The sequence below is a fragment of the Panthera leo genome, chromosome A2 (assembly GCF_018350215.1).
Source record: "Panthera leo isolate Ple1 chromosome A2, P.leo_Ple1_pat1.1, whole genome shotgun sequence".
Lineage (NCBI taxonomy): Eukaryota > Metazoa > Chordata > Mammalia > Carnivora > Felidae > Panthera > Panthera leo.
In genome coordinates this window covers 45,449,674-45,521,762 of record NC_056680.1, presented here as the reverse complement: position 1 = coordinate 45,521,762, position 72,089 = coordinate 45,449,674, and the positions used below count along the sequence as shown (strand labels likewise).

The 72,089-nt window shown below is 40.7% G+C and overlaps 1 protein-coding gene across 1 annotated transcript; it reads left to right on the top strand.

The window, feature by feature from the left end:
* Window positions 1–61,849: 61,849 nt before the first annotated feature.
* Window positions 61,850–66,919, top strand: LOC122213415 (the record flags this gene model as incomplete). Its single annotated transcript, XM_042927539.1, is given in 4 exon segments — window positions 61,850–63,855; window positions 63,857–63,899; window positions 63,901–66,371; window positions 66,373–66,919. Coding segments are annotated over 4 exon segments (5,067 nt in total), but the record flags the coding sequence as incomplete, so codon positions are not given.
* Between the last annotated feature and the right edge of the window lie 5,170 nt (window positions 66,920–72,089).

Genomic DNA, 72,089 nt, shown 5'->3' with positions numbered 1-72,089 from the left:
TTCAGTGCTGTCAAATGACTCTGTATGGTACTATAATGGTGGATACATTTGTCAAAACCCCATGGAATGCACAACACCAAGAGGGAATTCTAATGTAAACTTTGGGTGATAATGATGTGTTGATGTAGAATCACTGACTGTAACAAATACAGTCCTCTGGTGAAGGGTCATCATAGTTGGAAAACTATGCATGTAGAGAGAGATAGGGAGTATTTGAGAACTCTGTACTTCCTGCTCAACTTTTCTGTGAACCTAAAACTGCTCTAAAAAATAAGATCCTTGTGGCCCTGGGTGACTCAATGGGTTAAGCATCTGACTCTTGATTTTGGTTCAGGTCATGGTCTCGCAATTTATGGGATCAAGTCTTGTGTTGGGCTCTGTGTGGACAGTGTGGAGCCTGCTTGGAATTCTCTCTCTCTCCCTCTCTCTCTCTGCCCCTTCCCCACTCTCTCTCTCTCAAAAAATAAATAAATAAATAAAAACTTTAAAAAATAAGTTTCTTTTTTTAAAATGAATTTTTGCTCCATTTCATAGAATTGTGGATTTGTCATCATTCAATTTTTAATCTAGGATTTAGAACTTTTATTTTCAAACTTTGACCATGTCTCTCTATTTTTATCAAACAAGTTTGTTTGCCGTTTTACAGAAAATGTAGAAACATCATTCTTGAGTCTTGGTACCAAAATTAACTTAAGCCTTTCCCCTTAAGGATAGTTATACAAAAATCCAAATTTAGTCACAAAATATTTTAGACTTATCTGATAATATATGCAAAATCTTGTCCTGTGCTTTGCTATTCAGGGCAATGAAAACGGGGGAAAAAACAGGAGACTATAAGATTTCAATATGATTTTCTTCCTTTAATAAATGGAAATTGACAATCCAGTCCCATAAAGTTAATACTCTGGGCAATGAAGAAGAATGCTTGATTCTCCCTGGTTGCCAATAGAATTCAGACTCTAGAACATTGATTTGGAAACTCCAAAAGGATAGCTGCTTTTGATTTTCATTGTCTCTGAAATTCATCCTTTCCTAGTGACCTGTGGTCTGCATCTAGCAAATGGGACTGCTGGGTTTCTGAGGTGTGCCTTGACATCAGAACAAGGCATGAAGTATCAAACATAGGGAATAAGGCACTGCTTTGATCTTGATCCACGAAAAGGTTTTAAACCGGAAAATATTCTTAGAAACAGTAGTGAGGATTCTGAGGCCTTTATTATCAGATTTTAATTCAGCCCTGCCCTAGGTCAGCATTTTCATTTTCTGTGCTTGTCTGATGTTTATCTAGCGGCAGCTCATATAGGAAAGGAAAGTGATATCAGGAACTCCCTTTCTTATAGTCAGCATTCTGACTCAGACTCTATAGAGCCCCACCCCCCATAAAAGAATTATTCAGGTGTTCATGCTGGCCTACAGAGAAATGATGCCTGAGTCTTCTAATATTGGTAAGAAAATAGGATCAGAAGAGAATGTTTTCATTAAATAGAGCTGGGAAGTAAAATGTCGCAAGAAGGAAAACTTTACAGCTGAGAGTGGGCTTGTGAGTCAGGCCCGTCTGATGCCGGGTATGTCAACCCAGGACCCCCAGCATGTGTGTGTAGCTTGGTCCTGACAGGTTGGAGGAACAGGTGTCCCTACTGGGCCCTTTCTGTACAGTGCCTTCTGGTTAGTCAAATGTTTGTGCCTCTCAGAAGGCTATTGAAGACTCTTGTTTTCTCAACGAGGAACCTCATTGTTTTCTTCTATGGATAAAAGTCATATTGTGATTTAAAAATTTTTTTAATGTTTATTCACTTTTGAGAGAGAGAGAGAGAGAGCCCAGGAGCACGAGCAGGGGAGGGGCAGAGAGAGAGGGAGACACAGAATTTGAAGCAGTCTCCAGGCTTTGAGCTGTCAGCACAGAGCCCGACGCGGGGCTTGAACGCACAAACCGCAAGATCATGACCTGAGCCAAAGTCAGACACTTAAATGACTGAGCCACCCAGGCACTCATGTTGTGATTTTTTATGGCGGCTTCCATTTAGCCCTCTTCTTTCCTCTTTCTCCTTGCTTACTCCATGGAGTACAATGAACCAGTGATTATAGAATTCTAAGGTTCCATAGACACATCATTTGGAGGTTCCCTAGGATGTGACAAAAGGAGATAAGCAAAGCCAGGGCAGGAAAATGTGGGCAGACTCTACCCATGCACATAACTCTCCCCAACCCTGCTCTTCAGCCTCTTCTCTCCCATGCCTCCTGTCTACATCCTGCACTTGTCAGCATACCAAGCTGTTTCTCACATGTGCTCATTCTTTTGCTTGCCTGCTATGACTTTCCCCCATCACTGGACTGCTAACTTTCTTTACTTCTGCAAGAAACCTTCCCTGGTTCCCTAACAAGTGGTTTGGTGCTGCTATATATTCTGGGCTTAATCTCCTTGCATTTTCTGCAGTTCCTTACAATTACGTGTGGAAACACACCTGTTTTACCGGACAGTGTACTTCCTGAGTGTAGACATTTGTATCTGATTCATGTTTTTATCTGCAGGGCTTAACAATTGCCTGGAATATAGTTGATGATAAAGAAATGGTTTTGAATGAATGAACAAATGAATGAATGAATGAAATATTTATTTTCCTGCTATGCCTTCCCTGAAGGCTGGGCATTCCTTCAAGGATGCCTATGCCTAGCTTTGTTGAGCATGTGCTAACCTCTGGGTTCGCTGGAAGGCATCAGGAAGTGATGTTTTCTTTCCCCCTCTATTATATCCATAAACTCTCTTCCTGAAAATAGATGGAAATACCTTCTCTAAGGTCCACTTAAACATTACTTACAATAAATGGTTAGATGGATCATAAGACTTAGACTAGTAAAGCTCTACCATTATTGACTCTCAATTGAATGCACTGAGAGGGCATTTACATTTCCTTATAGAGTACATAGCATTGATTTGCAAACTCACCTACTACAGCACTAGGAGTCCTCAGAGCACTCAGGGCCAGGCCATGGAACAAGAGAGAGACTCCGACCGAGGGTTTTAGTACTCCCCATCCAGTACCCTATTTTCAACTCCATTTTTTTACAGTCATTGTCCCATAAAACTTCTTTGATGAATGGATTTGTTGTCTAAAAAATTTGAAAACCATTGATATTGTTTTCAAGAAGTGAAGAAAAGAAAGAAAGGAGAGAGAGAGAAAGAGAGAGAGAGAGACAGAGAGAGAGAATTTATTTATTTATTTATTTATTTATTTATTTATTTATTTATTGTGGTAAGAAGCACATAACAAAAAATTGACCATCTTAACCATCTTTAAGTGCATAGCACAGTAGTATTAACTGTATGTATATTGTTGTGTAACAGATTTCCAGAATTTTTTTTTTATCTTGCGAAACTATATTCTCTTATTTTTTATTTAGTTTTTTTATTTTAGACAGAGAGTGTCTGTGAGTGGCAGAGAGGTGCAGAGGTTAGAGAGAGAGGGAGAGAGAGAGGAGAGAGAGAGAGGGAGAGAGAGAGGGAGAGAGAGAGAGGGAGAGAGAGAGGGAGAGAGAGAGAGACTCTTAAATAGGCTCCATGCTCACTGTAGAGCCTGATGTGGGGCTGGAGCTCACCGCTCTGGGATCATGACCTGAGCCAAAACCAAGAGGCGGATACTCAACCGAATGAGCCACCCAGGCACCCCAAAACTATATATTTTTAAGTACAATAGTATTTGACCAAGATGACATTTTTGCTATTAATTGCTGGCTAAATCTATTTGACTCCCTTTGGCCAATTTACCATCCTGGCATGATAAACGATATTTATTTCCTTATTACTTATTTCCTATTTATTCCGTCTCTAATTTTTTGGGTGAAGAGGACATACTGGCAGTCTAAGCTCTGACCTTCCATTCTTAAATACTATATTTTGGCTTTATTTATGTAATGAAAGACTCTAATGGCTAGGAATTAATATGGATTGTCTAGTTCAACCCCGTTATTTGACACATGAGAAAATACATGCAAAGAAGCTAAGTGACGTGTTCACAGTCACAGAACTAGACAATAGCAGCAGATGGACTTATTTTCTTATCTCCTGATCCAATATCATTCACTTATTCATTTATTTCAAATTTATTTCAAAATCAAGGATTGATGGATTGTCTGTGATCTTTTACATTGAGTTCTTTGCTATGTGCACATTCCAATTCTTTTTGTAAGTATTGGTGATGGGTAGGAAGGAGAATATTAATGACAGTGTATGTCTAATTATTACCTGTTACAGGCCAGACAGTAATTAGGGGCTTTACTTAGGCTATCTCAATTTTTTAAACTTTAAAAAATTATAGGGGCGCCTGGGTGGCTTAGTTGGTTAAGCGACTGACTTCAGCTCAGGTCATGATCTCACAATTCCTGAGTTCGAGCCCCGTTTCGAGTTCTGTGCTGACAGCTCAGAGCCTGGAGCCTGCTTCTGATTCTGCGTCTCCCTCTCTCTCTCTCTGCCCCTCCCCCGCTCACACTCTGTCTCTGTCTCTCTCTCTCTCTCTCAAAAATAAATAGTTTAAAAAATTACAGTAAAATACACACAGCATAAAAATCACCATCTTAACCATTTTTTTTAGTATACAGTTAAGTGCATTAAATATATTCACATTGTTATATAACCATCACCACCATCCAGCTCCAAAAACCCTTTTTATGTTATAAAACTGAAACTCTGTAGCCATTAACCATTAACTCTCTTTTTCCCCTCCCCCAGCCCCTGGCAACCAGCATTCTACTTTCTGTCTTACGATTTTGATTACTCTAGGTACTTCATATAAGTAAAATCATACAATATTTGTCTTTTTGTGACTGGCTTATTTCATTTGCTTTATCCCTAAGTTCCATCCGTATCATACCATGGATGTGTCTGAAGGGCCTTCTTTTTAAGGCTGAATAATATTCTATTGTATGTATATACCACATTTTGTTTATCCATTCATCTGTCAGTGGTTAGGCTATCTCACTTCTGAGGGAGCATTATCCTCATTTCATGGACAATGAAACGAAGAATGAAAAATGTTCAATAAATTCCCACTGGTCACAGAGCCATAAGCAGTGGGGTTATAAGCTGAGCCCACACATGCATGAATCTAAAAGTCATGTTCTTATCGGTGTACGAGGCTTTCTCCTAATATCTGAAACATGTTTTACCAAATTAGCATGGTTGAAGGGATGGAAGTCCTTAATATTACATTTCAGATGCTTTATTTCTTTTATTTTAGAGGTAATCTAGAAGGAGCATTCACTAACCTTTTAAAAATTGATCAGGTTTTTAACCTTTAAGATTTATTTACTTGCTGGGAATAAGGTATTTATTCAAAGTGATTTTATCATAGTTTGAATAGATGGCAATATTCAAATAAAAAATGGATTTTTCTTCCCAAACACATAGTTCCTTGGTAAAATACAACATGTGAAAATCAACGTACACTGTTAAGAAAAATCATTATGCCCTTTAGAGTTGGAGGAAAATATTACCATCATGGGCTTCTCTTCTGTGAAGCCAAGCAAAATAAACTGAGCTTTAAGGATCTATATCTCCACTTTCATGATAATAATAGCTAACATTTACTGCCTTCCAGCTATGTGCCAGGCATTATGCTAAACACTTTACATACATTATCTCATTATATCCTCTTAGCAGCCCTGTGAGGTCAGTACTCCTAGTATTCTCATTCTATAAAGGGGAGGTGACATGAGGAGAGAGGTTAGGTAACTGTTAATGGGTAAAATATGTCCTGCCCGCCCCCCCCCCCATAAAATTATGTTAAAGTCTTCAATATTTGTATTGCAAAATGGGATCTTATTAGGAAATGGGGTCTTTACAGAGTTAATCAAGTTAAAATGAGGCCCTTACGGTGGGCTCTAATCCAATATAACTGTGTCCTTATAAAAAGGGGAGATTTTGACACAGAGATGGAGACGCACAGAAAGAAAATGACCACGTGACTGGAGTGATGCATCTGCAAGGCATAGAATGCCAAGGGTTGGCAGCAAATAATCAAAGATAGAGGCCAGGAAGGATTTTCCCTTAGGGCCTGCAGAGAGAGTGCATGGCTCTGCCAGTACCTTGATTTCAGACTTGTAGCCTCCAGAGATGCCAGACAATACATTTCTGCTGTTTAAGCCACCTGGGTTTTGGAACTTTGTTACGGCAGCTCTGGGAAACTAATAGGGTAACTTTCAAGGGTCAAACTGACCACAAGGTATGGAGCTGATATTTCGACAAAGGTACCCAGTAAGAGCTCAATAAATGTTATCTGATATTATCATTTATAACACCATCAGCAATGATACTTAATACTGCTATTTTAATACTAACATGTAAGCCTATTGTTTTCTTTCTCCTAAGCCTTTGCTACTATCCACCCACTATGCTACAATTGGAGCTGGCTTGTCCTAGAGTCAAAAACCTATCAATCTCACTCAAAATGGAATATGAAATCAGTTATCTATACTTGTGCAGCTTGCCAAATTCAGACACCAGATAGTCCCCACTTAAAGGAAACATGCCCTTAACAGTCTGTGTGACACCTCCGTGAAACTGTGTGAGAGAATACCTGTGAATGATCACTAAATATAGGTCTTGTATGAGATACCATCCAAACCTGAAGCCCTACATCCTGAGCAAGTAAAGAGAGAAAATTTTTGAGGTCCAGTGTTTGGATTTATCTGGATTTATCTGGAGAGGATTATTATAGCTCCCAACTCTGCTCTAATGTCTAACATCTGATCATGCATCCACAGAAACATAATTCAAATTCTTAATTTTCCAGACCTGCAGATAATTGGTTCCATAGAGACACAAAGACTTAACGCTCTCACACATATGCCAGAGACACTGCTTAACAGTCAGTAATCAGAGGATCAGTTCCTTTTGAAGTTATAAAAATGTGTGTGCCTGTGTGTGGAGGGGCTTGTGGAGGTGGGCAGAGAATCATTTCTGGGTTCTTTATAATTACAGTGGATTATGATTTTTTTTAAGGGTAAAGCAAATTTAGCAGAACCAGATCCAAATTTTTCATCATCTCCTTGCTGTGTACCTCAGCTGAAGTCTCATGTGGTTTGCTATGCTGAAGAGTACACTGGAATGTAGTGGAAAACAAAGCAATCAGTTTTTCCCAGTTTCTCAAATTATCGCCATCCTCATCTTTGGGGGTGGGAGGGAATTGCAAATAGTTAAGTGAAGGCAGAGCTGGCCTTGTGGACAAAGCCACAGGCAGGGCATTTGGAGCTGTGATTTCTAATTTAGGTTCTGTTGCTGGCATGCTTTGACCCTCTGGAAAGTCACATGATTCCCATGACCTTGATTGGCTTTGAGCTGCATTGTGAAGTGGTTGGGGGAGTTACTGTGGTAGATTTCTAAATATGGTGGTCTTCCAAAGCAAAGTGCCCTGTTATGGAACCCTGGCTTTATGCTGAAATTGTTTGCATGACATAATGCATCCAATTTTCAGACTAGCTGGAGAGAAGACTATCATGGCTAACATGAGGCAACAGTTTATGGCACCGTTCTCACCGAGCCTTTTATCATAACCTTGGAGTCAAAATAATTCTACATATCTAAATTACATTCCAGTTACAGTATGTGACTCTGACTGTCTCCAAGGGTGAAAGAGTCGGGGGCCAAGTAGTTACAAGCAAATAGGAACAATCAACTCAGACACAGGCTGTGACTCTTAGAGTTGTGAGAGCCATTCCTTTATCCTGATCTGAACTCCAGCTCTGAACTGTTTTCCTGTATAGTTTAGCGGTGACAAATTTTAGATTATTCTGTGTTGATCCCTCTTGTTTTGGCCTCTGAAAATAGTTCAGTTGTTCTATTACCTTGGAATCCCCCCTCTGGTATTTGCCCCTTGCTTGAGAAATTTAGATATGAAAGAGCAAATCTCACAGTAGCTGTGAACAGTAGCTCTAGATGGCATATTTACAATATAGTCTAGGGTTCCAGTATGTGGCCCAACTTGGACTCCTTGCTAGAGAAATTCAGAGAAGGGAGAGCAAAGGATTGATTTACCTATTCCTATTAAGGAACAGCTAGAGCTATTAGTTTATAAATCCAGATTAATCTCACGGCCTTAGTGATGCCCCATTCAGACCTCCAAAAGCCTTCAATAACCTCCCAATTCTATCAGTGAGCTTGCACTGCAAGCCCATTCTAAAACTTGGTGGACTGAAACATTAAATAGTTATTACTCCTTGCAATCACACAGGTCGTTTTTCTGGTCTAGGTTGGCTCCATTGGTCTGTAATGTCAAGGACAGCTTCATTCATATGTCTGAAGGTAAATAGACTGCTTGGTCTAGAAGGCTTGTCTGGGATGGCTTGCCTGAAATGCACCTGTTTTTCCCTCTCCAGTAGGCTAGCTATGGCTTCCTCACAGGTGCTCTCAGGATTCCTAAGAACAGTAAGAGAGGGCAAGCACACTGCACAAATGCTTCTCAAGGCTTGATTTGCATCACACTTGCTCAGGTATCATTGGCCAAACCCAGAATCCAAACAGTGGGAAGTAATTTTTGATTGTTGCATGGAGTCATCACTGTGCCATTTAATAAGATCCAAACTCCTTAACATTTATTCATTGTGAATACAATCTACCATCCCAACACTGATGTCACACTACATGGTTAGTGCTTATGCTCTAGCCAGACTGAATCCTGTAGCTGTGGTCTCCACGCCATTTACTTTCTGGTCTCCATGCCATTATTCATGTACTCGTGTCTGCTGAAATGCCTTTCCTCCACTTGCCACTTGGCCAAATTCATCACAGAATAAAAAAAAATTAAGTCCGCACAATGTGCTAGACAGTTTGCTAGGTGCTGGAGATAGAAATTTGCAGAAGCTTAGAGCTGCCCACCCCATGTTGTTTGCTAGGGCTACTGAAACTACATGCCATGGACTGGGTGGCATAGAGAAATCTATTTTCTCACAGTTCTAGGAGTTAGAAGTCTGAGATCAAAGTGTCAACAGGATTGCTTCCTTCCAAGGACCAGGATGTAAGGATCTGTTTCAGGTGTCTCTCCTTGGCTTATGGATGGCTGCCTTCCCCCTGTGTCTTCACATATTCTTTCTTCTATAAATACCTGTGTCCAAGTTTCTCCTTCTTCTAAGGACATCAGTCATAACAGATTGGAGCCCATCCTTATGGCCTCATTTTAACTTTATCACTTCTTTAAAGACCCTGTCACCAAAACAGTCACATTCTGTGGTACTGGGTATTAGGATTTCACCATACAAATTTCTTGGGGGTTCACAACATAATAACATATCCTTGAACACCCCACCCAGTTGCCACCTCTTCTTTGAAACCTTTATAATACTTCCTAGATGAAAATAAATGTTATCTCCTTTTAACTTCCCTTGATAGTTTAAATGCCTCTTTTATGATGCCTGATTTTATGAGCATAGTATCCTATGTTACAGTTACCAATATCTGTGTCCTGTCTCAGGACATGTATCAGGCACTAGCCATGCATCAGGCATTGTGCTAAAAGTCAGATAATAGAGGAGTAGCAGACAGTGCTGGTGCCCTGCCCATTTTCCTGAGGGCGCTCCCTGTTGCAGTATGCTGATGGTATCCTGTGTGAGCTACACAAATTTCTGCTCTAGAGCTTTCTTCCAGGTACACAGGGCAGGTAGGAGTCCCAGAGAGTTAATGCCACCAGGAGGAACCCTCAGCCAGTGGTGGATGGGAATTAGTGGATAAATAGCCCAGCTTCCTCACCCCCTCAGCTCTTACTTCATCCAAAGGTGGATGAGAGTTAGTGGATAAGCACCACAGTTTCCTTGCCCCTTAGTGTTACACCTCAGAGGCATGATCTCCCAGAGGTTCCTAATGGGATGGACCCTCAGCTGCCCACAGCACTAACTGGCACATAAGTCATACTCCCATTATTGGTTCCCTCGCTCATTCTTGCCTTGTTTTCCTGTTTCTCTACCCATTCCTCCTGGGATCAACTCCAAATGAACTACTTGCTCTCTAATCCCTGTCTAGGGGACTACTTCTGGGGCAACTCATGCTAAATCAGGAGGTGAGCCTAGAAGTCGCAGTTCCTATTTTTATATAACCTATTCATTAGTGGGGGACACAGACATGAGAATGGGGAATTATAATACAATATGATAGTAGCTAACACTTACTGTGTAGTCTGAAAGCAATTCTAATAAAAATAAGAAATATTATTTCCATTTCACATAGAAGGAAACAAAGGCTTAGAGAAGTTGAGAAGTGATCCAAGGGAGCTGACAGCTACTGAGGATTTAGACCCAGGTCAATAAGATTTCAGAGCCAGACCTCTGCCATTTAGTTACCTGCCTCTCACCTCGTTCCTCATCCACCATTGACAGATGGTTTTGAAAGAGTTTGATTTATAAAAAAACAAAACAAAAACTTAATGGGGGTTGAAATCATGGGCTATAAACATCACCCAGGTGTCTAATTAATGGTTACAGGCTATCACGTGGAACCCTGGCATGGAGTAGTGAGGCACTAGGGCCCAGAGCTGCCCCAGGCCCTGACATACATTCATCTCCCCAAGCCAGCTGGTTACTTACAGCAAATCCCCTCCCTGCACATGCCAGCCAGACCTGGGAACACATGGGTTGCTTCTTGTAGGAAAGCCAGTGGACCTGGCATCTTGGGGAGCAGAAACTGCTAGGCTGTCAGCTTCCAAGTGGTGAAGACCTCTCTCCTTCTCAGCCTCCTGTCCTAAGTACTGCAGTATCGGGATGGGGGCAGGGCTCTTTGGCCTTCACTTACCAGGTCACAGATGACAGCAATTCATCCCAGACAACTAACTGCTCCATTCTCCAAACGACCCTTTTGTCTGTTCTAGGTCACCAGGGCACCTTTTCCCATGGGAAGCCATAGAGGCTGCTCCTTACTAAAGGGCTGGCCTGGTGGGAGAGTGGGACTGGGCCATGGGGAGAGCCACAAGAGCAGTCTCAGTGCCACTGGGCTACAGAGCTGCCCCATTTAGCAGGGTGCCAGAATTCAGCACCTAGAAGGCCAGCAACCTGTTTCACTTTTCTTCTCCTTCTCCTTGGATTAACAACAAATTAGAATAACCGCCCCCCCCCAAAAAAAAAAAAAAAAACACAACCATAACATAACCATAGTTATTTGTTCCTTTGTTTTACCATTTGCCATAATGGAAAACCTAGGTTTGAACTTCTGTTCCACTAGACCCTGGCCGTGTGATTTTGGGCAAGTGGCCTCCCTCCTCCCAACCCCTGAAGTTAAGCAGGGGAAGCACTTTATCTAAGGCCACATGGCTAATGCGGCACAGCTAGGGCTCTATCCCGTTCTGAAGTTCAGCTCTAGGACCCTGCACTGCCACCAAAGCGAAGCTATGAAGGGGAAAAACTATGTACTTTCTGTTCTGAGTGTCACCCTCTTCTGTCTTCCTAAATTCCTGGTTCCTGGAATCCTTGACCTCTCTGCCCTTCACCCCATTACACCTGCTTCTTAGACAGAGCCTGGGATTTGGATTCTCCAGAAATCCTTGGGCGTCAGTACCAGTTCTGCTGCGTACTGGCTGCATACTAGTGGGTAAGTCTCTTCTACTTTCTGCCTCTCCATTTCTCATTTTTAACAAGAAAAGTCTCGTCTTGATGATCTGTAAATTTTTCTCGATTTCAAATAATAGGTTCAGAGTGATTCAGAGTGAAACCCTTGCCTTCCCCAAGTCTGAAGTCACTCATGTGCAAAATGGGAATAAGGAACCACCCCCTTTATAGGTAGGGGCAGAGGAAGCGTCAGTCGGAGTGAAGCATTTCTTAGGACAGTGCCTGACAGGTAATACTCTGAACTGAAATTCTCTGATCTAAGATCAAGTCGGTCATTTCCACCTCAGCTTAAATTTCAGTCATGGCGTTTCCTTTCTCTGGGGCAGTTGCTTTGTAAAGACATAGTTAGTTGTTAAGGGGATTTCAGTCATAAGGAGGCATTTGAGGGGCTTTCCATGTTCCTGGGAAAGCACGCCAGTTGGGCAGCTACTCTGACAACCTATAAAAGGTATTTTGTGTGGAGCCACTAAGTAGTTAGACCAGCAGGTCAGTTTTTTTTGTTTTTGTTTTTTTCCCTGCATAAGCTCTCTGTGGAATCCTAGACACTGCGTCCCAAAGTCTTCAGTTTGAGGGTGTGTTGTGTTGCAAGATGAAGGTGGAGGAGGAGTGTGGCTGAAGATGACAACCCAGTCTCGGCCTGACGTTTTCTTTTTAGAATTTAGAAAGGCTTCCATATGCTTTTGCTTCCTCTAGGCTCTGCCGGCTTGGCATTCTTATTCAAATCAGACACCAATCAGAAGGGAGGACGCATCAGTCAGTCAGACAGGCTTGCGCTTGCACGTTTGGGCTTTAATTACCCTGTGCCTTCCGACTGTTCACACCCAAAGGAAATCACTGCGGCAGCAGCGGATCTGGACTTTATTCCCAAAGGAAACATTCAGTGAATAGAAAGAGCAAAACCTGTGAAATGTGACGGGAATCGGCATGCAGACAGAGACAGGGGCAAGCAGGGGAAACGTGGTCAGGTGACTCTCAGAACCCAGCAGAGAACCTTCAAGCCCTCTACTCCTGGATGCGCTACCTTTTCCCAGGAATCATTTACTAACTACTTTTGCTTGTGATCTGTAAGCTTCTACAGTGGCAGTCTTTCTAATCATGGAAACATGGCTTCATGTGATTCAAAGGGATCTTAATGGATACATGGTCTAATCATCCATTTGATGTCTGAATCCCCAGTCTGCCATTTCTGCACACAGGTCTGCTAATCTCTGCTGGAATGTGTCCAGTAACAGAACACATACCTAGTCCAGTCCAGTCCATCTTTGTTCAGCTATCTTAGAAAGTTCTTCCATAGTGAAGTATTCTTCCAGAAGTCTCAGCTTTTGCTTCTAGAATCTTTTGGGGCCGTTCAGCACATATATCTCAATGTTTCCTAAAATTCAATTATTCATGCACCACCCTTACAATTGTTCTATATCTGTGCATTACCTGTAATGTTATCAACATAATATTTTCCTTTTAATTGATTTTTTTTTACTTAATTAAGTTCGTCCTAAGCAAAATGATCTGTGATCTCCAGTTTGGAGGGTGAATGTTGTCTTTTACAATATATATAGGAATAAATACACACACCTGTAAATACACACACATCTGTAGGCCATCAAGGGTAGCACACCATCCTTCTGTACTCTAAATAACAATGCTTTATCATATTTAATTAAATGAAATAAATTAGAGAATTAATGTTTATTATGTACTTATTATACACCAGGCATACAGTAAGTGCTTTATATATGTTATCTCAATGAATAGTTTAGTGCTCACAATAACCTTCTGAGTTCAGTGCTATTTTTGGACTTGTTTTACAGATTAAAAAAATAAGCTCAGGGAGGGGAAATATTACCTAAAGTTAGACAGTTAATGAATGAAAAGGTTAGGACTTGAATTCATGTCTTCTGGTTTGAAATGCCAAGTTTTGCTCCCTGGGCCACAAAATGACCAGAGGTTCTATTTATTCCAGAGAGAAGGTACTTCCAGCGGCTTGGTGCCTTTGCTTGATTGTCTTAGCCAGCATGGAAGAAGATATCTTTGTCTCCAAACAGCTTACTGCTGATTAGAACAGTTGTTTATTCTTCAGTGAGTGCTCCTGAAAGCTCCAAGTAGACAGCTAAGTTGACAGACATAAATGTGGCAGCTGTATCTTAGCCACAATTCCTTTCTTTTGAGAAACATCTCGGTCTGTAATCCATCCCAAGGCATGCTAGACAAATAACGCAAGTCAATATAAAAGTTTGAGATGGGTGGAGAAAGGGACAAGAATAGTTTCTCTAGCATCCCAGATCTAATCCTTTCAAATTCTCTTGTGCTACTTTGAAAGGGTGTTGTGTACCATGAAGTGTGTTTGGAAGGTAGCAATGTGAGAAAGGTAAGGACAAATTATAGCAAACCTGTAGGAGATATTTCCATACTCAGCAGTGAGGAAATACCCATCCAGCCACCCAAGATCCTCAGGCAAAGAGAAGATGTCCTTGTACCCTGTTTTTTTCTGTTATCTCTTGCAGGTCAGTCAGAGTGCTCATGTGCAGGGTTCCCCAACAGTTCCATAGAATACTGATATTCAATGATATCTTAAAAAGAATTCCATGAAAAAAGGTCCTATAAGCCAATAAACTGGGGAAGTGGTCCATACTATATTCTTTTCATGTTGATTCTAAATCGATGTTACCCCTTAAAGGCTCTGAGAAAGGGTTAACTGATAACTTTGTTTAACCCAGTGTGTCCCCAAATTATTTGACCACTGTCAGAAAAAGTTGGAAGACTGGAATGGCCAAATGAGATTTCTGGGTGTCCTTTCAATTGAATATAGGGCATTAGCTGCCTCGTTCTTTTGGATGATTTGATTTTATAGGGATCTTGGCCTTTTATTGTCTTTGGCCAAGTGGTAGACAACTAACAGAAGTACAAATGATTCTTGTTCTTGGAAGTGCAAATTCATTCCCACCCCCCACCCCCCCCCCACCCCCCCCCCCGCCCCGGTGGAATTGCAAGGATGCATCTGCTTGCAAATTTATTTCAGCATTTCTGATTTTCTGTATGTGTCTGTTCTCAGGATTCTCCTCTGACTTGTTTTTTTGTTTGTTTGTTTTTTACGTCTTGTTCCCTCATTATTTAATGAGCTAAATAAAATCTTTGACACATTTTAATTTTATATTTATAGAAGTACGATTTTTTTCTTTTCTAAAAATTATGTTTTCATACCCAGAAACTCATTTTGTTTATAGTCTGTTATGAATTCTGACTTTTAACATACCTGTGCATCTAACTGCTGTGGCCTATCAATTCTGGCCCCTGGCTTCTCTTTGTCTTCCAGCACAGCACCTTTAAGTCTGAATCGTGCTCTATTGAAAGTAATCAACTACTTTCTGGTCTTAGGACTCTTTCTTCTGCAATGCCCACAGGCCATTTAGTCTCAGGATGAACAGGATCCTACATAGTTTCTCCACCCTTTCCAGAATACATTTTTAAAATTTCCCATCATTACTTCTGGTATCATATTCTAGTTTTCTTGAGCTGCCATCTTCCAGTCTTCACTTACCCAAATCCTTTCTATCTTTCCAGGTCTAACTCCCTCCTCCATGCCCCATCCTGGGCTATTCCAGCCTGAATTACTTTCTTCCTCCACTGAAGTGCCTTAACATTTTCTATCACTCCTATGGCCTTCATCATGTACTTCCTGATGCTATTTATGCACATTTAAAAAACTTCAACAAATTCCAGAAAGGAGAGATAATTCATTATATTTTTTTTGATGGAAGAATCATATGGTCAGTCCTATGCCTGGATTTGTTCTCACCAACTCAGTCAAAATGGGAATCGTAATGGTGTGTGTGCATGTGGGCATACATGCACACAAGTGGTGTATTAAGGAAGGGGTCCCAGTGAACCCTGGTGAGCATGACAGGAACAGGGAATGGGAGGAAGCCAGATAAAGGTGAGAGTTCATGCAAAATCTTTAGAAGCTACCTTCAACCTGATCCCACAGGGAAGTATGGAACAGGTCAGAGTTTTCCTGATCAGGGAGCACCTACGAGTTATTGGGTCAAGGCCACCCAAGCATGTCCCAGGCACTTGCGAGTGCAGAATGGTTCAAGTATCCTGAGGGGAGCCCTCCAAAGATATGAAACAGGTGTGGGTGCTGCTTGTTAGAAGCAAAATCAGGGGTGCCCGGGTGGCTCAGTTGGTTAAGCGTCCAACTTTGGCTCAGGTCACAATCTCATGGTTTGTGAGTTTGAGCCTTGTGTTGGGCTCTGTGCTGACAGCTCAGAGCCTGGAGCCTACTTCTGATACTGTGTCTCCCTCTCTCTCTGCCCCTCCCTTGATTGTGCTCTAGCTCTCTCTCAAAAATAAATAAACATGTAAAAAGTTAAAAATATAAAAGAAGCAAAGTCAGACAGAAAAAGGGTGCACAAAAATGTTAAGCAGAAATCTTACGGGATCTAAGCAGAGCACCAATTTTGCCCATGACAATGGTGTTGCTTCATAAAAAATTTTCAAAATTTGTGGCAACATATATATAACATATAACTGAGCATCTTAACCACTTATAAGTGTAATTCAGCAGCATTATGTACATTCACGCTGTGCTACCATCAGCACCATCTATCCACAGAACTCTTCCCTTCTTGCAAAACTGAAATGTTTGACCTAAGAAAAAATAGCTCCCCATTCCTCCCTTTCCTCAGCTCTTGGCAAACATCATTCTTTCCATCTCTGTGAATTTGGGCCACTCTACCACAGAGAAGTGGTATCATATAATATTTTTCTTTTGGGGGAACTGTAATGCTTTTAAACAGATGCCAATAATTCTTTTAAAATAGTGCCTTGAACTGTTTACATCACAGAAAATGGCCTCTCCAGGCCTCTAATATTCTTAATGGGTACTAGAGACCCCCTTGCTCCTGCCATCAATTTCAAATAATAGATCTAGAATGGGCCCTGGAGGATCCTGATTTTACCTGGACCTGTAAAGACACCTGGTCTTGGCCATGAAATCAAATCGCCTTGATACCTCTTAAAATACATACTGCAAGGTTTCTCTCCAGACTTGTGACTCTGAATCTCCCATGCTAGGAGTATATGTTCTGTTTAAGAAAGTTATTTTTCCATGTGAATTTTGTGTAGCGGGAACAACATTTCCACAATCACCAGTCTTGATTGGATTACTTTTCAGCCTTGTTTTGAAAGCACTGAATTCTTCCTAGAAATGACATTTCTCTCAGGACCTCATTGTCCAAAACAGAAAAGAGGAGAGCTGTTGGTGGTAATGGGGAGAGAGGAGTCTCAGGATTTGGTCACATCTCACCTTCCTCTGCAATTCCTGCTATTCCGCCTCAGAGCTACAAGGCTTTTAGGAAACAGCTTGAAAACGAATGATCTCAAAATATATATTGGAAGCTTCTTTTTTCTACCCATGTGTGATAGTTGATTTCCCACCAAAGATATCCATACAAATTCCCTGGAACCTGTGAATGTCACCTTATGTGGAAAAAGAGTCTTTGCAGACATGATTAATTTAAGAAGTTTGAGAGGAGGGCATTACCCTGGCTTATTCCTGTTGGCCTTGAATGCAATCACAAGTGTCCTCACAAGACAAAGAGGAGGGAGATTGCAGGCAGAAGAGAAGACACAGTAACATAGAGGATGAGGCAACGTGAAGACAGAGGCCAGTATTGGAGTGACACGACCACAAACCCAGGAACGCTGAGGTGTTCACCAGGAGCTGAAAGAGGCAAGAACTGGATCCTTCCCTAAAGCTCCTGGAGACAGCATGGTGCTGCCAGATTTTGGACTTGTTTTAAGCCATCAGGCTAGTAGTAACTTGTTACAGCAGCCACAGGAAACTAGTATACCATGTAATTAACAAATAATTTTCAAAGGTGTTAAAATAGGTCTGTAGCTACTTTCTGTGCAAACAATTGTTGATTATTATCGCCCCCTCCCCTAGCAGAAGATGGGCCCAATACTAACAACTTGGATAAGCTCTGAAGTGGAATCACAAAACTTCGTGTCTCTTTCTTCCGTAGGGGAAACAATGAATCTCTATCATTTCAGCTAGTTTGATTTTCAAGTGTTTCTCTATCAACTTAGCCTTTGGAGAAAGTCTTCTGAGTGAAATGATTCAGATAGTTTCACAGTACAAGTCCTTTTCCGAGTCAAATTTTCCCCTTCAAGGAATATATTTTGTTTCCGTGGTACTAATCCGTTTACATAAGTTCTGTCTTGGGGAGATGGAAATGTAAATGGCTCGGAAAAAAAGGACTCTGCAGTAAGAGATAATGCACGTTTTTATTTTGTGGAAATTAAACTATTACCGAGTGTACGTAATATAAATATTTAAGCCATTAAGTGGCATTTTATGCAAATCAATAAATGAGAAGGAAACAGCACCTGCAGAAAAATAAATTCAGTTTTATAGAAGCAGCAAGGCTACTTTTAGACTGTTCTCACATACAGGATAATCATTAGGATGGTCATGTTCTATAAATCCAAAAAAAAAAAAAAAACAATTCCAACAGGTATTTTAAGTCCTAATAATTCCTTCTGTTTGTGTAGTACTTTACAGTTTGCAAAATGTATTCTTTTTTGTATTCTTCTCTCACATCAACTTGGCAAGTAGATAAAACAAGGATTAGCCACTGCTGAGGGTTGAATTGGGTTCTGCGCCACCCCCCACCCCCAACCAGCCAAATTCACATACTGAAATCCTAACCCCCAGTACTTCAGAATGTGATCTTATTTAGAAAAAGCATTGTTGCAGATGTAATTAGTTAAAATGAGGTCATACTAGAATAGGGTGGGCCCCCATTCCTATATGACTAGTGTCTTTATACAAAGGTAAAAATTGAACAGGAACACACATAGAAGGAAGTAATATAAGGAAACACAGGGAGATGATCATATCTAAGCTAAGGAACACCTGAGGTCTCTTGAAGGTAGAGGAGAGACTGGGAACATATCCTTCTTTCAAAGCCCTCAGAAAGAGCTAACCGTGCTGACACCTTCATCGGTCTACAGAATTGTGACACAAGACATTTGCGTTCTTTAAGCCATCCAGGTGGTGGTACTTTGTTATGGTGGCCCTAGAAAACTAATACATCAAGATGCTCTTGCCAAGATCATATAAGAATGGATCCAGGACTAAAACCTGGGTTTTCTGATTCCTTTACAGTAATGTGAAAATTTCAATTCTATTGCTTATAGGTGCCAGGGCTGGGTCAGAGGAAATGAGCCATTATGTACAGCTGAGGAGTGTCAAAAGTAGCAGTTCAGTGGAATATCATCCTCTTCTAGAGTTGGGATGAGAAGCATAGAGGGACCCGAGTAGGTAGTATATGCCCAAACACAGTTGTGAACTCTGAATTATAGTAAGCAGGTAGGTTAGAGGGTTTGCAAGCGTATGATAAGGCCAACACATTAGCATTTTGTTTAGGAGTCAGAAAGCTGTGGTTAATGGCTGAAGAAGTCAAAGAGTGGATAAGTTAAAGCTAAGCTCACCCTTCCAGGTGCCCTAGAATTCACTCAGAATAGGGCAGGGGAGCCCTGTCATCAAGGTACAGGGATCTCTGTGGTCTGAGGCAGCTCAGGACATTCCCTGGTGATTCTATCTGGGGGCTATTCTTGGAACTAAGAGGCATCACATTCCAGAAGCAGGAGATTTCCCCAAGGATCATATCAATCATCTTTGCTCATGACTTTTTCCCATGTAGTTTTTATTTTCATAGGGACACATGATAGGGAAATAATGGGTTTTAAGGAAGGATATATGTCAGTTGGCATTCTCTGCTGGGCCTCTGCTAGAGCCCAGGTGTGTGCTCACAATTGAGGACAACTGTGTGGTTCCCTGCCTGCTGACTTTTAGGGATTAAGTGCAAATATATTGTGCTGGTTCTCCCTGAAATTCCGTCGTGTATGTGATGAGGATAAAATGCCCAGTCCAATGGGAAGCATGTGAGCATGTGAGGTAGGTTCTTTTGGTTGCAGGGAAGAGAGACTCAGTTAGGCTACCTTAAGGATCCAGGGGGTTATCATATGAATTCATGGATGAATAAAGAAGATAAAAATATTGGCCATGCTGTTGATCCTTTCAGAGGCTTGTATGCATTCTGAATTCCAGAAAGATCCAGCACCTCTTTGATGTCATGCTGTCCACTGGCAGAGTAAATTCCCAGATTCCTACTCCTATCCTCTGCTCGTTCTTTCTTTGTTTGTTTGTTTCTTTCTTTCTTTGTTTCTTTCTTTCCTCTCTCTCTTTCTTTCTCTCTCTTTCTTTTTCTCTCTTTCTCCCTCCCTTTCTTTCTTTCTTTCTTTCTTTCTTTCTTTCTTTCTTTCTTTCTTTCTTTCTGTTTCTATGATTCCTGCCACTAGAATGTGCAGAAAACAGAAAATCCACCATATGACGGAGATACCATATCCAGTAAAAGTTCTGAGGCAGAGTGTAGAGTATCTCTCTACAGAAAGGCAGGAAGTGGTAGGCACATTTAGGGAAATGCTTGGACTGACGGCTTTGGACCTCACTTTTTGATGGGCAGAAGCCAGATATGGAAAGATCCAAAGCTCAGTGTAATAAAGCTGGAGAATATCCATATCCAATTTCCAAAGACAGTCCAAGAAGGACGGGCTTATAACATTATATAACTAAATCCTCACAATGAATGTGGGAGAGATACTATTGTTACCTTCATATCATAAAGTAGAAGACTGTGCACAGCAAGGTTTAGTAACCTGTCCAAGGCCACACAGCCAACTAGTGATGTTTGAATACATTCTGTTTGATGGGAAAATCTGCCCTTTTAACCATTAGGCTATATCATAACTTAGAAATATTTGTCTATTAGGAAGGCACCACAAGAGAAAATAAGTCTTTAAAACATTTTTTTTAATGTTTATTTATTCATGAGAGAGAGAGCGAGCACAAGCAAGGGAGGGCAGACAGAGGGAAATAGAATCTGGAGTAGGCTCCAGGCTCTGAGCTGTTACCACAGAGCCCAAAGTGGGGCTCAAACCATGAGATCATGACACGAGCCAAAGTCAGACGCCTCACCTACTGAGCCACCCAGGCTCCCCGAGAAGAAGATAAGTCTTTAATGTCTCCAGGTAATTTTCCACCTGGCTTAAAGAATCCAACTCCACTTTCATATTTCTAAGTGTGGTTTGTAGCAATACAACTTGCAGGCAGTCATCGTGAGGGAGACTAGAACATCATCTGCTTCCTCCTCCAAGTGAGGGTGGAACAACAACAACAACAACAACAACAACAACAAATGGCATCTCAACAGAGCTGCTTCCAGGCAGGCTGAGGCTTTTTGGCTTAGACTTGACTTTGTAATATTTGATGACTGAGAGAGAGAGAGAGAGGCTGAAAGTTAATGCTGTTTTGAGATAATGCAGTAAACTCAAATGCTTAAGTGATTTGCAAGGAAACTACTTACGAACGGAAAATAGAAAACAGATTTGGTTTAGGAAGCATAAGCTGTTTAGAAATCTTACATGTGGACTGGGCAGCCCATTGCTCATGTGGACTTGTCAGCTAATTTTAAGCTCCTTGACAGTCTTACATTCCTCAGGTCAGTGGTAGGGATGGATTGAATGTCAAATTTCATTTGTGGAGGAGACCGTGTGTTGGGCTCAAAAAGTGACAAAAATAGCATTTAATTTGCTTCCCCTGTAAGCGGATTATATAGAATTTGATTTTCACTTTCTGAGGATCTTCTAACCCAGACACTGTTACTAGAGCTGTTAGAGGAAGGGAGGTGTCATGTTCTGTGAAACCAAACCACCGTGTTTCCTTTGAATTTACCAGCAACAGGAGACAGGAGCACTTTCTCTAGATATACTTTGCTTTAAATCCTGAAAAACCTAGAGACATTACACACCTACCTGACTCTGAAAACAGAGGGTTCCTGTGGGATGTTTATTTCTTTCATAACCAGAAGATGAATCGATAGTGCGTGTGCTAGGGTAGAGGAAACAGGCAGGCGGATTCCAAATACTTTTGCAATGAATATAACTAAACTGTCTTTAAAAAGCCAGAGTAGTCACAATAAGGGCAATTATTTAAAAAAATAATACATCTTTATAGGAGAAGCAGTCTGGAAATTTTAGCTGAAGACAGCAGAGAAAGAGAGGGAGGGGGCGGAGTTACTGGGTGTCCATTTGCAAAGGCTGCAATTATCTGATGGTGCTTGCTTAAATTCTTCAGAGGATTTTTAGCTGTTACATTCATAAGAAACAGTTGGTCCCATTTAGCCTCAGTATGCACAGATAGTATCATTTTAAAGCATCCAGAATTAATAGCCACTTAAGAAAATCCCTCAGAAACCCCAAGTTTTCCAGTTTTCTTGTAGTTGTAAAAAGGTAACGTGGGCCATCAGGATAGAAGAAAAGAAAGAGAGAAAATGGAAAGCAGATCAAACTAATTGACCACTGTAGTAGCTGGAGTGCTGAGTCACTCTTTCCTCATTTCATAAATGACCTGTGTTGTAAGGTAATGTCTTTGGAACACAGTGGCTGGTCATTAAATATTTGTCTTTCTTTGAAACTGTTAGAAGAAGAAACCTACAAATTGAGTCATAATGACCATAACATTAACTATTATTTATACATAGTACCTTAGAGATTACAAGGCAAATATCACACCATTACACCCTATTGGCTATTCAGAATTGTCAAAATGTGACCAGAAATTGGGGTAGAATGGAGAGGCATGAAGGGGAGGAGTATGGGCCTTCGTTGATAATGACTCCTTATTTATTACTTGATTTGAATCATGCTTCTCTTACTATTGGTTGTTAACATTTAAAGTTAAGGACTGGATAAATGAATAAAGCTATGAGCCCATTTCTTAGAAAAATAAATGTGCAAATAATCAAGACTCTGTCTCAACTTTCAGGTGGTTAATGGGTGCCTTATCAGCTAGCCATAGACCTGCCTTAGAGATTTGACCTCTTAGTACAAGCTGGACGGTCCAGAGCAGTTAGCTAAGAGATTGCAGATAGGAATCTTACACCTTTGTTTACTACATTATGCATGCCTAATGTCTAGCATTTTGGGTAGTACATAGTAGTGTTTTTTGACATTTACATAATAAATGGATGATAGTGAGACTGAATTTCTATAATATGGCTTTCAACCAAGCATCTCAAAATATTAACATGATCATCTCTTAATTATTCAGGTCTAGTTTTGGTTTTGTAGAATATTACCAGGAAATACTTAGTTTGGGTCAGGTTTTTATTCCTCCTGCTATGCCCTCTTATTTCCAACCAAGTGAGCACTTATGGAAAACAACTGGTTCTAATATCTATAAGTCTAATTTGAGTGAATTTTGTCTTTGCTGAAGTCCAGTTGCTAATTTAATACCTTCTCTCTTAATATCCCACTGGGATGTTGGAGAAAGGAAGTGATATATGTATGAATTTTCTTTAAATAGAATCAAAGCATTTTCCAAAGCATTCTAACCTAACCTTTGGAGTAGGCCAGGGATAAGGGTTCACCTTATTGATCATGGTGGGAGAAACGTAGCCAAGGTTTGGCCTGCCACATAGGCAGTATCTTTTTTTTTTATTTTTTATTTTTTATGAAGTTTATTGTCAAATTGGTTTCCATACAACACCCAGTGCTCATCCCAAAAGGTGCCCTCCTCAATACCCATCACCCACCCTCCCCTCCCTCCCACCCCCCATCGACCCTCAGTTTGTTCTCAGTTTTTAAGAGTCTCTTATGCTTTGGCTCTCTTCCACTCTAACCTCTTTTTTTTTGTCCCCCTCCCCCATGGGTTTCTGTTAAGTTTCTCAGGATCCACATAAGAGTGAAAACATATGGTATCTGTCTTTCTCTGTATGGCTTATTTCACTTAGCATCACACTCTCCAGTTCCATCCACGTTCCTACAAAGGGCCATATTTCATTCTTTCTCGTTGCCACATAGTACTCCATTGTGTATATAAACTACAATTTTTTTATCCATTCATCAGTTGATGGACATTTAGGCTCTTTCCATAATTTGGCTATTGTTGAGAGTGCTGCTATAAACATTGGGGTACAAGTGCCCCTGTGCATCAGTACTCCTGTATCCTTTGGGTAAATTCCTAGCAGTGCTATTGCTGGGTCATAGGGTAGGTCTACTTTTAATTTTTTGAGGAACCTCCACACTGTTTTCCAGAGTGGCTGCACCAATTTGCATTCCCATCAACAGTGCAAGAGGGTTCCCGTTTCTCCACATCCTCTCCAGCATCTATAGTCTCCTGATTTCTTCATTTTGGCCACTCTGACTGGCGTGAGGTGATATCTGAGTGTGGTTTTGATTTGTATTTCCCTGATTCCTTGATGAGGAGCGATGTTGAGCATCTTTTCATGTGCCTGTTGGCCATCCGGATGTCTTCTTTAGAGAAGTGTCTATTCATGTTTTCTGCCCATTTCTTCACTGGGTTATTTGTTTTTCAGGTGTGGAGTTTGGTGAGCTCTTTATAGATTTTGGATACTAGCCCTTTGTCCGATATGTCATTTGCAAATATCTTTTCCCATTCTGTTCATTGCCTTTTAGTTTTGTTGGTTGTTTCCTTTGCTGTGCAGAAGCTTTTTATCTTCATAATGTCCCAGTAGTTCATTTTTGCTTTTAATTCCCTTGCCTTTGGGGATGTGTCAAGTAAGAAATTGCTATGGCTGAGGTCAGAGAGGTCTTTTCCTGCTTTCTCCTCTAGGGTTTTGATGGTTTCCTGTCTCACATTCAGGTCCTTTATCCATTTTGAGTTTATTTTTGTGAATGGTGTGAGAAAGTGGTCTAGTTTCAATCTTCTCTATGTTGCTGTCCAGTTCTCCCAGCACCATTTGTTAAAGAGACTGTCTTTTTTCCATTGGATGTTCTTTCCTGCTTTGTCACAGATTAGTTGTCCATACGTTTGTGGGTCTAGTTCTGGGGTTTCTATTCTATTCCATTGGTCTATGTGTCTGTTTTTGTGCCAATACCATGCTGTCTTGATGATGACAGCTTTGTAGTAGAGGCTAAAGTCTGGGATTATGATGCCTCCTGCTTTGGTCTTCTTCTTCAAAATTACTTTGGCTATTTGGGGACTTTTGTGGTTCCATATGAATTTTAGGATTGCTTGTTCTAGTTTCGAGAAGAATGCTGGTACAATTTTGATTGGGATTGCATTGAATGTGTAGATAGCTTTGGGTAGTATTGACATTTTGACAATATTTATTCTTCCAATCCATGAGCATGGAATGTTTTTCCATTTCTTTATATCTTCTTCAATTTCCTTCATAAGCTTTCTATAGTTTTCAGCATACAAATCTTTTACATCTTTGGTTAGATTTATTCCTAGGTATTTTATGCTTCTTGGTGCAATTGTGAATGGGATCAGTTTCTTTATTTGTCTTTCTGTTGCTTCATTGTTCGTGTATAAGAATGCAACTGATTTCTGTATATTGATTTTGTATCCTGCAACTTTGCTAAATTCATGTATCAGTTCTAGCAGACTTTTGGTGGAGTCTATCAGATTTTCCATGTGTAATATCATGTCATCTGCAAAAAGTGAAACCTTAACTTCATCTTTGCCAATTTTGATGACATAGGCGGTATCTTAGGGCAATATTTTATAATGGGGTATCTCAGGGAGAGCTAAAAAAAATAAATTAATTAAAAGGGCTAATTGCCTGCCTAATACTGAACAATGACTTCCCTACTTCTTTCTCATCTTATGTCTTCATCTCCTATTATGTCATCTTCCCAAACAGATTAGCCCACATTTCCTCACCAGGAAACTGATGTTGACCAGTGTCTTTCCAAGATACACTAAAGCCTTTTTGTGTTATCTGCATTGGTGATTTGGAAGTTTAAGCTTCTCTCTACCTTCAGGGATGCCATTTAAATATTCATGACTGTTGTTCTTAAAATCACAACATGATCCTGTAAATCAGCACACCCATGAAGCGTCCCTTCTCCATTCTTTGCTCTGTCATATGATTAAAGACCTTTTCTGTGTTGTAAGATAGGCTTGGTTTAAACTCTTGCTCTTCCGTTTACCAGCTGTATGTTCATAAGTTTTTGGCCTCCTGATACTCACTGTTCTTGTTTGTGAGATGTGGCTAATAGGATATTTTCATACAGATATTGTGAAGCGTAGATAAGCAATTATCTATACAGTACCGAGTGTCATACCTGATCACAAGAAAGAGCTTCATAGCTGTTAGTTGGCACTGCTCTTGTCATTGATTCTGGTGATGTTTGTTTGTTGAAGAAGCTGTCCTGAGAGTGCTAGTTGGCTCTGAGTTAGAGTGAGCACTGTGACCTGAAGCAAGGGGTGTCCTCAAGGGGACTCCGGCTAGGTCTTCAGTCAAGGAAGAGAGAGGCTTAGCTGTCTGCCAGTGCTCATAGTCTGACACTCTGAGACTTTTTTTAAGGATGCTTAGGGGCTTTCTTTCTCCAGTGCTCAAGATGTACAGAAGCTTCATCAGGGGCTGAGTTTTCTTAATATTCAAGGAGCTGATGAAATGGGCTCTTTCTTAAAGTGGAATTTACAAAGAGCCCTAGAACTCTCTGCCTACCCTATGAGAGCTATTCCCAGACCTGCAGCTCTGCAACAAGGCTGCTTGTGGTTCATATTAAATCTGCTGGCTTCTGAGTCTTTCTTTGCTAGTAGTTCAGAGCTTCTCTGTTAGACAGATTGCAGCATTAGAAACTTAACCAATCTCCTCCCACCTATTTGATTAATCAGTGCTTTCTATACCTTATGTAAAACACACTGCCTAATGCCTAAAGAATGTGGATTGGTCCCAACTAGTGGGCTGCTCTCTGTTTCATCTTGGTTCTTCTGTTCCCACCAGTGCAGGTGCCTACTTGCCAAGAGTCAGTTGTGTTGCTGCCCATATCTGTTGATGCCAGTTCTGTTTGTTATATAATCACATATTTCAATTAAATGTTTCACGACTGATTTAATATAAGTACAAAAAGAGAGTTGTTGGCTCCATAAATGTTTTGGAAAGAGTTAGTAACTTTGTGCTGCTGAAAGTGCGGTTGAATTACATGTGGGCGAGACAAGTCTGAAAGTCTTGGGGTGGAGGAGATCATAAAACTAGAGAGAGTCTGCACTCAGATGGTTTCACAAAAGGATGTACATTCTCACTCTGCTTTATAGGAAGGAAACCTGGAAATCCTAGTAGATGAGACATTGAGTTTACACAAGACAGATGGTATGAACTCTGATCATTGGACCAATTTAAAGTTAATCATAGCAACAAAACTTGGCCTACATCAAAAACTTAGGAATGGATCCAATTTTTACATTTTAAGTTAAAATAAAGGTATGTATGCAGCATTTTAAAGAATTTTCCAGTTTAATCAATATTTTTAATAAACTGACAAACTATTTTGTCACCATGGATGATTGCAGAGGGTTTCTATTGTCCAAAGTACCCACCATGATACATGACGCATCTGTTACCCACAGCACAGGCTCTTTTGGGAACAATCATAGTGGTGGGTAGTCCAAGTAGATTCACAGTTTCTTACCTGGTCTTCTGTGAGCTCACACTATGAAGCAGGCACCTAGAGCTGAAGATGCAGCCATTAGCCAAAAAAAATGTATGTGGCTACCTACCTGTATTAACTAATACTTTATGGATAATTTTTTCATTCACTCTTTTATTCAATCTCCAAATAGCTCTTGGGAGATAGCAAATGTTATCACTGGTTTGTAGATGGAGTTGTTCAGGTTCAGAGACGTTGAATAACTTGGACCTATTCCCACACCAAGTAGACACAGCTAAGGTGGGTCCCGTACTCCAGATCATGTGATTTATTCATCAAAATCAATTTACCTGTTGATTCAGATGGTAACATTAGCCGATCAAGTCAGTCCTAAGATCCAGGTCCCCAGAGCATTGGCACTGAACTTTAACCAGCTTCCTCTAAAACTGTTTCTCATATTTGTAAGATTGTGATCAGTTGGACTAGTTTCAAGCAGGGAACTTAATTCAGACCAAGTCCTAAGCTTGGGCTTCTAAGTCAGGAATTGAGCTTCTAAGTCAGGAATTGGCCAAAGCAGCCCAGCTGATGAGTCCCCAATGCCCCCCACTCTGAGTCGACATGGTATCTCGATTCAGCTAGCATTGCTTTATCATTAGAATCACTGCTGACCATTTTGAGTTAGTATTGAATCAAACTCACATGTTTGCTTTTTGCTCTCTAGAATACTTGTGAAAAAGTATAGGAGAAAGTGCCTGGCTTCTGATAAAAGCCAGAGGGGGAAGAAAACACTTTGCACTTCAAATGAGAGTTTTGTAAAAAATTTTCTGTGTTCTGGAATTACCAGAGGAACTTATTAACCACACACATTTCCGACTTTACCCCAGATCCACAAAATTAGATGCTGGAGAAATGGAACCTGGGATCTGTCTGAAAGCCACTGGTTTAAATGAATTCTGTGGAGCTATAAACATCTGTAACAGTTTCCTAGGCTGCTGTAACAAAGTAACTCAAACTTGGTGCCTTAAAACACTAAAAGTTTATTCCCTTATACTTCTGGAGACCAGAAATTTGAAATTAAAATGTCAACAAGGCCGTGCTCTCTCTGCACACTGCAGAAGAGAGAATATGTTCCCTGCCTTTCTCTTAGCTTCTGTTGCTGCAGTAACCCTTGATGTTCCTGGACTTCCAGGTGAATCATACCAACCTCTGCCTCTGTGTTCACATGGCATTCTCCCTGTGTGTCTGTGTCTCTTTTCCTCTTCTTATAAGTACACAGGTCATATTGGATTAGAGCCTGCCCTCGCAAGTATGACCTCATCTTTATTTGATTATATTTGTAAAGACCCTATTTCCAAATAAGGTCACATTCACAGTTACTGGGGTTAGGACTTTAATGTATCTTTTCAGGGACAACGATTCGATCCATAACAACCTCCCACACATTTGCTGACAGAACCTTTGTATCAGTGGAACAATACCCACTTTTTCTCCATTACTAGAATGCATTTATTAATATCAAATTTTCTGTTCATATTTTTCCCCAGATTTTTGGAGATATAACTGACATAAAACATAGTATAAGTTGAAAGTGTACAATGTCTTGATCTGATACACTTATGTATTGCAAAATGATTGCCACCATAGGGTTAGCTAATACCTCCATGCATCATATAATTACCATTTCTTTTTGAATTGAGAAGATTTAAGATTTACCCTCTTAGTAATTTCAACTATACATGGTATTATTAACCATAATCATCATGCTATATATTTGATCCCCACTATACATTTTTCATCATATAACTTGAAGTTTCCACATTTTGATCCACATTTTATCATTTCTCCCATCCTCCTGCCCAGAGTAAACACGACCATTCTACTCTCTTTCTCTGAGTTTGGATAATTCCTCATAGCTGAGGGATTTGCATTCTAATGGTAAAGACTGGTAAGTGAATTAGATATTACATGCAGAGGAGCAAATATCATGATAGAGTACAGAAAAATATGGAGAAACGTGACAGGTGGGGGAGGTCAGAAGATAAGCAAGGAAGGCTTCCTGGATGAGCTACATTTTGAGTAGGGGTTTGAAGGAAAAGTAGAAATTTGTCAAGTGTAAAGTGTGGGAAGGGTGGAAAAAAATTAATGTATCTGGAGAACCTCCAGGGGTCTGTGAAGGTGCAGCAAAAGGAATGGTGAACCATGTTGGGACACAGAAAGGTTGACAGGGTTGGACCCTAAGAGCTTGTGTGTTTTGGGTGATTTGCTCTTTCTTCTTTTTTCTGGAACAGAGTGTGCTGAAGGCTGAACACTATTTGATGTGGTAACCTATTAGAGAAAGAAAGGGTTCCTTCTGGTAAGGTGCTTGCTAAACACTGCATATTATTGCATATTCCTGTCTTGTAGATTGACAACACTGTTTCACTATTAAAGGCTCTAAAATATCCTGTAGAAAGGAACTATATTTTACTTTAACAGCATTCCATAAACTTCCTTGATAATGAAATTCCATTATGGAACTGTGAATCTAAGTGTTTCCTGGGCCAGCATTGAAATAGCCTAAGGGGACAGGCAGTCTCAGGGAAGAGGAGTCAGTGATAAACTCAGGAGTAACTCATGTCGAGTGGTTAAAAAGCAATCTCTTTATTGTCCCAAGTCTGGGAAGCTTTATAAGGCTGCTCCTGTGAATTAAGAAATAAAACGGAAGCAGGAAGAATAACAAAGGAAATTATATTAAGGGGTGTAAATGGTCCTAAGGTTAAGGATATGCTTTGATAAAGAAAATTTTAACTTAAAAACAAGTTATTGTAAAGGTAATACATATTCATTGGTAAGAACATTTAAAACAATACAGAAGCATGTAAAGTAATGCAAAACACAAACTGTTTTTATTTATATATATTTATTTAAAAACTTGACCATGCTCTACTGTTCCCCAAGCTGCTTTTCACTCAACCATAATACTTTGACCATGTCTGTACACGGAGCATGTGATATTGTATTGCATGCCATAATTCTTTCATCCAAATCTTTAAAGATTTTAGAATTATTTCTTATGTTTGATTGTTTCAAATAGTGCTGTACTAACTATTCTTGCATATATGCCTTTGATACCTGTGCAACCAGTTTTTAGAAGTAGAAATCCGAGGCGCCTGGGTGGCTCAGTCGGTTAAGCGTCTGACTTCGGCTCAGGTCATGATCTCGCGGTCTGTGAGTTCGAGCCCCGCGTCGGGCTCTGTGCTGACTGCTCTGTGCTGACTGCTCAGAGCCTGGAGCCTGTTTCAGATTCTGTGTCTCCCTCTCTCTCTGACCCTCCCCCGTTCATGCTCTGTCTCTCTCTGTCTCAAAAATAAAATAAACGTTAAAAAAAAATTAAAAAAAAAAAGAAGTAGAAATCCTTTGTTAGATACAGGGCAGAGATTACTGGTTGCCTCTATTCATTATTCCTTACTTCTTTAATAACATAACTTTACATTTTTTTTTTGGCACAAGTGTAGCCAACTAAAACACTATATTTCCCAGCCTCTTTTGCAGCTATGTATGGCTGTGTGACTTACTTTTAATCAATTAAATAGAGCCCAAGTGCTTTGTAATTCTTGTAAGAGTCTCTTTATTAAGAAAAGAGCAAACCTTTCTTTTGTCCTTCCTCTTTTATGCTGGATGGATTTGAGCATCCTCTTGGATCATGAGGTAGCATGCTAAGGACACAGGAAAGTAGCAAGACTGAAGAAGCCTGGATGTCTGATAACTTAAGGACACCATAGTAGCCCTGGAGAGCTTCCCTCTGGGTTTCCTTTACATAAAGAGAGCTAAATTGCTGTCTTGTTTAAGCTACTACATTTTCCTATTACATACTCTCAAATGAGATCCTAACTTAATTAAATCAGATGCATATTGAAAAATTTGAAAATAATATCCAAATGCTCTGAAAGGGAATTATACCACTATGAACTCTGACCAGCAGTGAATAAGATTGGGAAAAATTAAATTTGTTACAAATGAGGTGGTCTTTATAATTTTATAAAGAGAGTTTTTGGGGCTTTCAGAACTTTTGTTTAAATCCTCCAAACATACCTAAGTCAACAGCGTTCAGTAAAAAGAAGTGGACAATTAATCATATCTTGATTTGGTCACTTAAAAACCAAATGACTATGACTCTGAGCGAGTTTAGAACTTTTTAGAACCTCAGTTTCCAAATTTGTAAAGTAGAGTTAATAATAGGACCTCTTTGGGTTAGAATGAAGTGTAAATAAGATAATGTATGTAATATACTTGGCATAGACTCTTGTATAAGACACCCAACAAATGTTAACTATTATTATTATTCAATAAACAAAATGAATATCTTCCTTTGTAAGCTGTGATGTGGGCTACAGTAATGGAGACCCAGTGCCTATAACCAACGAGCTCAATAAGGTAATTCCAGAGGGTAGAGGGGAAGACATGGTCATATGTAACAGAAACACCACCGTGAAGAAAGTAGGGATCTCCAAAAGAGAAAGTACACAATCACAGGAATTAGGGGAAAGGGAGATTAATTACTTCTGTTTAGGAATATGGTGTCAAAAAAGGCATCTCAAAGGTTTTGAAGGATGGGGAAAATTCCAATTGGCAGAAATATCAGCGCACTTCATTCTAAACCAGCCAACGTGGCAGCAAAAAAATGTTCGAATGGGAAGATGTGGGTTAACTAGTGAGCCAGGTGGCTTAGATACAGGGAACATGCAGGGTAGGCACAGAGAGTGACAGCAGAAATTGAAGGCTGGATCCCAAAGGATCTGTTCTCACTGAACATTTGAATGGATACCTAATGCACTGGGAGTCATTGAAAGACTTTATTGTGAGTGTGAGGACAGATAGATGACAGGTGTGCTATGTGAAAATTAACCTGGCTTTGGTGTGCACCATGGATTATATAGAGGTAAGACAGGGAGTGGGGCTTGGCTGCTACTAGCCAGTGTTGCATTGTCACAATGGAAACAAATAGGAACATATCTCTGCACAAAACATCCATTGTTACAAGTTTTTCTAATTACCATTTGGAGAAACCAAGAGGTAGAGCAGCCCTCTGCCTTCCAATGTTGATAAATGAGTCAGTAATGAAACCATTAGCAAGTTGCCTTTCATTCCTGCTCCTTATCCCAGGGCAAGTTTGTCTCTTAGCAACACATTTTGAACTTGGCAACATTCAGAGCTCTCTGTGAATGAATAAAGCAAAATGGAGGGAAATGTGAAAGTTACTTTGATGTGAGGAAGTGTATGTGTGGAGTATGTGTGTGCTGGATCCCCATATCATGGGGAGCCAGTGAAATGTACAGTAGGAGATGTGGGGGGTAAGCTTAGGAATCCCCTGGCTTACACCAATGGGTTGACAAGTCATAAAGAAATACAAAACCATTAAATGCTCACACCTGAGTTTGGGTAAAACAGATTGGCACTCCAAGAATGGGGGGGTTCAAAGGCACCCCAAGAATAGGGAGGCACAAAGATACCAGGAATAGGGAGGTGCAAAGACACCACAAAATAGACAAGGAGAGGCAAAGGCCTGAAATAGAAAGGGCACAAAGGTGCCCAACACACAGGAATAACAAGATTAGATATTCAGGGTGAAAGCACCCCAAATTTAGTACTATAGCAGAAAGCTGCCTTCATAGAAGAATAGGGCCAGGTTAGGAAAATTGGTGAATTGGACTATGGACCGCTGCACTGCAGGCAAAGCAGCCCAGAGCAGAGATGGTTAATAAAAGAAAAGGTGCCTTGTCAACCCTGAGGTTATTCCCCCTATCTGTCTCATCCCCTAGGCTAGCTAAGATAATTGGGTCTAATCATCATAGTTATTAATCCAGGAAATGAATGAGGGAGAAGCCTTCACATATAGTTAGACTAACCAGAGTGTATAGGAAAAAACAGTGAGAGAGAGAGTTAGAGTCCTCTATATCAGGGATGACCTCTGTAAAGTCCACCGCACTATTTCAGTGCATTGGTTTGCTGACAATGATTGGAAGCTGGGCTCGCTTCCTTGGTCGGGAATCCCCTATGTCAGACAGTTGTTTAAAAGACACCGGAATAGCAGTGGCAAAGTTCTGCATAGCACTAGTCATGCAAGCAGCATGAAATTCTTGGGCACAGACAGCATACTGGGCTGGGGTCTGAATGATGTTCTTAAGAGAGCCCCAGTCCCAAGCACACATGGAACTAGTGCCACAAATATTTTCTAAAATACCTGTTGTAAAACGGTTGTGATGGACATACAGCCTAACTGATTTTTGCAATTCTTTTACTATTGGAAAGAGCAGGCCTTCATGGCCACATTGCCCATTTTGCCTGACAAGGGGAAACAGCTGGAATTTACCAGCCTTATGGGCTTTTTTAAATGTACTTTTGCATTGGGGTGAGGACTTTATCAGAGCAGGTCAGTGAGGTTTTCAGAGGCTCACCCTCTGAGCCCACCCATATCATCCCACCATTTTGTGGGGAAGCAGGGGCGGTTATCTTCTGGCTGTAAAGGAGCCAGAAGGAGGTTCAGTGTCCGGTGAAGAGAAAGTTCCCTTCTCCCTGTAATTGGAAATAGGATGTGGTTTTAAAATGTATAAATTAGGCAATTAGGAAAATTGCCTATTTTTGTTATTAGAGAAAAGGACAGCTAGGTATGAGAGACAACTTTGCTCAGCATTTTTCCTAGGCCTTCAAGTGTTCTAAGCATGGATTTCTCATGGCGAGGTTTGTTCATTTACTCTGCTTGTCAGAGCTTGATGAAGAGGGGAGAGAGACTGGACAGAAAAGAAATGAGGAAGGTCTTCTTGTACCTATACAGCTCAGGCATTATCAGAGCAGGTAGAGTTTTCTATAATGCAGAATAAATTATCACAGATTTAGTGGCTTCCAACAACAAACATTTAGTATCCCACAGTTTCTGTGTATTACCCCAACCCCATGAATGGCTTGACTGGGCTCTCTTTTAGTTGGGTTGAGGGTCTCTCCAAGGCTCCAATCAAGATGTTGGCTGGGTTGCATTCTCTTCTGGAGGTTTGAGTGGGGAAGAATCTGCTTTAAGCTCTCTCACGTTACTGGCAAAATATTTGTATTTATTTGTGTTTGCAGCTGGAGTTCTGGGAGCTTCTATATTTTTGTTGGCTATCAGCCAGAGGCTGCTCTCAGCTTCTAGGAGCTTCCCTCAGTTCCTTGCCATGTGGCCTTCTCCACATGCAGTTTACAACCTCTCAACTCACTTCTCCATGACCAGGAAAACAGAAATAGACTCCAGAGCAAGTTTTCTAGGAATCTTACACCATGTTATTATGGAGGTGACCTATTTTGCTGAATTGTATTGGTTAGAAGCAAGTCACAGATATACTCTCTTACAAACACTCCCCCCAGGGGAAGAGCTTACAGAAGGGTGTGAAGACCAGAAGCCAGGGACCAGTCGGGGGTCATGTCCACCATAGAGGGCACTGGAAGACAGATGTTCGAGCCAGGCTAGAATAGATTGTATTTACCTTTCTATCCTCATTGTCTGGTTCACAGTGATTAATGAAGGAAGTAGGCATGATTAGGTATCTTTACTGATTGGACGTGAAAAGTGATGGAAAAAATATGTAAGAAAGAAGCTTCAGAGATAATGCTGAGGTTTCTAGCCAGGGCTGAAAGCTGATGTGATTTTCTGGGATGGAAAACAAATGGAAGAAATGTGGAAAGTTAAGGGAATAACAGGTTAACTTTGAGACATGATCCAGGTGAAGAAATCTGATACAACAGTACTTAACCTTTGGTGGGATATGGGTCACTTGGGAATTTTAGTGAAATGACTCTGATTCAGCAGGTGGGGCCTGAAATCTGTATTTCTAACAAGGCCCCAGGTGGTCTTGATGGTGTCCAAGGACCATACTTTGAGTAGAATACTTCAAGAGCAAAGGACTTGAAATGTTTTTGTTTCTTCAAATGTTTTATTTTGAAAATCTACCTTCTTGCACATTTGTGAGTTGATATGTAATATTTTCCATTTTGTTAAAACAAATGATATGATTTCTAGTATGCTGTCACTATTTATATTTTAAAAGAAAATATATCTTTCTTCTAAATGTATCGTACTCCAGAACTATATACCATAGTAATTTGATCATCAGTATCTTACATAGTGAAAAAATTATACATTATTGCTTTTTCTCATTGAACTCACATTTTCATTCTATTTTCCCACAGAGTTTTATCCTAAAGTGATACATTTTTCTGTTGAAAGCTTTTATCTATCTATCTACTTAGCTACTACATACCTATGCATATAAATTCAAATTTTTAAAAGTTTAATTTTTTGTGTGTTTGTTAAATCTAAATGTTAAAAATTTCTTCTGTAGTAAATTATTTCTAACAATTAGTAGACAATTGATCATATAATACACATAATACAAATTTCAATAAACACTAAATAGAATTGTATTGGAAATGCATCTTTTAATGAGGTAATTGGGACTGATTTTCTTTTTTAATTAGCTCTAGTATCGTGGATATGAATTACTTATTGTTACAATGAGACATGATACAACATCAGTTCACTGCCACTTCTCTGTTTTTTGTTTTTTTTTTTTTTTTAATAGCAATGGTGTTCAACGCTGTGAACACCTTTAGGGATATATGCCAAAAATCATATAATCATCAAACTTACTTACAACGATGTGTTAGTGAACATGTTCATTAAATTCTCCTTCCAATTTATTGAAAGCAAAGAGTTGGAAACCACCTGATTAATTTTATGATAGTAAGAATCAGGATAACTGTGAGCTATGCCTTTCTTTTGCAAAAAAGGGAGAAAATTGGGTGGAGGGAGATGGAAAGGAAATTGGCATAATGCTGACTAGTTACACTTTCTTAGGAGATGAGTTTTAGGGAAAAGTATTCTCTTGAAACTATTCATGCCCACATGGCCTTTGGAAGATCTGTGCACAGGAGGGCATTAGTACCCCAGTTTCAAGACTGTTGCAGTGGAGACTTGGAAATGTGTGGAGCTCACTCAGGAGAGAGGCTGGGCTGAATGCAAAGTGAGGGGGACACACAGACAGAAATTCATGCAGATTAAAACTTGCATTGCACAGACATCATTAATTCAGCATTTTAGAAGTAAAGTCTGGTTCAAGAGAGATTTTGTCCCATGTATGGAAATCAAGAAAAGTGGTTAGCAAACCCAGGGACCAAATAGGCTTATAGGTAAACTGAAAAACAAAAAGTACCTTCAAATTCCCTAGGACATCTTAAATCCATGTGTAGAGAAGTAATGATAAATGATTGGTATTATAAACCACCATCACCTATTTGCTAGAGTTGGCTTTCTGCTCAGTAACTTTGTCAGTTTAATTCTAATTACTCTGTGTACAAAGTGTGGGTGAGTTAATGAAACCGCATTACTGGAAAGAAAGGAAAAAAGGAAAGGAGGAAGGAAGGGAGGGAGGCAGAGAGAGAGAGAAAGAAAGAGAGAAAAAGAAAGAGAAAGAAAAGAAAGGAAGACTTTTCACTCAATTTGCTTATCATTATTCTTCTATCTCAAGTGGCTAAGTCTAGGTGACTTTAGACTTTAGATCTTCTCCACATCAAGGTGTTTTGATTCTATGTATCAGTCACATTTTAGAGATATATAAAATAGACTGAGTCATGCTTTTCCTTTTTACTTTTATTTTGAACAGATCCTTGGGAAGGCCTAGTCAGATATCCTTAATTTATTTTCATAGAGAGGCCAGGTGTGAGAGAGAAGGTGAGAACTTGTATTACCAGAGAGGTGTGGAACTCTCTTATTTGCAACATTATGAAGTGATTGGTAAGGAAATGTTACGATCCAAGGCCAGAAATGGCTGCCTTAGCTGAACAAGTGAAAAGAAGACAACCAGAGGGTTACAAGCCACGTCCTAAAGCTAAAAGCCATTCTCAGAAAGAAAGTATTATCTATCTGTGGTATCCCCAGATCTGTGTTGTCTGTGGTGTCTATCTATGATCAAATACCTTGTGACATTTAAGCTCAAGCAGCAAGATATTCCTGAGAACAACTGTGGTTCAATATTTTCCATAAGACTAATAATAATCTGCTGCCTTAACAACTATAAAGAGCAACTGATACCTCATGGAAAATGTGGACGAGATTGGATTTTCTCAGTACAGATCACAGGGCTAGAAGAGACGTTTCTTTGTTCCTATAAATTCACCCAGCTTTGTTCCCCCGCCCCCAACTTGTCATGTGAGAAAGTTGAAGGAGGCATAATAAAAGGTTCTAGGTTCTTGCCTACACATTTTCTACATCTCCTCCCCCCACTTATGTCCTATTTCTCCACTTCTGACCTAATATTCATGTGCACACTTACCAGTTAAATAGGTTACAGGAGATGCTGACACTCCAAAGCAGCAAATCAGCAGGGAGAATAATCTAGGATCAAAACTCCACTTTGCAGCAGATCTTACATGTAGAAAGGCAAAGCTGTTTTTGCCTACATCTTTTGTCTTTTCTTCATCTGCCAAAGTGTGCTTGGCATTTCATAGGGGCTTAATTCTTTTCTTTTTCTTTTTTTTTTCTAATTTCCTTGTTTTTCTTTTTCTTTTTCTTTCTTTTTTCTTTTCTTTTTTTAATTTATATCCAAGTTAGTTAGCATATAGTGCAACAATGATTTCAGGAGTAGATTCCTTAATGCCCCTTACCCATTTAGCCCATCACCCCTCCCAAAACCCCTCCAGGAACCCTCTGTTTGTTCTCCATATTTAAGAGTCTCTTATGTGTTGTCCCCCTCCCTGTTTTTATATTAATTTTGCTTCCCTTCCCTTATGTTCATCTGTTTTGTCTCTTAAAGTCCTCATATGAGCGAAGTCATGATATTTGTCTTTTCTCTGACTAATGTCGCTTGGCATAATGCCTTCCAGTTCCATCCACGTAGTTGCAAATGGCAAGATTTCATTCTTTTTGATTGCTGAGTAATACTCCATTGTGTGTGTGTGTGTGTGTGTGTGTGTGTGTGTGTGTGTATATATATATATATATATCACATTTTTATCCATTCATCCATCAATGGACATTTGGGCTCTTTCCATACTTTGGCTATTGTCAATAGCGCTGCTATAAACATTGGGGTGCATGTGTCACAGGGGCTTGATTCTTAAAATTGGATGCAAGATTTTGCATGTTTGTGAATTTTTTTCCATACCTTTCATCAGAGGCTTGAAGAGATGAATTTCTCCCTAAAGGTAAAGAACCACTAATACAATGGGCTGATTTTTCTCCATGGCATAAAATGACTTGTAGAGTTGCCCCAGTGAAGTGTAGAATTCATGGCACCTCTCACTCCCCAATCTTTGGAGATGTGGGAACTTCAGCTAAATAAATACCAAAGTTGGCCCTCAGGTGTGCTTTCTTAGAGGAAGTTTCATTCCTAGCTCCCGAAAATCTCACTTGCCTTATTCATCAAAAATGTAGTGGAGATTGTGAAAATACTTTTTCAAGATCTGCTGTGCAACTGAAAAAGTATATGGACAGGTCCATATACTATGATAGTAATTCACTAGTACCTAACTAACCACCATGTCACCTGACATTTATTGGATCTTCATTTTGTGTCGGGCACCATGCTAATCAATTCATGAGCATTATTTTGTTTAATCTTTGTAGTAACCCTTTTAGGCATGCATTATTGTTATTTCCATTTTGGATATTCTCATTATGGATAAGGAAACTGTGGCACAGAGAGGTTAGGACCTTGTTTATAGCCCTACAGGTAATGCATGATAAAACCCAAATTCATACCCATACAACCTGTTTATGGAATCTGAGCTCTAATTTATCAAGCTGTTCCTATCAATTAGGGGACATCCATAATAGTGTGAACAATCTACCAAACAAATGGAAAAACGTAGAGAATTAATCAGAAGCTTTGTATATAAGATGGAGCTTTGGGTTGAGGTTCTTGGAATTTGTTTCTTAATATCCCCTTGGTTATCTACTTCTGGAGTATAGTAGTAGAATTATTTAATATTTTTGTGCTGTTTTTACTACAAAATGGAAAGTTATTATTTAAAATTTTCACTTATCATCAAAGTTAAAAATAGATATATACAGCTTCAATAAAGGAAATCATAATAATGCATCTATAGATTCAGATTAAAGGCTTGAATGCAGATTTCCTTTTTTTAAAACTTTTTTTTAATGTTTATTCAGTTTTGAGAGACAGAGAGAGACAGAGCACCAGCAGGGGAGGGACAGAATGAGAGAGAGGGAGACACAGAATCTGAAGCAGGCTCCAGGCTCTGAGCTGTCAGCCCTGAACCCGATGCAGGGCTTGAACTCACAAACGCTGAGATCTTGACTTGCCCTGAAGTGGGCAGCTTAACCGACTGAGCCACCCAGGTGTCCATCCTTTGTTTAAAATATTCCCTTGAGCATGATTCTTACTGTCAAGAAGTGAATTCTAATCTTTTCTCTAGGTTCCTCACATTATTCTCCCTCAATCTCTTCCTCACTTTTTTCTCTTCTCTTCATCCCACTCTCCCTTTCTGCCTCTCCTCAGCCCTTTTCCTTTTCCCCTCCTTTCTTTCTCTCCCCCTGCTCCCCTGTCTTGGATTACAAAGACAGTACTGTGCCTGGGAGAGTGCCGAAGGGGTGCAGTGAGAGATGGAAATGAGGCCAAATAAGTTTTAACAAACTCTGTCTCTTTTTGCAGCTGCTGTTTGGAAAGCAGGCTTCCTGCCATTCTCGGGCTGAACCTGCCAAATGCCTTAGCCTGGGCTGAGCCCCAGGACCTCAGCCACAGACTACTGTCTATGGCATTTCCAAATGCAGTCCCTCAGCTGTGCTGCAGGCAATAAATATCTCTTTCTGTAATAGGGAGATGGGCCTGTGAAATCTACCCGTTCATCCTTCAGAGCCTCCACTCAGCCACATCTTTATTTTCACCCAAATTGCATTATTGCTCTTTAAGATAGAATCTGGAGACATTTATCAAGTGCTTGTGTGCCAAAGTTCTGGGTATTAGAATATTCTTAAATTCTCCAAGGGAGAAATCAATAGAAAATTGTAGCCAGAGGACTGATTAGCAAGATAATATGGAAGATGTTTTTCTTTCCTTGGGACTAGCCAGCTCAAATCACATCATTTAAAATTTCTTAGCCCTTTGTTATTAAAATGTAATTCAGGTCTTAAGGTTTGAAATGTTAGATTTATTTTCTTAACATTAAAGAATAGAACTGGGAGCATTGCATGGTGTTAATTGAATAAAAACCAAATGACAATATTATCAATTATTATTTATTCATACACATTTTGTGTGCCAGAAAATGCATGGAATTTCTCTTTGTATCATCTCATTTAATACCCAAAACAGCTTTTCAAAAAAGATATTATTAGTTGACTTTTAAAAATAAGGAAAGTGAAAGTGAGTTTGGGTATAGGTTTTCTTCTTACTACTCTACATGTTAAATTTACATGCTGAAAATAGACATTTTCATACACTGTTGGTAGGAGTGTAAACGTAGCAGGTAATTGTGTGATATGAATCAAAATTAATTACAAGCATAACAGAACGTTTTTCAAAAAAGAGAATATATATCCATACTTATGCGTGTGTTGTGAGTATATATGTATATACACAATCACAATTTATATCCATTTTTTATTTAGGCAAAAGTTATAAAAAAGGCACCTGGGTGGCTCAGTCAGTTAAGTGTCTGACTTCAGCTTAGGTCATGATCTTGGGGCTTGTGAGTTCAAGCCCTGCGTCAGGCTCAGTGCTGACAGCTCAGAGCCTGGAGCTTGCTTCTGATTCTGTGTTTCTCTCTCTCTGCCCCTCCTTCACTCAGGCTCTGTCTCTCTCTCTCTCTCAAAAATAAATAAACATTGAAAACAAGTTTTAAAAATTTATAAAAGGACATATGTGGTTATCTCTAAGGAAAGATACTAGAGGAGTGTGGAGAGAAAGAGGTCTTCCATTTATAACTTTATGCTCATCTGAACCTTTTTTTTTATAATAGCCAATCTAATGTGTGAAGTGGTAACTCTTATGGCTTTTCTTAACTTCTGTTTTATTATGTTTTGCCAAGATCATTTATCACCTTTATATTATAAACAGTAGTTTAAAATGAAATGAAAATGAGCATGATATTTGACTCAACAATAAAATTTTTAGTAATTTATCCCGATGGAATTACTAGGCAATTGCACGAAAATATGTAAAGAAAAGTATTTATTGCAGTGTCATTAGAAACATTTAAATAGTATCAGTAGACGTTCAATTACACAAAGTATGGTGCATTCATACAATAGAATACCATAACATGATTTTTTAAAATGAATGAATAGATATGTGAATACTGACATCAAATTCCCTCTAGCTAATGCCCACCAGGCATGCACCTGCAGTTGAACAAATTGGGATTGTTCTTCATTTCAGGGAGGAAGAACCTCACCTTGAGACATGGTGGGGCATCTCAGAGGGTATTAGAAAGGACTTATAGGGGATTTGGCCTTGTGTAGGGTTGTTTTGGTGAGGGTTTAAGGAAGCAGGGCTCTGCTGTGGTTTGGATGCTGTCAAGCAGTGGAGCAATTCCATGAAGGTATATCTTAATAAATCTTTTCTAGAAGGAAGACAGAGTAGAGAAAGGCTAAATCCGTAATTGATAAAGAAACAGCAGTCACTGATATTAGTCATGAAAGGGAAATGTCTGGTTATTTTTGTGGTGCCTTGGACAATGTTCATGTTTTTGTTTGTGTTCAGGCATGAGTACAGGTTGTCTTGTTTCTGTCTTGATCCATCATGGTTTTGTCTGATGTTGATGTTCTATGAAATTGTTTATATTTAACAGAGAACATCAAGTTCTAGCTGATAGTACCCAGCCAGCTGTCAAATGTCAGAGGCATCTTTTCTCTTTCTCAAAAGACACTCATAGTATATTCAGTAAAATAAATAAATAAATAAATAAAAGCACATCACAGGACAGTAATCCCATTTAAAAAATATCAACACAAAAGTATGTTCAGACATAGAAAAAATATTGGAGGAATATACCCCTTGTTATTGACAATTATTTCATTAAAGAGGGATACAATATGGGAGGTTTTTTACTTTCTACTTTCTGCTTCTCTGTTTTGTTTAAAAAATTTAAAAATAATGAGCACATAGTATTTTTAATCAAAAAAGGCAATTAAAATATTCCTAAATTGAAAATAAAACTGGGATGTCTATCCAAGTAGCCTATGGTTTATTCTTCTCCACCCAGAACTTACATGGTGAATGTATTCTCCTTTCCCTACTGACCCTCTCCCATGAGAGAATTTAGAGATAAAACCACATCTTCGATGTTTTAAACATATGGTGGCCACAATTTGAGTTGTAATTTGTCATTAGAGGAATAGGGGTGGGGGAGGTGATTTGAGTTTCAGTAAGCAAGGCAATCTAACTCTCTTCTCCATCCCTACTTTCTCTTCCTCAGGATAAAGAGCTATATACCTGTATGAGCTACTATGAGCACATATAATGAGAGGGTACCAGCCTGTGGTCCCCACTTAATTTTTGACAGCCCTCTAGTTCTGAAAATTATCCTCATTTCGATGGCAGATTACAGAGTCACTGCAGAAAAGGCTTTCCACAGGAAAGATGATTGGGCTGAGTGATTCAACAAATGTAGAGATTAGTTGAGAAGGAAGAGAACACTGGGCATATAGAGCTGTATGCGCAGAGGACTGTGGTGAGTGTGAGTAGGGCATATTTGAGGAGCTGAAAGGCCATTGTGGCTGGAGCTCAGGAGGAGTTAGTGGAAAATATGGTAAAAGATAAAGCTGGAAAGAAGATGTGAGAGCTGAGTATATGGGGTTTGTCAAACTGATTAAGGAATTTGGACTCTTGAGAGAAATGGGAAGCCACTGACTTGTTTTAAGTGGGGTATGACATGATCAGGTTAGTATTTTTAAATGAATCCTTTATCAGTAATGAGAAGAGGGATAGTATGGCTAAGAGTTCATACATGGTGGCTGTTTAGAAAGTTGTTGCCAATGGCCAAGTAAGTAGTGATAGTACTCTGCTCTATGGTACTGGCAGTGGAGATGGTGATAAAGGGACCGAATGGAGAGATATACAGGAGTTTACATAGCATTCTTTTAAAAATTACAAACTGCATTGATTATTCAAAGTCCTAGGCATAAAGTATACATGCAAGAGCACCTAAGGGCTTATGGAAAACTCAACTTGAGTATCAGCAAAAATTGACCAAGGTTGATTGCATCATCATTTTGCCCAGCATGTTTTCCCAAACTAAAACTGTATCCCACTGCCCCTCCTTTCTGCACCCATGTGGGACATCACTAATTGATCAGAGCACTTTCTCCTACTGAGCCCTGGCTGGGTAAAGAACCATTTCCAAATCAGCATTCCCAAATCAACATTCAAGCAGCCTCTAAGAATTATTCAGGATTATGATGTGTGAAAATGTCTATCTGCCATCTTGCTTATTTAGGAGAGAAATGATTTCATGGGTATTGTTGCTGAGTAAGCAAGTCCCCTACCTCTCTATCTTTTTCCCTTACACTAGGCCATATGAGCATCTGGGTGGTACAGTTGGAAGAGCTCTGTGGACACTGCGTTATTTGGATCCAGATGGGACTATACTTATATTATGAAATTAAAATGAGATAAACCAAGGAGGATATTAAGCATGTTCATTTTAGATTGAGGACATGCTTACCATTATAATGCACCTTCAGATTTGGCATTTGCCTTGCCAGAGAATTTGGTGTTTTTTAAAATCGTTTTCTCTGCTTAAAAAAGATATATTGACTAGGAGAAGAATGGAGTAGGTGAAGCACCCTACATTTATAGTGTGCTTGTGACTGTCTTGTATGCTAATAGGCAAGGTGGGTGGAATGGAATTGCTCTTAAATAAGTAAAAAAATTTAGCATTCAATTACCTTAAAAAATGGGCTTAATTTGGAGAGTTTCATATAACATATTGTGGGTAAAATCTCATTAAAAAAACTGTCTTTTGCTAGTGCAAGGCAGAAGAGTTCTATGCAGTAAATAAATAGACCAAGGTCTTAATAGGAAGGGTCAGAGATCTGGGATTCTTATATTTTCGAGAAAGTGATTTAATTTTTCTAGGATTTCTTTTTTTAGTTGAGAAAACTGGTAATGGTGTCAGCCACCCACAGCCTTAGGGATGGACCGAGCAGGGGTGCACAGAATTTTGCAAATATTCAACTCTATCCCAAGAGGAAAGAAATCCCCTTCCTATCCACTGCACCCGCTGAAAGAGACAACTATCCTGGGACTCTTGCTTCTTACAGAAATTGTTTCAGACAGCTCCCTTTTTTTTCCAGACTTTCTGTCTTTCCTTTGTTGTTTTATTTCCTCTGATTGTACCACTGCAGGGGAAATACTTTGTGTAGCAGAGGGTGTAGGAGCAAGGACTCTGAAGTCACATAGGCCTCCCAGCAAATTCACACACTACTATTTATGGATAGTGTGATCTTGCCTATTTCACTGAACCCCTTTGAGTCTTTTTTTTTTTCATGTGAAAATGAGGATAGTAAGAGTTTCTACTGATTAGAGTTGTTTGAGCTTTAAAAGAAACTGTGCATGTGAAGTGGTAAGCCTAAATGGGTATTAGCAGTTGTCATTGCTATTATTATTAGTAGTAATAATAGCAGTTGCTATTTTTATTTTCATCTGTAGGGGTTTGATCCAGGCTGAGGGCCTCGTGCACGTCCCAGCTTTCATAGCTGTGCCAGCAGTCCCACTGGGCACTGTGGCATTGGAGGTGACAGTGGAGGAGGTGGTGGTGGTCAGGAAGGGGAGAAGTAAGGCTAGGGGGAAAAAGGCATCATACAGAGGGATGGGCAATGAGAAATCTAGAATCAGGAAGCATCCCATAGTTAACACTGGGATTACTGCATCCACCCATCCGAAGGGCTTCTTATACAAAGTGCAAGATAAGTGCACTAGGATAAGAACTACTAATATGAAATTTTCTGGTAATGCCTAACCACTCTTGAAACATCATCTGACAAAGACCTTTTGGCCTTCGCATTTAGAATAGTCAAAGAGTTAAATATTAAGAGTGACCATTTTGAACAATAGTGCTTGGACCACTTGAAAAGGAATGTTGCAAATAGCCCGTCTAGTCAGAATGCGAGATGTGATTTCACTTAACTATTGGGAATGTTAACTCACTGACCTGCCTATATAGCAGCTGGCATAGCACTTATCTCCACATGCCTGATTAGACAATTGTAGTTATTTTGTTTCTGTCAAATACACCTGGATTCTTAGTAAACACCCTGGCTTATGTCTATAGGGATTCAAAATAGAACAAACTTAAAATCAAGATAGAGATATTTAGGATTCTAGGTGTATATAGAAAAATTAATCATGTTTTAGGCCTAGAATCATCACAAAATAATCACTTTAAGGTCCTATTTGCCATGGGGTTGCATGGAGTTGTATTTAATTAGCATAACCCCTTATTTAAAAGAAGTTATCACCTCCTTGTCAAGCCAGTTGGAATAGTTTTATGGACCAGAAAGCCAGCCTTTAAGTCCTGGCTCTGCCATTTACTAGCTTTCTTATCTTGACAAAATCACTTGTCTCTCTGTGCCTCTCTGGCAATTATAAAGGTACTACCTCACAGGGATGTTTTGAAGATTAAATGAGTTAATAAGTGTATAGAGGTTTGCCCTCGATGCAGACAGGAAGGGGAGGGATGCATTGTTTGTGGAGAGTTTGGAAAGAATAATGAAACCAACTAAAAGTCTGGTTGCTTTTTATTCTCATATGCCTGTAGTTCTAAATATCAGTCCTGGAACTGACTGCTCCTTCTACCCTCACCCTTGATTACACCCCTGGGGGGCAATGTTAAAAGCAATGCTTGGCACAGAGAACTCTCAAAATATTGTCTCTTGCTATTATTTTTCTCTGAAGTTCAAGCTCTCATTACCTGCTCAAAATCCTTCAATGGCTCCCTACTGCCTAGAGAAATGTGGTTGAGATTCAGCCTTCTATTCAAGGCCCTCCTTATCTGATTTGGGCATATTGTTTTCCCCATTGTATACCCATTAGACACTTTCTTTTTACTCACAGGAAAACCAGCAGAATGTTTTTCCTGAAAGCCTTGAGGCTTATGAATATAGCATATTGTTTCTCCTATCTCTTCATGAGCAAAGAACTTGTGTTCAAGACCTTACCCAAAAGATATCTATTCCAAATTCTTCCAAAATCACTGCTCTTGCTGAGAACTCCTAACATTTCATTTCTTTTTTTCTGAGGGTTTTCTTTTCCTTCTTTCCACCTTGTTACATCAATGCTTTATCTCTCCCACTGCACTCCAAATTCCCTGGGACAGAATCTAAGTCAAACTGACCTTTGATTTCCCACAGTGCCTTGTACAGCACTTTACTTCTAATGAATATTAATAAAGTCATGTTGAATAAACTAATTCTAGGAACTACTGTGGAGTGAAATCCAAAGCCAGTTTTTCTAAGGAGACGAGACTCAGACCTTGCCACCATGGTCATCACTTAACAGACACTGTACTTGGCAAATAACCACACTGTGTATTTTATTGGGCTCTTTCTGGAGATTTAGAACTCTATTAACATGAGATAACTGTTTACTTTGATATATGAAAACTTGGTTAAAGATGGCCATTCAATTTATAAATATTGGGTGCCTGATATAAGTATAGCAAGCTTGGACTAGTGATGGCTCCAGAGGTAGAAGTCATCATCCTTGCCCCTGGGAAACTTATAGTCTTGTTGGTGGTGGAAAAAAAAGTTATACTAGAAACTAGACAACACTTATTAAGCAATGTGTAAATATGTGTACATAGGTATATTTGCTATGTATGTAGGTATAGTTGCTGAAGAAATGTCCATATATTTGTGGAGTAAAGAAGTTACCTAAAGGCTAGTGCCATTCAGCATATCTTTGAAATGAGGAGGCAGTGATGCAGGGAGATAGTGTGCTGGATGTTCTCTGTTTACCCCCACTGGATTTGCTCTTCACCCTTGCTCACCCTGCTCTGTGCCCTGGAGTCTGACCTTGATGGATGGCAGGGACACTCTGCCATCCTCTCAGCTTCCCCGTGTAGGTTCAGCCAATGAAGTCACTGTCAGGATATTGGAAGGCTTAAAGGGCAAGGGAGGGTGAGGTTGGGATGGAGTATGCATCCCCCAATTCCTGCCCTTCTACATAAAGTCCCATATCCTGCCAGGAAGCCCTCTCTCAATACTTTGTCAGGGTTCCTGTAACAGCTCTCTCCCCTCACCTCCTTCAGGGGTAGAAGAGGGTAGTAATTCTTTGTTATTGTAGCCCCAGGATGCTTCAGGATCCCATGTGAATTTATCCTAATTCTGCCTAGACCTTGTAAATAGTGCCTCTAGTCACTCTTCAATTACCCAGTGTGAATGGGCCATCTGTTTCTAGCCAAGATCCTGACTAATGCAAGTTAGGAGGTTAATGCAACAGTTCAGTTCCAAAAATACCTATGGAACATCCTTACATGTCTGGCATGGTTCTAAGTACTGGAAATAAAATGAGATTAAAACAAAGTCTCTGCCATTAAGGCACTTCTAATCTAGGAAGACAAAGGTACAGAATAGTTTTAAATTGCGAATGGGCGTTAGAAGAATGTATTATAACATGGTAACAATGGGAGAGGCACAGATGAAAGTGATGCATAAAGCTAAAACCAGCTGTCTGACATTTTATGATAAAAATGTGTTTAGAATATTTAGAACTAGAAGGATTAATAGCTGTTTATCTGGACCAATGCCTTTATTTTACAGAGGATGGATTGCAGTGTCCTTTGATTCAAATTTCCTGTCCCCACTACTGAGTAGTGAAAAACTGGAGTGAGACCCAAGTCTTCTCCCTGCTAGTCCCCTGTCTTCTCTCCCTTTTCCTCTAGACTGCAGACAGTGCCAGTTCTAATTTCCACCTGTGTCCACCCCCCGCCTCTGCTTGGCTTCTTCCTCCTAAACCATTTTTCATTTCAAAGCACTTGAGTACTTGGAGCAAGGAGAGTGAACTTATTGATTTCAATATTCTCATTGTCACAGTCAGAGGGAAAGGTGAAGAGGGCTGAGACATATGGAGGTGAAGTGTGTGGTTAAGGACAGACCACCAATACTAATCCACCCGCCACCAGAAGCAATCTGAGTGTCGGCAGGCTTTGAAGTGTTTCCAAGCCTCCTCCCTGTGCTTGTAAGCTTACTGGATGTTCGAGCAGACTGGGCACTAATAAACATCCTGTGTGGGGCTGATTCATCCTGTCTTCCGTCAACACCAGAGACAGGCTGAAGTGCAGTGGTAAAATTTTCCACTAGGTATTGTAGTGATAGGAAAAGAAGCTTCCTTGTGTAAAATGACTTTGAATGTTGGGAGCTGAAAGATGAGTGTTATTCTTTCAAGTAACTAAATGACTTGGAGTTAAATATCGGGTTTTAATAATCATAGTAACTTCCATTTATGGAGTGATTACTATGTGGCACACATTGTCCTGAGGGCATCACACATGTTGACTACTTTTTTAAAGTTTATTCATTTATTTTTGAGAGAGAGAGAGAGAGAGAGTGTGTGAGGGCATGAGTGGGGGAGGGGTAGAGAGAGGGAAAAAGAATTGCAAGCGGGCTCCTCACTGTCAGTGTAGAGCCTGATGTGGGACTCGATCCCACACACCATGAGATCATGACCTGAGCTGAAACTAAGAGTCAGCCACTTAACTGACTGAGCCACCCAGGCGCCCCATGTGTTGACTAATTTAATGCTGTGAAATAGATAGACACTATTATGATTCTTACGATTCTTATGATTCTTATGTCCACTTTATAGATGAAGAAACAGAGGCACATGGAGCAGAAGTAACTGGACCAAGTTTACATATCTTGCAAATGATGCAGCAGTCATATAACCCAGGTACCTGACCCTAGAGCCAATCTTGCCTATGATGTTAAGATGTTTATGTAAATAGTCATCCAAAAGTTAATGTGCTTTGTGTTTGCTTTTCTTTGGTTTCCTTTCATTTTCTGGAGTTCTTCTATTTTTGGGCAAGAGGGTAAGGAAATTAGGGGCAGATATATAACTTCTGGGAACAGGACCTTCAGCTTACACCTTGTGAACTTTTAAGAATCAGATTTTACCTAAGTGAGTTCACAAATTTGACTCAGGAAAGGAGTAACATAGGGGCCCCTGGGTGGCTTAGTCGGTTGAGTGTTTGATTCTTGATTTTGGCTCAGGTCACTATCCCAGGGTTGTGGAATTGAGCCCTACTTGGGACTCCACACTGAACCTGCTTGGGATTCTCTCTCTTTCTCTCTCTCTCTCTCTCCCTTTCATGCACATGCTCCCTCTCAAAAGAAAGAGAGAAAGAAAGAAAGAAAGAAAGAAAGAAAGAAAGAAAGAAAGAAAAACATGAACAGCGTATGGGAAATAAAAATGGTGGCACAATATAGAGTCTACAGGGATGCAGAGAATTGAGGTAACAATGCCTAAGGTCTTCATTGAGCACAATGGAACTCCCCTTTACACTAGAGTGACCAATTGTCCCAAGACTGGGACAGAATGGTTTCCTGGAACATGGGACTTTTTATGACAAAGCTGGGAAAGTTCTTGGTATCAAGATGGTCCCTGACTTACAATGGTTCAACTTATGATTTTAAGACTTTATGATGGTACAAAAGTGATATGTAATCAGTAGAAACCATACTTTGCATTGTGTATTTTGATCTTTTGCCTGGATAGTGATATGTGGTAGGATACTCTTCTGTGATGCTGAGCTGCTACATTGAGCCACATCTCCCAGTCAGCCACACGATCATGAAGGTGTATGACTGATACCCATATAACCAGTCTAGCTTTCATTTTCAGTATGGTATTCAATAAATTACATGAAATATGAAATACCTCATTATAAAATATGCTTTGTATTAGGGGATTTTACACAACTGTAGGCTAATAGAAGTGTTTTCACCATGTTTCAGGTAGCCTAGGCTAAACTGTGATGCTTGGTAGGTTAGGTGTTTTAAATGCATTTTCAACTTATGATGGGTTTATCAGGACATAACCTCATCATAAGTTGAGGAAGATTTGTATAGGCATGAATTGATCACCCAACTTTACACATTGTTGGGGCCATTTGAAGATTACTCCTTTCCCGGACCCTGAAATCGGCCTTACCTAAATCAGTGTTTCTTATTACACAGTGCACAGACCACCTGCATCTGAGTCACGTGGGACCCTTGTTAAAAATGCTGATTCCTGGACTTCATTCCAAATTTATGGAAGTGTGATATGTGAGCAGAGTAAGGTTAGTAAGGTTAGAGCTCAGAGAAACTGCACATTTAAAAACAAGCCTGACAAATGATTTTTATGATCAAATGTTCTCAAAGTACTGACTTAGTCGATGAGGAAATGAATAAATAGTAATTTTATAGCTTAGGGGCTCTGGATCTATCACTCTCGCTACTACTCTTTTCTTTCAAGTTTTTTTACTTAAACTTCCAGCTAGTTAACATACAGTGTAAAATTAGTTTCAGACATAGCATTTAGTGATTCAACACTTGCAAACAACACCTGGTGGTCGTCCCAACAAGTGCTGTCCATCACCAGTTTAACCCATCTTGCCACCCCCTTCCTCTTGCTGCTATTTTTGTTCTAACTTGGTGCTTCAGTTCTAGTCAGTAGGATCCTGCTCTGTCTTTCCATCCCTTTTTGGACCACGATTTCAAGAACTGTGTTTACAGTCTCTTCTTCCTAATCTGCTTCCTTCGGGCTACCTTGAAACCTGATGCAGCCCCCATTTTCTGTAAGACCGAAGTCTCACCCTGCCCCCCTGTTCTGGAACTTACTTTCTCTCCTGAAGTCCCTTTACCTGCAGAACTGCAGGCAGTCAACCTTCAGTCTGTCTGCTTCCAGCTTCCCAATGCCACGTTCACATCTTTCAGTCAAAGCCAAGGTTGTGTTTCCTTTGTTCTCACAAGAAATTGTTGGATGGTTAATAGTTTGAAACATTTACATTGGCTTCAAAAACTGGCGCCATTGGAACCTGTATTTACCTAAGCAAAAACACATTTATATTTATTTTGGCAGTGACCTTGATCACAACTAATGCATAGGTCGGACTCCATGTTCTCTGACCTCTCTGTATTCTGGCATTTCGCTGTTTACAATTATCGTTCCCTTGTATTTGCCCACAAACCACTTACTCAAGTATCTGTTGTCCTCTGAAGTTTTCCCTGACTTACCAGGCAGAACTGGTTTATTTCCCCTTCTTGGGGACCCTCTACAATGACAGGCTTCTACAACATCATCTGTTGGTAGTACAGCCCATATCTTCTAGGCTACTTCAGAGTCTACCTGCAGCTGTGATGGGAAGCTACTCCCACATGCCAGTGGCTTCCTGCCTCAAGAGCCTGCGTCTCTCTGCTTTTCTTTCTAAGGGTGTTTTCTAGCTGATAGCCCAGAGGTTCCAGAGATAACCTCCAACCAGTGAGGAAGAACATGACAGAAGACTCAGCTTACCCGTCCCTTACCAGCGCAATTCTGAGGTATGCTGTACACAGTTCCTCCCAAGGCCCTGTGGAATTGAGCCCCAGTTGCTCACAAAATAACCTGCTCATTGGTGATTCTAGGATCACTTTTCAGATAAACTGCATGTACGCATGCCTTTGTAACGAGTCTGCATTGTGGGAATTCCAAATTAAGCCACCATATTTTACATGTTACTAGATGTAAATATTAATATGTCTGTCTCCTCCTCTCAGACTAAAAGCTTCTTTACAGATGGGGTTATGTTTCACATGTCTTTGTATCCTAAGATGTAGCCTGACACCCAGCAAGCACTCAGTCAATATATGTGTGTGAAAGAATGACTTCATCTACATTTTGGTGATGTAATAATGTTTCTGAGGTACCATAAAATCTTAAAGAATGTCCTAAAGCAGCCATTCTAGTCCTGTAGGAATTTTAATGTAGTCAAATTCTTTTAAAAATTAAAAATCTACTAGGATTCTGCAGGTATCTTAATATTACCTCTCTTAGTGGATTGACCAGAATACTCCATTCCTTTTATTGAAGCAGATAAGAGAGAATGTATTATACATTTCTAATTGTTTTATTACCTTTTGCCTAAACCAGGATAAAATCTGGGTCTCCATGGTGTTTAATAAATATTAAGCCCATATTGAAAGCAAGTCTTTTAACTGTACATGATGGTAGTAATGATGAGTGATGTGGACAACTGTTAATAAATTGAAGACTCTCTTTTTAATGTCATACTTAAATGTTATCTTTTCTTAAAATGTATTAGACTCTGAGAAAAATTCAAATTAGTTTATCCTCAAGGGACTACAGTCTTTAAATACCTTCCAGTGCAGGAAGCACTCACTCTGGCTATTGTATGTCAGTTTGTTAATATTTTCAGAAAGCTGGCAGTTCTTGAGCCATGTTATTAAACCAATAATTTATTCCAATTTTCATCTTGAATCAGTAAGACATTTATCATCAGTGTGCTCTTTCCCCATCATTTATTTTTTTCCCTTCAAAGTTAGGCACATTCAGTTGCTTCAGCAGTGAGAAAACACAAAGCCTGCAGAATTATGACTGTGTTGCTTTGCTTCTAGCAAAAGTACTAAAAAGGACCGAAAGGAAACAATATGAACTATAATAAAGAAAGATGCACTGATTGTCCAAGAACCAGTCCTAATGAATATGTATGGCTAAAAATGTAATAATTTACTATTTATCAGCCTTGCTTTACACCAAAATAATATTATATTCATAAGAACAATGAAAAGCCTGAGCAAACGAGGGTTTTTAAATCATTTCCATCAGAAATACTGCTGTCAGGAGATAATATTTTTAATAAATCACTCTAATAATCACATATTATCGACCTTTTGGGTGCCCCATTTTTCATGAAAATATATGATGAGTCAAATCTAGGAAAACCTGATAGTCTTACTGTAGCTAAGGATCTAATCATAAAAGACTTCTCAGGAAGAGCATAAATGTTGATATAGGACTTTTCAATAAACAGGAAAAAATAGCAAGAAATTCATTTTTGTACGAGATCCAAAAAGAAAAGGCTAGCATTACAATAACATAATCAGATTTTTAAAAATTAGCTATTAAAGAATGTTATGGAAGATATTTATTGTAACAATTTTGACTGATCTTTGCTTCTTATTACATTGTAAGCTCAAGAGTGGGACCTTTACATTTCCCTTGGTGAATGCACATAGTGGAATTTCAATTATCTGTTGAGCAGATATTTTCCCTTTAAATATTGAAAATATATATCTTACAAGGTACTGTGGAGATCCTTTGAAGGGGCAAAAGTAGAAATAGGACATTATGGTTTATTTCAACAACTCAAACAAACCATCTTCTAAAATAAAATAGATGTTTGGTCCCCTCCCCCACAAAAAAAAAGTTGTTCTATACTAACAGATGGTAAAACCTGAACAAGTAAAGACAAAATACTCCCCAAATTTAGATTTCTCAATGTTTCTAAAGGAAAAATAATAATTATTATTTTCAAAAAATTAATTACTATTTTCATTGTAAAGAGTTATAATCTTCTTTCTTGCAAAGTAAGCTACTGAAAAGTTTAAGTCATGTAAGGTTTAATCTCTATCTTCAGCTGGTGTGCAATACCAAGAAATGCCCCTCCTGTGATAACTCAATTAGTCTACCACATAGTTGGATACAAAGTCTTAGTGTACATTTAGCCTGTGAATTGAGATTCTTGTATCAGGAAGAAAAGTCAAACAGCTTTGAAAGAGATAGGTTTCTAAACCTACATAGTCAGATAATAGTTTGATAGTGTCTTGAGGTTCTTAACTGGAGTTGCCTTTAAATGCACCCTTTCATTGTCCATGTCTTCAAACAAATTGCTCTTGTCTCATTGAATCTTAAGTATTCATTGCCCCAGGTAAGGGGGAAATATAGCAAAAAGCAGAGAAATTACTTTGAGTACCAAAAACTAAGGCTTTTGAGTTACAAGAATCTGGGATTTGTTTCAAAAATTGAAGTTCTGAAAGATTCAGGGTGTAAAATTTATGAAATAAACAAGAGATTAGATGAAATGAAATACACTATGCTCCCTGGCCTACTTAGCTTTAGGGTGAGATTACTACAGTGTGAATTGGGCTCTTTAGGATAGCTAAATTTGAGCAAAGCAATTGATTTTACATAATATCCTTGAGAAAAGTGTTTACCCTATTGTAGTGATTTGTGGGGAGTCGAAAGTTGAATGGTGTTATCAGATCGACTTTGTACCAGTTGCTGGTGGCATTCTATGAGGCTTTGCTTTATTCAAGATTTTAATATTTTATATAACACATAGAAAGTTTGCCAGTTGGGTTTGTGGGGTGTCTGAAATTAGAAGAGGGTAGAAATCTTACTAGAAACCACATGGAAATTTAAAGAAAACCAGCCAGGTAGGAGAATTGAGCCTGATTTAATAAGATCCAAACATGCAAGGATAAATGCAAAGGCCTGCATTTAGAATTTAAAAAAATCTGCACAAATGAGGGGCTGGTAAGACCTGCCCAAAAAACTGTTTCTATAAGCAAGACCTGGGGCTGTGAGTTAATTTCATGCTCAAAATGAATGGGTAACATTTTTGCCAGAAAAGATAACATTTCATTGGCTTATATTTAAGGGACTGGGGATGAACTCACTGTACTTTGCTCTGGTCAACCTATTCTTGGGAGAGTGTGTTCAATTCTGATTTTTATCTTCTAGATTGGATATCAATAAACTCTGGGACATCTATGTGACTAGGATTTTCTATTCAGCAAAAATGTTTCTGAATTCCTCTTATTAGGTAGACACTGTTCTAGATACTAGGGACATAGTCACAAACAGGAGTTAAACATGGTGGAGTTTCTGGAAAGGGGATAATTAATCTGGAGATTATATGGGGCTCCTTGCTAGCACACATCTGTTGAACAGCTGACATGTGAAAAAGAATTAGCCTAATACTATGTGGCTCCAGGGGGATTAGGCAGAAGTTACATGGATGCAGCTTTCAGTTACAGCATCTGTTCACCAGTGGAGAGTGTGGCCTTGGGTTGGGGAGTAACTTGTCATTTTCCACCAGAGGTAGAAATACATCTGTCAGGGTGGATGATGTAATGCAGAAGACACTTAGCACAGTACCCAGACACTTCACAGGTGCTCAGTCAATGGAACAAAATAGTTGTACAGGGCTTTCTTATATCTTTTGGGAGTATGTAATAGATGATTCTAGAATTCTAGAGAACAGGAATTTTACCCATAATTTTTTCTTCTGTGCACACCACAGAGTTTAGGGTATGGTTGGTGACGTTTATTTCTTTTATTTTTTAAGTATATTTATTTATTTTGAGAGAGAGAGAGAGAGAGAAAGAGAGAGAGAGAGTACAAGTGGGGAAGGGGCAGAGAGAGATAGGGGAGAAAGAATCCCAAGCAGGCTACATGTGCCAGTGCAGAGCCTGATGCAGGGATTGAACTTTGGAACCATGAGATCATGACCTGAGCCTAAGTTGGTTGCTTAACTGACTGAGCCACCCGAGTTGGTGGCCTTTAAATATTAAATATATGAATAAGAGATTTTTATAATCTCTAAGATTGTATATTAATAATTATAATGTTAAAGAGGAATCATTTATAGTTCAGAAATCTCATTTCTAGTTCTATTTTTAGTGACAATGACATTTGACATTACATTTTTCCAACATTTTTTTTATCCTGTTACTTAAAATCTCAGTCATTCTCAGGAGCACACAGATCTTTTTGTCATTTCATAGAATGTCAACATTCATTGCCTTGTGGATTTACTTAGAATTTATAGAGGATCCATAATTTCATTCTCTAAATCAGGTAAGATTCTTTCAAAACTCAGCTCATTCTATTAAAACCTGCATTATTCTGAGCCACACAATATATCTTTCTCATTTATGAAGCCATTTTGTTTCCAGAGGTTTATGTCTGATTATTCCTTTTCTTCTGAAAATAAACTATTATTTTCAACATCCTTTCTAATCATTCTTCTTTCACCACCACCCCTAAACTCATTTTGGAAATAATTGATTATTTCCAGTTCTCTCAGAAGCTGGATAAATGTGTCAATGTTAAATATCATAAGATTCCTTTACCATATCTTGAGTTGTTACTGTGTGCCAGGGGCCGTAAACAGCTTTCCTCCTTTAAGGTTCCTGACTACTGTCTCATGTGGGTGTTTTTATTCCCAATTTACAGATGAGGACATGGAGGGTCAGAGAAAGTAGATAATTTCACCAGAGTTATACAGCTCATTAGCGAGGGAGCTAGGGTTTGAACCCACTTCTTTCTCTTAGTCCCACATTCAATGGATTCCTCATGTCAACTAGAATTTCAGATTGAAAGTATAAACATGTAAAAAAGAGAAATGGAAAATTGGGCTTTGTTTAGAATGAGGTTTATCTTTATCAAGTAAATTGCATAGCTCCTTTGTACAAGTAACTATAAACAAAGAGATTCAAAAGGCTGATAGCTCTGAAAGAGTGCTCAAGTCTTTAGGGTTAAGTGACTCACAGACCAATCAGAAAGTTTCTTCTAGAGGTTTCAGGCCAAACTCATGGTTTTGGGACAAGGAGTGGCATACTGACTTGCTCAAGACCACCTACCTGGTTAACCACACAAAGAGGACAAAAGGCCAGCCTTCTAGATTTCTGGACTATCAGACTATTTCTGGGGAACTTTGAGTGAAATCATGAACATTTTCTGGTGAATGAAAGCTCTACCCAAACATAAGACACAACAGAAAGGATACATTTTGATAGTTTCAAGCTAAAAAAAAAAAAAAAAAACCAGAAAGAAAGAAAAATCTTGGTGTAAGATCAAGCAAGTGTTTATAAAGCATTTCTGAACTCCTTGGAGAAAGGTACTTTCTAAATAAAAGTTTCATTTGATCATTTTGAAATGTTTATTTTAGGCAAGGATTCTTTTCATAAAATATTTACACATGCCCTAATACAAACATTCACATTAGTATGTGCTAAAGATCTGAAATTTACCTAGCCAAAATTATTTGCTTTTCTGGGTCCATACAGCAGGATTTCTAGAAGTCCAAAAGAAATAAAGGATCTCCTTACAAATCCTGTTAAAGCATCAAATAGGAATTTGGAAAGGGCAGTTCTAAAAAAAGGCTCATTTAGAATAAGAACTTCCTTAAGATCTTGACTTGAAGTCTACACTAGCTCAAACACCTGCAAAATGAGCAAATAAGGTATAATTTCCTCAAGACATTATGCCAAAATCTTGCTAAATTCTTTTTACTGCCAAGGACTCAGTTAATGTTTCAAAAAATGAAGCACAACAAGTTTCAGCATTTTTCCCCTGGATTTCCAAAAGAGAGAATAGATTTGGGAATTGCTGTGTTATCAAAAGAAAACCAATAAGGAGTAAACTTCTGCCTTTATTAGAGGCGATTCTAGAGGTGTCAGAGTATCCTTGATGTTGGCAGTAAGCCCTGTGGTAGGTATATTTTGAATGGAAAGCAACCCCACCTGTTCGTTTTGAGCTTATTTTGAATAAATCTCCTGGGAAATCATAAAGAACAAGCTCTTTGTGATAAAAAGGAAATCTCACTGCCAGAAGTCCCATGATACAGCAGAAAGAGCATTAGGAGAATGTAGCAGGATTTCTAGGTTCCTCCATCTTTGCTGCCTATCAAATCGTGTGTCCTTAGGTAACTCACTTATCTGGCCCTCAGTTTCTCCCTCTGGAAAATGAGGGCGCTGGACAATTTCTGAGTGTTCTTTCATCACTGTCCTTTTCTGGTGATTTAGCTGTAGGTTTTTCACACCCTTCTCCTGAACCCACCTCCCAGAGGCAATATATCCTCAGGAGTTACAGTTTCTGTCTACCCTTGCAAATGGTATTTATAAAGCAAGAGGTGCATGGGTCAAGTTCCTATCCTTTTCATCACTTTTCTTCTATGTTGGAAACTATCTAGTAAAACTTCCTTTGTGGTAGCCTTATCAAAGTTTTTTTTGTGCTCTCTTTCAGGAAAGAAAGTGGCAGTCACTTAAAACTGTGTAAGGTGGGGGCCCCTGGGTGCCTCAGTAAGTCAAACGTTGGACTCCTGATTTTGGCTCAGGTCATGATCTCAAGGTTCTGAAGATGGAGCAGGCTCTGTGCTGCTCTTCCTCTCTCTCTGCTCCTCCCCTCCTCATGTGTGCTTTCTCTGTCTCTCTCTGTCTCTCTCTCTCTCTCAGAATAAACAAATCAACTTAAAATACAAACAAACAAGAAAACTAAGTAAGGCAGGTTCATTTGACTTCTTAAGAAAATCAACTTATTCAGCTTTGCAGCCGGCTCATTCTAATGATGCAATAATGACAAGACCTAAATGGTAGAGTGGGTTTTGGCAAGGGCTTACAATCTTTTAGCCTCAGTTGGGTTTATAAAACATGATTGAAAGTAATGAGGCCCATTTATTTAAGAGTGGTCTATGATTGAGACTTTACTCTCTGGCTACACACATAGAACTAATTCGGTCTTTGGTTCCAAATTGGCTTAACAAATTGAGTTGGGTGAAAAAAAAACCCAAAAAACAATTGGTTACATTTTTAAAAAGTGCCATTCACCAAAAGAGTTGATCTGGTTGTACATGTCAATAAATGCTTTTCAGTCCATGGATCAAGACTGATTGGCACGTTGTGAGGTCAATGCATTGGCTCATGGACAGCATAAAAAATACCAGAGGCGCCTGGGTAGCTCAGTCGGTTAAGCATCTGACTTCAGCTCAGGTCATGATGTCACTATTGGTGAGTTCAAGCCCTGCGTTGGGTTCTGTGCTGACAGCTCATAGCCTGAGCCTGCTTCCAATTCTGTCTCCCTCTCTCTGCCCCTCCTGCTCATGCTCTGTCTCTCTCTCTCTCAAAAATAAATAAACCTTAAAAATTAAAAAAAATATATAGTAAAATAGACTAGAATAGGAAATATCAGGGTATATCATAACGGTATCAATTTGTGAAAATTAATTTATTCATATAGAGAGTATATATATATATATATATACACACATATATATGTATATATGTGTGTATATATATGTAAATATATATGTGTGTGTGTGTGTGTGTGTGTATATATATATATATATATATATATATATATATATGTATGTATATATATATATACACGCATATATGGTCCTGGTCTCAATGTGATTTTTACTTGTCACTCTAGGTCTGGTTAAGAAAAGATGACATTCCTGGGGTGCCTGGGTGGCTCAGTACTAAGCGTCCAACTTCACTCAGGTCATGATCTCATAGTTCGTGAGTTTGAGCCCCACGTTGGGCTCTATGCTGACAGCTTGGAGCCTGGAGCCTGCTTCGGATTCTGTGTCTCCCTCTCTCTCTGCCCCTCACCCGCTCACACTCTGTCTCTCTCTCTCAAACATAAATAAACATTAAAAATTTTTTTTTTAAAAAGAAAAGATGACATTCCTGGGGAAACAAATTCTAAGAAGGAAATTGTTGTGCATTGGGTTTATTGGGAAATGCAGAATAAGAATGGCATATGTAAGAATGAGAGGGAGGCAGAATTGGGCAGAAGAAACTGAACAGAGATGCAATCACACCAGAGGTCTCAGTTGATCCCAATGGGGAGCTCTGGAGCTTTGCTTCCCCTGCAGAATTGTCTTAAACTGAGGAAGGAGGTAAGGTCTTTGTACCCTCCACCCCCACTGCCTCAGCCAGATATTGGATATGGGCTGCTCCCAGACAAGAGATGTTACGGTGGGTGAGGTAGTTCTCTTTCCTGGCTGAGGGCAGTTCCAACAGAGGGACTCTGCTCTGAGCAGTCAGCAGCCTTCACAGCTGGAGGAATGAGTGTCTGGGTGCCGAGGGGGGCCACCTGGGGGGGCACACACCGCCTCTACATGGCCACTACCTAGACACAGCCTGAATCAGACTACCCCAGCTACAGAACAGGGTTCTCAACCCCAACATTATTGAAATTCAAGCCTGGATGTTGTGGGGTCTATCCTGTATTGCTGGATGTAATAAAGAGTCCGATTCCATTTTTGATGGTTGACCAGTGACAACCTTCAAGCCCCACCATTCCTCATTGCCCTTTTGTCTCATGTCTGAACAAGCCCTAAGAGAACTAGGATGTTCCTTCCCTTGGCTCCAGCAGGGAAGTTCAAATCAGTCAAACCGGGACCTGTGGATGGGAATCCTTACCCTAGCTTCACCTCCTGACTACAATAAAAACCCACACCATTTTCTAACTGGCTTGGGAACCTGCCCTGCATTCTCCAAGCAGTTTCATTATGTGAGCAATAAACCTTTTCATACTCTCTTGGTGTGTGTGTGTTGGGTGCTTGTGCACGTGTGTGTGCATGTGTGTGCATGCGTGTACATGTGTGGCATCACTCTTAACATCTGAACCAAAATTTCGACCTAGGATATTCAACAGCATCCCCATTCTCTACTCAGCAGATAACAATAGTACCCTTCCCCCTCCAGGTTGTCCCCAGACATTGCCAGATGCCCCTGAGGGAACAAATCTTGAATGGTTGAGAACCACTCCTCCAAAGCATAAGTAAACTTTTGCTAAATGGGTAATTGATACCAAGTTTGCAGTGTGCTGTGTTCTAAGTATTTTTCTGTGATATCCATCAAAGACCTGTAGTAGTTCTGTATTCTCATGACTCAACAGGATGGTAAAGATATTTCATGGGTTCTGTGTGATTAGTTAAAATGTCTGATTTCCTATTTCCAGCCTTACCATAAGGTCAGAGTGGGTGGTCTGGTGAGAAAACAGACTGGAGGCTTTAAACTTTGATTGTTTTATTCATGGGACATATTAGCTCCTTCTTTGGAAGGCACATAAAATCATTTAGGCCCAGTTAAATGGGATAATATGGTGATTTGCATTTGCCTGCCATTGAAAAAAGCCTTTCTACGAAGTAGGAGTGAAGCCGAATGGTATAGTTGGATTTAAATAACTAAAGTCTGACCTCCCGTCTTGGGAGTGAAAGGGCGGGCCTACGCCGGCCGACTCCATCTTGTTCTGTGTCCTTCACCTTGACCACACCTCCTCCCCTTGAGTAACCCCCCCCCTCACCTGTCTAACAGGACTCGGACCCTTCCCCAGCCAATCGGCTGAGGCCACAGCCGTTACCTCACCAACTGCCCCTGGGCCCCAATAAAACCTTTGTCCTTTTGAAACTCGCTCTCTCTCCCTGGTATCTCACCGCTGCGTCGGTGCAGGTAGGGGATTGAGCTCGAGCTAGCTCGAATAAAGGTTCTTTTGCTTTTGCATCGGACTCGGCTCCCTAGTGGTCTTTGGGGATCACGAATTCTGGGCATAACATTTGGGGGCTCGGCCCGGGATCCCCAAGACCCCTGAGGGACCCCCGACCCGGAGAGCCTGACTGGCCACGGTTAGTGTCTGTCTGTTTGTTCTGTCTTTTCTGTGTGAGCTCACTTCTGGAGTTCTGGTAGTGCCCGACGCGGTCTAAGTGGACGCACTGGAGGACCACGGGCCGGGAGTTTCGGAAGACGTTCCGATTCTCCCTTCTGGAGGGACGTGGAATCCCCTCAAAGGTCTGAGACGAGGCGGGTCGCTCCCGCTGGTCGGCGTGAGGCCGTCGTCTTTGGAGGGACGTGGAATCCCCTCATCGGTTTTGGAGGGACGTGGAATCCCCTCAAATGTCTAAGCTAGCTTTCAGTTTTGCTTCCATGGAGTTGAAAGATTTTCTAGGGGCCCTCTGTTTGTCTGTTTTTGTGTTTCTCTGTTTTGTTCTGTGGACTTACTGGACGGACGTTATGGGACAGACTCAGACTACTCCTCTAAGTATTATGATTGATCACTTTAAGGATGTGAGGGGAAGAGCTAACAACCTCAGTGTGGAAGTCCGAAAGGGTCGGTGGCAGTTTTTTTGTTCTAGCGAGTGGCCAACTTTCAATGTCGGATGGCCACCAGAGGGGACCTTCGACCTCCCTACCATCCACCGAGTCAGGAGTATCATCTCTCAGCCTAAGACGGGCCATCTTGATCAGCTCCCTTACATTATCACTTGGCAGGACCTTGTGGAAGACCCACCCTCTTGGCTTAAACCCTTCCTAGCCCCGCTCCCTCCGGAGCCAAAACCCATTCTTGCTTTGCAGGGGACAAAGAAGAAGAAAAGTCTTATCCAGCCTTCAGCACCCCTCTACCCTGTCTTACAGGGGGGTACTGAAGAAGAATTAATTTTTCCTCCCTCGTATAACCCCTCTAGGATGCTGGAAGAACACCATCCTCCCCCTCCGGGGGAGGCAGATGCTGTTCCGAGAGCGGGAGGCGGAAACGCTCCAGTGGGAAGCCCGCCCTTCACCAGACAAAGGGCTCAGAGGGAGCAATCCGCCTCCGCCGCCGACTCCACTATTCTGCCCCTGCGAGCCACCGGACCCCCAGACGCGGAGGGGAACCAGCCCCATCACTATTGGCCTTTCGCCACTAGTGACCTCTACAATTGGAAAGCTCAGAATCCTAAGTTTTCCGAGAAACCGGCAGGGCTTATTGATTTATTAGACTCTGTTCTTTTTACCCATCAGCCCACGTGGGACGATTGCCAGCAGCTTTTGCAGGTCCTGTTCACGACTGAAGAAAGAGAAAGAATCGTCAACGAGGCCCGAAAACTAGTTCCGGGCACAGACGGGAATCCCACCACCAACCAGGCTCAGATAGATGCCTCCTTCCCCTTAACTCGGCCCCAGTGGGATTTCAACACGGCAGAAGGTAAGGAGAGGCTCCGGGTCTACCGCCAGACTCTAATGGGGGGTCTCCGAATGGCTGCTAGAAAGCCAACCAATTTGGCCAAGGTAGGAAATGTACAACAGGGAAAAGATGAATCTCCGGCTGCCTTTTTAGAACGGATCATGGAGGCATTCCGTACCTATACCCCCATGGATCCAGAGGCTCCGGAAAGCAAGGCAGCTGTTATCATGGCCTTTGTAAACCAATCGGCCATAGACATTAGGAGAAAATTACAGAAAATAGATAGACTAGGAGAAAAAAGTCTGCAGGACTTACTGGTGGTAGCCAAAAAGGTATATAATAACCGGGAGCTTCCTGAGGACAAGCAGGCCCGCGCCATGGCGACTGCCAGCAGTAAGCAGACTCGAGACCTGGCCAGAATACTACTAGCTACCACTGCTGACTCCCCTGAGGAACGAGACCGCCATCTCCGGCAGCTGGCAGACGACACAAGAAAAGGTAAAAGAACCACCAAGGGGGGGAAGCAGAGGCTGCAGAAGGATCAGTGCGCATACTGCAAGGAGATAGGGCATTGGGCCCGAGATTGTCTGAAAAGGGCCGGCGGGAAAGGAAGCAAGACTGATCGAGTAAAAGTCCTAGAGCTAGATGAACTAAGTGATTAGGGGAGTCGGGGTTCGGACCCTCTCCCCGAACCCAGGGTAACTCTTAAAGTGGAGGGGACCCCTGTTGACTTCCTTGTCGACACCGGAGCACAACATTCGGTCCTCCGCACCCCACAAGGAAAACTAGCCAGCAAGAAGTCCTGGGTACAAGGGGCAACTGGTATGAGCCAGTATTCATGGACTACCCGAAGAACAGTAGATTTGGGAACGGGCCGGGTATCCCACTCCTTTATGGTAATACCAGAATGCCCCTACCCGCTGTTAGGACGGGACTTACTGACCAAGATTGGAGCTCAGATAACTTTCAGACAAGGGGGGCCTCAGGTCACCGATGGCAAGGGCCACCCCATCCAGGTCCTGACCATGAAACTGGAGGATGAATACCTCCTCCACCAGGAGGCGCTCCCGAGAGAGGATATGGCTACAAGAATTCCCCTCGGTTTGGGCAGAGACTGGGGGGGGGGATGGGACTAGCCGCTCATAGGACCCCAGTCCTGGTAGAGCTCAAGCCAGGAGAGAGTCCGGTAAGGATCAAACAATACCCCATGTCACAGGAGGCCCGGAAGGGGATCCAGCCACACATCCGGAGACTACAAAGCCTAGGGGTACTAGTTCCTTGCCAGTCTGCCTGGAACACCCCCTTACTGCCGGTCAAAAAGCCTCACACAAATGACTACCGACCGGTACAAGACCTCCGGGAAGTAAATAAGAGGGTCGCGGACATACACCCAACTGTTCCCAACCCATATACTCTCTTGAGCTCCTTGGCGCCCTCCAGGGTCTGGTATACTGTACTAGATTTAAAGGACGCCTTCTTCAGTCTGCCGCTGGCACCCCAGAGCCAACCCCTGTTCGCCTTCGAGTGGCATGATCCGGAGGAGGGCTACAGTGGGCAACTCACCTGGACACGGCTACCTCAGGGATTCAAAAATTCACCCACCATCTTCGACGAGGCACTACACGAGGACCTGGGTGAGTACAGAAGGGAGCACCCTGGCCTCACCCTCCTACAGTACGTAGATGACATCCTGATTGCTACTGACACGGCCAAAGACTGTGAGCGAGGGACCCAGGACCTGCTGGCTACCCTGGGAGCTTTAGGGTACCGGGCATCCGCGAAGAAGGCTCAGATATGCAGGGAGAGGGTAAGTTACCTGGGATATATCCTGGAGGGCGGACAGCGGCGGTTATCAGATGCCAGAAAAGAAACTGTCCTAAAGATCCCTACTCCCACCTCCCGAAGAGAAGTGAGGGAATTCCTAGGATCAGCCGGCTACTGCCGCCTCTGGGTTCCAGGTTTTGCTGAGATCGCCAGGCCCCTATATGAAGCTACCAAAGAGGGGAAAACATTTAAATGGACTGAAAAAGAAGAAATTGCCTTTAATCAGTTAAAAAAGGCCCTCCTAAGTGCCCCAGCCCTGGGCCTACCAGACATTATGAAACCCTTCCACCTCTTTGTAGACGAACATAAGGGAATAGCAAAAGGGGTTCTAACTCAAGCCTTAGGCCCCTGGAACCGCCCAGTGGCTTACCTGTCTAAGAAACTAGACCCAGTGGCTGCCGGCTGGCCGCCATGCCTAAGAATTATTGCGGCGACAGCACTCCTAGTCAAGGATGCAGACAAACTGACCCTAGGACAGGAGATCTGGATCACAACCCCACACGCCATTGAAGGGGTCCTGAAACAGCCTCCTGATAGATGGATGAGCAATACACGTGTGACTCATTACCAGAGCCTCCTACTCAACCCTCCACGAGTGCGGTTCCACCCCAGTGCAGCCCTCAATCCTGCAACCCTGCTGCCCGACCCTGACCTAGGTGCTCCACTACATGACTGTGCGGGAATCCTGGAACAAGTACATGGATTCCGGATGGACCTGACCGACCAGCCCCTCCCCGATGCCGAGGCTACTTGGTTCACTGATGGCAGCAGCTTTGTGCGAGATGGACACAGGTATGCGGGTGCAGCGGTGGTCACCGAAATGGACACCGTATGGGCGGAGGCTCTACCCTCCGGAACGTCAGCCCAGCGAGCGGAGCTCATAGCCCTCACCAAGGCGCTGATGCTGGGAGCTGGAAAACGGCTTAACATCTACACAGACAGCCGTTATGCATTTGCCACAGCTCATATTCATGGGGCAATTTATCAGGAGAGGGGGTTACTGACGGCAGAAGGACGGACTATAAAAAATAAGCAGGAGATACTTAACCTGCTTACGGCCTTATGGCTTCCTGCCAAGCTAGCCATTATCCACTGCCAAGGGCACCAAAAAGCTGATAACCCAGTAGCTAGAGGTAATCGAAAGGCTGACCAGGCAGCCAAGGCAGTAGCCCTTACTCCAGTCCCCACCATGACCATACAACTACCAGACCCGGGAGACCCAGTTTTACCAGACCAGCCCAAATACTCCCAGGAGGAGTTACAGCGGATCAAGAAACTCCCCATGGCCCAGGAGATAAAGGGATGGTGGTATACACCTAACAAGGAGCTCGTGCTGCCAGACCGGCTCGGAGTCTCAATATTAGAGCACATGCATCGGTCTACTCACATGGGGGCCCGAAAATTAAAAGACTTAATCCGACATGCCGGAATCAAGATTCACCAACAGGACACCAAAATAGAGCAAGTTGTATCTGCCTGCAAGACCTGCCAACTCACCAACGCGAAAGCCACATCAAATAAAAAAGAAACCAGGCTCAGAGGCACCAGACCGGGAGCCCAATGGGAAGTCGACTTCACTGAAGTCAAACCAGGAAAGTATGGTTATAAATATCTTTTAGTATTTACAGACACCTTCTCTGGCTGGGTGGAGGCATACCCAACCAAGCATGAAACGGCTCAGACGGTGGCTAAGAAGCTACTAGAAGACATCTTACCCAGGTATGGTTTTCCTGCCATGGTAGGATCAGACAATGGACCAGCTTTTATCTCAGGTAACACAGGCAGTAGCCAAGGCGGTGGGGGCAAACTGGAAATTACATTGTGCTTATAGGCCCCAGAGCTCAGGACAGGTAGAAAGAATGAATAGAACCCTAAAAGAGACCCTTACCAAATTAACCATGGAGACTGGCGGGGACTGGGTGACTCTCCTACCGTACGCCCTTTACCGGGTTAGAAACACTCCTTACACTCTGGGTTTTACTCCCTACGAGATCATGTTTGGCAGGGCACCCCCTGTTATTCCCAGCCTTCGAGCTGAACTTCTTGCAGAGTTTAAAGATCAAGAACTTTTTCTTTCCTTGAGAGGGCTCCAGAGGGCGCACGAGGATATTTGGCCGCGCCTCCGTGCCATCTACGAGGCTGGCCCGACCCCGACACCTCATCAGTACAAGCCGGGAGACTGGGTCTATGTCAAGAGGCACCACCGAGAGACTCTCGAGCCGCGCTGGAAGGGACCCTACATTGTAGTGCTGACAACCCCCACCGCTCTCAAAGTAGACGGCATCACGACCTGGGTCCATCACACCCACGTTCAGCCAGCGGACCCCTCCTCGATCCGGAAGGACTTCGTCACGCGATGGGCCATCAGTCGGGACCAACACAACCCGCTCAAGCTCAAGCTCAAGCTACAGCACATTCGACCCACCTAATATTGGTAACTCTGTTAACTCTGCTTGTCATTGCTCATGCTACCGGGAGTCCCCACACCCCCAAAACATCACCTGGCAGATCATAGATACCAGCTCAGGGACAATACTTAATTAGACCTCCCAGAGCCACCCCAGGGACACATGCTTCCCAGAACTTAGCGTAAACTTCCAAACTGTTCCCCTTGTCACCATAAATGCAGCCGGTCCCATGATTGGGTCCGTAAGTTACATGACAAGGGGGGAATGAAAGGGCGGGCCTACGCCGGCCGACTCCATCTTGTTCTGTGTCCTTCACCTTGACCACACCTCCTCCCCTTGAGTAACCCCCCCCCTCACCTGTCTAACAGGACTCGGACCCTTCCCCAGCCAATCGGCTGAGGCCACAGCCGTTACCTCACCAACTGCCCCTGGGCCCCAATAAAACCTTTGTCCTTTTGAAACTCGCTCTCTCTCCCTGGTATCTCACCGCTGCGTCGGTGCAGGTAGGGGATTGAGCTCGAGCTAGCTCGAATAAAGGTTCTTTTGCTTTTGCATCGGACTCGGCTCCCTAGTGGTCTTTGGGGATCACGAATTCTGGGCATAACAGGAGCTATTACACAATTTTAAAGATTAGAAACTATGGAGAGCAAGAGAATAGAGGTGGCTCAGATGGAAGGAGTGACTTTTAAATGAGTATCTGCTGAATCTGCTGAGGATGTTTTTGCTAACAATTGTAGACCACAGAATCCCACACTTTGCCTTGGTTGCCTTAATTTTTAAATCATGCTTATGTTAAAATATCTGGGTTGAAATGAGGTGGAATGGCCTCACAATTATATTAGACTCACCCCATAGTTATTCCCAAATATTTATTTGGCATACCAGAAGACATCTTCCTCAGCTCTCATTTAGAAATTCGCTTTTGTTCATGGTAATGAATGATATTGTTTGCATGATTTTAAAATTAGGAACACTGCTATTTCAGTGGTGCCATTAACCAAAACTTTTAAGAGTGTAATTAAAAAAAATTAACTCATCTGTAAAGTACATTAATTTTGACACATACAAATGTAAGTTTCAGCCTTGCATATTTTGGTTTGGTCAATTCAAAGGTGATTTCATTGAGAAGAAAGTGGCTTTTATGGGGAAATTAACAACTCATCTGTGAGGAAGTCATTGCCTCAATTCTGGGCTAGTGTGCTAAGAATAAGCTGGGAGGTAGCATCAAGTCTAAAGAAAGTACAAGAGCTGGGAAACACTGTAGAAATCAGCGCAATGACCTCTCCCGTAGACAGGATTCTCTATATTGCTAGGAACAGGGGCCACTCACATTAGAGCAAGAGAATTGGACATTATATAAGGATTTGAAGAGGTTTCATGGAATCCAATTTTAGGACACAGACGTGACTTCATAGGAACCAGAAAGATGGCAGAAACTAGGTCTGCCTTTGCTATCACCTCTCAAAATTGCCTGTGCTTCAGATTTACTTCATTTTCTTGCTATTGCTATGGATTATTTTCTTCTGGCATTCCTCAGATTATCAGTGGTCCAAAACACTGGACTAACGGCAAGAGCTGACATGACTTTTCCTAACTTCACATTGTTACTGGCCTAGAGTCCCAAAGCCAAAATCTCTAGAGGAGTCTGATTGCCTCAGACTCAGTTATCTGTCTACCTATATTCCTATTGGCTGTGGCTACCTGGGCCAGCCCCTTGTGTAGCATTTGAATGGATAAACATCACAAACCAGGTACACTAGGCTTTCATTTTAAAGATGAGAGAGCTGAACGCCCGTGAGGGCGTGATTTGTCTTTGCTTATATAGCCAGTTATTGCTTGATAGTCAGTAATGGAAGTCAGGGCTCCTTAGTTCTCTCTAGTTCACATCACATTTTCCCCTCCCCTTTTTTAATCACCAAAGGTATATTATATCTGTCTTGTCTCTCTGGCCTTTCTTCCTAATTAAAGGGAAGGAGAATACCCTCAGACTAGGATACTGAGGCAAAGGGTGATTGGCAAGTTAGAGATACATCTAGGTTTTCTGCATTACTATTCTGCAATTCAGAAGGTTGTCAGTTCAATTTCTGTTAAACAGCTTTATTGAAGTATAGTTTACATACCAATACACCCATTTTTAGTGTACAAGTCAATGAATTTTAGCATATTTGCAGTTATAGAATTATCACTGCAGTCTAGTTTTAGGACATTTCCATTGCCTTATGCCCATTTACAGTTACCCCGCATTCCTAATCAGACCGTAATTAATTACTATTCTACTTTCTATCTCTGTATGTTTGCCTTTTCTGAACATTTCATAAGTATAGAATAACATAATAATATAATGAATTTTTTGTGCCTTTTTTTTCCACAAAGGATAATGTCTTTGGAGTTCATTCATGTTGTAGCATGTGTCAGTACTGAATTCCTTTTTATAACTACTAATATTCTATTATATGGATATACCACATTTTGTTTCTCTTTTCACCAGTTGGTGAATATTTGGTTTCTGGTTACTGTGAATACCGCTTCTGTGCTTGTTTGTATGCAAGTCTTTGTGTAGATATGTTTTCTTTTCTCCTGGGAATATACCTAGTAGTAGAACTCTAAATTATATGATAACTCTATATTTGACTGTTTAAGGAATTGGTAAATTATTTCCCAAAGCAGCTCCACCATTTTACACACCCACCAGCAACAAATGCAAGTTTCATTTTCTCTATAACCTCATCAACACTTGTTATTGTATGTCTTTTTTATTTTAGCCATCCTAGTGGATGTGAACTAGTGTATTATTATGATTTTGATTTGAATTTCCCTAATTACTAATGATTTTGGATATCTTTTCATGTGATTACTATGACCATTCATATTTCTTCTTTTTAATTTTTTTTAATGTTTATTATTTATTTCTGAGAGAGAGACAGAGTGCTAGTGGGAGAGGAGTAGAAAGAGAGGTAGACACAGAATCTGAAGTAGGCTCCAGGCTGTGAGCTGTCAGCACAGAGTCTGACGTGGGGCTCAAACTCACAAACTGTGAGATCATGACCTGAACTGAAGTTGGACACTTAACCAACTGAACCACCCAGGTGCCCTCATTCATATATCTTCTTTGAAGAAATGCATATTTAGACCTTTTGCTCATTTTTTGGGAGGGCTGCCTGGGTGGTTCAGTTGGTTAAGTATCTGACTTCAACTCAGGTCATGATGTTGCGTTTCTTGGGTTGAGGCCCCATATGGTGCTCCCTACTGGTAGCTCAGAGCCTGGAGCCTCCTTCTCTCTCTGCCCCTCCCCACTCACACTCTGTCTCTCTCTCTCAAAAATAAACATTAAAAAAATAAATAAATAAAAATAAACCTCTGCCCATTTTTAAAGGAGGTCTGCTACTAGGAATCAGAATAGATATTGGCTTAGTGGCAAGTGACCTATTTGTCCTTAATTATTAGAAACATTATCTTTGTCCTGTGTATCTTGTACTCGAGATGTGACAAATATCCAAATAATCTATGAAAAATGTTATATGTATGGACAAAATGCAATGGCAATGCAGAGGAGAAACCAATTCATCAGTATATAATATTAAATAATCATGTACTATAATAGTTTATAATAACTATAATACGTATATTAACTATAATAACATTATATATTATAGTTATATATCATGATAATGTAATTATTATATTATATATTTTATATGGTTTTATATATTATTTATATATTAATTATATATAACATTATATGTAATATTATATTATATATAACCATAAAATAGCTGCCAATTATGAAACTATGTGTGAGACAATGTGCTAAGTAATTTGCACATGTAATATTATTTAATTCCAATATTAATTTTACAGAAAATCTAACCCTGGATTTTCACATTCAAAAATTATGATATTGAAAATTGCATATAACTTGAAAATAATTTGAGAAATATATATTAGGTATCTACATACAAATCATCACGGATAACACTACAAAGAAGAATGTGGTCCTGTCTCTACAAGTCTAGAAAGAGAAAGGATATACTTACAAATTACCATTTTAAAAAGGCAGAATATTATCATATCCCTTTGAATAGCTAAAAAGCCATAGAAAAGAGAGAAATGATAACTTATGAAATTAGGAAAACCTCCCTAAAAGAGGTAGTAATTAAACTCTACATTGAATAATGTGGGCAATTTTAAAGATAAAAACAAACCTTATGTAAGGTAACAATTTATTGTTCATCCTTAGACAGTAGGAGAGAGAACAAAGAGAAAGGGGATCCTATTAATAAGTATGCTGATAGAACAGGAATAAATTGGGATGGTCCAGGGAAAATGGATGTGTGACCCTAGTCACTGGAGGGAAGTTATCATAGATTGAGGAGACAGGAGCAAAAACTCAAAGGTGGGAAAGGCGAAGGCCATTTAAGGAAACAGCATATGAAATGATGTTGCCATGCTTACCAGCACTCTGGTTCACAGAGGGCCATGTCTAACGGGTTCTGCCCTCTCCAATCTTGAGACATGAATCCATTTCTCCACCAATTCCCCACCCTCTAGGGACAACAGAGATATGGATGTTGGGAAGCATGGGAATTTGGGGACTTTCGATAATTAACGGTCAGTAAGCTGAACCCTAAAGGTCATCACCCACTCAATTGCCAATCCATTTTCTTTCTTCAGGTGGGTTCTTTTTCCTCCCTCCTACTTCAAGTACACCAGTTTCTTTACTCCTGCAGTCTAAGCTATATTTATAATCCCTCCTCCCCCTTTCTGGTCCAATTTTGTGTGTTTTTACAGAAGAGCAAACTCTGCAAGTTTTTCTGTCTACAACTTTTTGCCAGCTAATTAGTTGAGTCTTTGTTTCTGGTTCAGTGTGAGCTGAGGGATAAAGGTGAGTTATAACACTGCCAGTACAGTTAATCTAGTATGGTGGTTACTTACTTGTAACTAGGGCACTGGTGGTGGGACTGGAAAAATTCATGAAGGAAGGATACATTTGATTTCAATGGAATTCCCGTGGTACAGTTTCAAAATGTAGAACTTCACAGAAGTAGAAAAATTAAATTAATTTCCAACAAGGATTATA